General features: G+C 47.5%; 2 protein-coding genes across 7 annotated transcripts; one reads left to right on the top strand and one right to left on the bottom strand.

The window, feature by feature from the left end:
- The first annotated feature begins 1,912 nt into the window (after nucleotides 1-1,912).
- Nucleotides 1,913-44,801, top strand: LOC128342947 (tetratricopeptide repeat protein 39A-like). Of its 6 annotated transcripts, none has more exons than XM_053291189.1 (18): nucleotides 1,913-1,927; nucleotides 14,544-14,639; nucleotides 17,247-17,378; nucleotides 18,074-18,231; nucleotides 18,423-18,490; nucleotides 18,866-18,930; nucleotides 20,081-20,180; nucleotides 25,892-25,957; nucleotides 27,285-27,393; nucleotides 28,423-28,490; nucleotides 29,859-29,918; nucleotides 31,456-31,617; nucleotides 33,926-34,017; nucleotides 34,734-34,854; nucleotides 36,261-36,372; nucleotides 37,649-37,763; nucleotides 38,400-38,516; nucleotides 42,486-44,801. In XM_053291189.1, the coding sequence occupies exons 2-18, from the start codon at nucleotides 14,626-14,628 to the stop codon at nucleotides 42,601-42,603; spliced, it is 1,677 nt and encodes a 558-aa protein (XP_053147164.1). In that variant the 5' UTR covers nucleotides 1,913-1,927; nucleotides 14,544-14,625; the 3' UTR covers nucleotides 42,604-44,801. The 6 variants fall into 6 exon arrangements, with proteins under 6 accessions (XP_053147164.1, XP_053147163.1, XP_053147160.1 ...); XM_053291188.1 differs by lacking the exon at nucleotides 1,913-1,927 and adding an exon at nucleotides 2,013-2,033; XM_053291185.1 differs by lacking the exon at nucleotides 1,913-1,927 and adding an exon at nucleotides 6,119-6,701 and having other exon boundaries at nucleotides 14,547-14,639.
- GADD45GIP1 (GADD45G interacting protein 1) lies at nucleotides 41,841-49,805 on the bottom strand. The gene is made up of 2 exons (XM_053291191.1): nucleotides 48,876-49,805; nucleotides 41,841-47,233 (listed from the first exon to the last, which is right to left on the bottom strand). Exons 1-2 carry the CDS (start codon nucleotides 49,280-49,282, stop codon nucleotides 46,867-46,869), a joined length of 774 nt encoding a protein of 257 aa, XP_053147166.1. The 5' UTR covers nucleotides 49,283-49,805; the 3' UTR covers nucleotides 41,841-46,866.
- Nucleotides 49,806-60,948: the final 11,143 nt, after the last annotated feature.

The raw sequence follows: 60,948 nt of genomic DNA, 5'->3' as shown, positions 1-60,948 counted from the left end.
CTAAATTGGCTAATTACTTGAGATTAATGCTTAGAAGAAGCAGCTTCCTCACCCCTCCAGCCATCTGCTCTCTTCTGCATCAGGCCTGTCATTATTTGCCAGTGCCTGGATTCTGTTTTCCACATTTGATCCCAGCTTGGTAGCTTTAATCTATAGGGAATTGTAGCATGGTCCAAATACAGGAGCAGATCCTAGAGATTCACTGAACAAAGGAAGATCTTATGGAAAGATTAGCTTCTGGGGAGAGAATGCACATCTTGTAACTTGGGAGAATTTCACAAGATCTTTTTTGTTCACAAGGTCATAAAGCTGAGTTTGGAAGAGGCTCTTTTGCTGTCTCTTTGTGCAAGGGATAAGTCAGAATTCTGCAAAAGCTCAGGAAGTTAGAGTCAACAAAGTGTGAGAAACCTATATAAAACACATGTTCTGTTCTCTTGCATATATGTTAGCACACAAGTTCATGCTTCAGACCTGGTATATGGGCCCTAGGTGTAATGGATTGCAATTAGTCCTGCCATGGTTGGAAAGAGCACTGGGATCATCTCTAACCTGTTTGCGGCAAACCACTTTGCTGCTTTACACTCCATTGCAGATGATGAACCCAGTGCTCCAGTCCCTTCCCAACCCCATCACTTATATGAAGCAGCCCTGAGCCTCAAGGAGGATTAAAGAAACAGTTGTCCTTTAAAGTGTCACTCTTGCTTCCTTGGACTACAAAAGACTTTCTAGTGGTCAGCCACCAGGTGGTTCTTATGTTGTGTGTTCACAGCTTTCTTGGCCAGAATGTCCTTATGGTGTCTTATCGTTGGAGGAAACGACTGAAAGATGCTTTCTGGAACTACCAGATACTGCCTAGGTCAGTGTTTCTCAATGTGTGGGTCCACAGATGTTATTGGACTTCAACTCCCATAATCCCCAGCCCCAGTGGCCTTTGGTTGGGAATTATAGGAGTTGAAGTCCAATTACATCTGAGGACATACACGTTGAGAATCCCTGGCCTAGGTAACTAAGAAGAAAATATGCCTGCTGGCTGCTGAGAGCAAGTCACTGTTGTCAGCTACACCTTGGTGTGCCCCAAGGTCAGGACTACACTGGCAGGATCCATTCACCTCTAGGACTGCTGACTACACTGCCTCAATTTATGTAAATTGACCTGATGATAAAGGGCTGTAGTATTCTTCCTTTTGCACTAGAAACTGGTGGCCTGACAAATGAAGCTTGTTAGATTTGGTGACTGTTAGAGGAGGGGCGAGGGCTCTTGAACAAGGCACACGTTCAAGATGAGCAGCTGTGGGAGGAAAATTTAGCTCAGTGCAAAAAAAGCCACAAACCCAGCCCTGTGATTCCAAATGCCCCATCCTGCTGGAAAGTAAAAAGAATGCTTCAAAGTCAGCTGTGTAAGGCCCTGTCACTGTCTGAAGCCCACACAAGCCAAGATTATTAGACGCTCTGGTGGCAGCTGCTTACAGCAAGGCTGGCTGGCTTTGCCATAGAAGCTCCTGGACAGACCTAAAAAGAACAGGACTTCATGTCTGTGCCTTGGGATCCTGGTTCTTTGTCTCACTTTTCACTGTGTGGATGGCCCTTTATCAGCTCTTCTGCAAGAATGATCTTGCTTTCTGCAGAACGATCCTGATCCCCATAAGGGACAGGCTTCTCTCCAAAATGCCTTGGGGATGTTTGTCATCAAATCAAGCAGATGAGTGACAAAAGAGGCAGACCTCCCCATAGTGCAGCTCCCCTGGAGATGGATGGCAGGAGGGGACACCCCTGGAATACTCTTAGCTTTGGTTGCTAAGGAACTGCCTCTTGAGACACAGCTGGTGTCAATGTAGAGGCCAGACTGCTGCTGTGAGGATAAACCAACTGGGGCCTTGGCTGTTGTGGAAATGCCATGACAGGAACCTGCAAGCAATTATCCCTTGAGGTAATGCCTCTTAACTGTTCTGTAAAACTTGAATACTGGAATTCAGTAGAGATGCCCCCATTTAAATGGAGGGAGCATGACTGCTGCTGGAATGCTTTTCTCTGAGGTGAGACCAGGGGTGCAGTGGAGGGGGGACACGCAGGGATGGAGTGCCGGCACTTCTCAGCTTCTCTGGCTGTTGGGAGTAGGCATGGCCATGGCAGTCATGGAGGGCGCCAGCACTTCTGAATTGGCAACTGCACCACTGGATGAGACCCTAGCCACCTGTTTTGCTCATTTGGAGTTAGCTTCATTTTTGGGCAAAGATTTGCAACATTTTTTCCTCAGGCTGATGGTTTGATTTTAAACCTTGGAAGTGAATGAGACGTGGTTGCTGGCAGAAAAAAGTTTTAAGTCTGAAGAGAAGTATTGCAACCTGTTTGCAATGTACTCTGGTGTTTGGTGCGAATGGCCTAGCAATGTTTCTGCTCATAGGCAACCCTACTTTCCTGAGGTAGGTTGTAGAGTCTTAAGAATTCCTCATTGTGGACATTCACCTGATCCAGGATTGGAAGCACAAGTGTTTACAGTTCTCTAAACTAGTTAGTCATGACTAAGCTCTGCTGAAACCAATGAGACAAATTAGTTATGACTATTAAGTCCCATTAATTTCAATGGAAAGGAAAGATTGTGCCATTGAGTTGGTGTCAACTCCTGGCAACCACAGAGCCATGTGGTTTTCTTGGTAGAATACAGGAGGGGTTTACCATTGCCATCTCCCACACAGGATGAGATTATGCCTTTCAGCACCTTCCTATCTTGCTGCTGCCCGATATAAGTGTTTCCCATAGTCTGGGGATTCAATGGAACTTAGTCATTATGACTAACAGTCTGGATGTTGTTCAGTGAACACACAAGGGAGAAGAATAGAGTGCAAATATTCATGTTAAACTTTCTAATTTCACTATTAATTTTTTAATGAGAAATTCTGAAGCAACATTCAAGTTTGCATTATGAGTGAACATTTAAACTCAAATGCTTTAAAATTTTTAGCATGCTTTGTTTTGATTTTGGTAGACTTCAAATAATGAAATCTCATTAGCTGTCAAAGACTAACTACCATTGCAAGTTATCAAATTAGAAGTTACATGTTGGCTATTGCATACTATTGTGTGCCAATTATAAAATACTTCTAAATAAGCTATATCATTATATTGTCACATTATCTTCTGGAGAATATTGGGTTCTTTGGAGGCTTATTTGAATTCCTCAGCAAAAAGAACAGCAAGAGACAGCTTGGCTGTCCTGATGTGCAGTCTTGGGACTGTTGCATGGTTTTAGGGGGCTCTCTCAGTTCATGGTGGGTGACAGTGAGATGCAAAACTGGCCCCTGTAAATTGAGTGTGCACTGAAATTTGCCCTGAATCCTCTGTAATGCAGAAGACTCCTTGGCATGTTTCCCCTGAATATAGACTGCCTGAAACTTGCTGTGTGCAATGCCATTACATATCAACTGCAGATATCAAATACTAAAATTGCATGCCATTGAGTATTCTGTATGTCAAATATAGGTATAAAATATCTGAAGATCCCTTTAAAGTATATTTGAGCAGGCAGAGAATATCTCACATACAACATCATAGATGAAAATTTTAGGGGGGGAATCCAGTTGTATAGGAAGCCTACAAGTTTGGAAACTTCTATTACTTGCTTCATTAACTTGTTCATCATGTATATATGAAAGAGAGCGACTATAATCTTCACAATGTCCATAAAGCAATAATTATCTACTGTATCTTATAATAAATAGACACCAACATTTGATCCCAATTAAAAGTCCCTATTCCAGAATTATTAAGAATATTTATATTGCTTTTCAACAAAATAAGTTATCAAAGCAGTTCACAAAGAAAAAGGAATAAGTCTAGGTTTAAAATATATATGGACTTTATCCACTTTCTTTTACTCCTAAGTAATTAGTCACTTTGGCATCCAAACTCCCACACCTTATCTACCCCTCTCGTTATTTGTAATAATATCTGGTTTGTATTTAGGATATAAGATTTTAGCTGCTAAATCATCTAAGATACTACATCCTTTGGGTCTGCAAACTCGTTGTGTATGGTACCAAGAACGTCAGAGATTCTGTAATTACTTACTACCCTGATGTTAAACTTACATTTCTTATACAGGATGTGGAAACTTCCCGTAACACAACATTTCATGCTCTGAGCTCTTTGCAAACTCTTTATTTTTTTCCTGTTATTGTTGACTAGGTGATTCTAGTTCCCATTTTATGCAGAAGGGGAAGAAGGAGGATCCGAGTGGCTTGCTAAGTGAGTTACTTAGTCTATAATCAGGTTTGAATGAAGGCCCATGCTATCTATAAGTTCAACCTCCTTTTGTAGACTAGTGCCATCTGCTTTAAAGGTTGAGCAATGGCCACCTTGCATCAGAGCAAAGAGCTGCTATTCTTCAAAAGTTAACAAGATTTTTTTAAATGGCCGTTAGCCACCTTGCATCAGAGCAAAGAGCTGCTATTCTTCAAAAGTTAACAAGATTTTTTAAAATGGCCGTTAGCCTGTGGACTTCCCCATACCATCTGCCCACTCTCCAGAGCTGTGAGCGTTCACAGAGAGCAGGTTTGGCCACATTTAGTGCAGAATAGATTACCGACAACAGTCAAGCCACCCTGTTCTTGGCAGATAGCGAATGAAGATCCCCTTTCTGCTCATGAAATTTACCTCAAGGAAGAAGCTGATATTTCTTTTGGAAGCCAGACGAGACTTTTATTGCACTGACAGTGGCAGCCCTCCATGGAAAGTGGGTTCTCTGATGTGCTTAATGTGGGCTGTGTACACAGATTCTTCTGCCTCTGTGGCAGAGCAACTAAAGCCAGTCTGATGGCTTCCCTCTCCCACCCGCCCTTTCCCCTAACCAAACCTTCTCTGGGAATGTAGAAATGCATTGCTCTCTTTCACAAATCACTTTAGAGTAGTGATCACCACTATGTATCAAGTGGGGGGCACTTGGGCAAAACCAAAACCCTTCAATAGGAGAACTATATACCACAGTGCTGACCTTTGTACTGTACTATACTTTTCTCAGTGCAGGGAGGACCCTTTAAGCGAGAGGGAGCCCTAAGAACTCCATTGGGAAAGTGCTGGGAAGGGCTCCACTTCCCAGCACTCTCTGTGTGCCTTCCAGGATTTCCCATAAAGGATTCCAATTCCCATAAAGCAGGCCTGCTCAACTTAGGCCCCCCAGCTGTTTTTGGACTACAACTCCCATAATCCCCAGCCACAGTGGCCAATAGCCAGGGATTATGGGAATTGTAGGCCAACATCTGCAGGAGGGCCGAAGTTGAGCAGGCCTGCCATAAAGGATTCCCCACCCACACCCCATGCAGGGTAATGTGCAGTGCTACATAGTGAGAAAGGTCACTTCTGCATGGTGCCAGGGTGACTATGCAGAGTCTTCCGCTGTGGCTGAAGCTTCACAAGGGCCCAGTAAACAATTAGTCAGGATGCGACTCCTAGGGTTGATGAGGGGCTTCCACTGGCCCTCGGGCTTTACAGTGAAGAGCACTGTTTTGGAGACAAGTCAGTACGGGTGCAAGTAGGCCTCAGTACAGATAATCTCTGGAGCTCAGAGTTAAGGATGAGAGACGAGATCTCTGACCAGGTTGGTGGGACCTCATAAAAGCCACCTTGTGCTACCTACAAAACTGAGTGATGAAACATGGAGCCCATCCCTGCTTATAATCTTGCTTCTGCCAGAAACTCACGAAGTTTCTTTGATAAGTCAGCCTCCCGCTCTGCATTCTGGGAGAATACTAACTTATAGGGTTGTTGTAAGGATTTCAAGAAGATAGTATATGTGAGGTGCTCTGTGCACTCCTAAGATACCATTCAGATCGTGTTGGTATGAGGAGTGGAGGCACTGGGCGAAGGGTTACCTCCCTTCTCTCCCCCACCCCCGTGGCAAGCCCCTCTATGAGTTAAACAGCTGCAGGCCAGGAAGAACCATGAAGCCCGTGAGGCTTGTTCTAACTACAGACAGAAGAGGAATATGCCAACAAAAGTTCCCAAAGCAGTTTACATACAGAAATAAAAAATAAAGCTTGATCCCTGTCCCCAAAGGGCTCAAAATCTAAAAAGAAACAGACACCAGCAACCACCACTGGAGGGATGCTGTGCTGGGGCTGGATAAGGCCAGTTGCTCTACCCCTGCTCAGTAAGGAGAATCACCACTTTAAAAAGGTGCCTCTGCTCGTTTAGCAGGGGGGAAACGGCGTTGGGAAGCGCTTGACCTGTTGAGTGTCTGCCAGCCTGCCAGCTGTGTAATCAAACACAGGAGCCTGGGGCAGGAGGAGGAGAAGGAGGAAGCAAGAAAGCAGATGGCAGCGCCTGCGGAGAACGGAGAGACGCCTCGTTAGGGAGGACGCGTGTCACGGTGGTGAAGATTCCTCCTCGAAATCCACGAGGCGACTCCTCGAGAGAGGAAAGGCGAGGATCGCGCACAGAGTAGCTAGGGCGGCGGACGGAGCGCGGCGGCGGCGGGCGGCGGCGGGGGGAGAGGAGGGAGCGAGCGAGCGAGGTGCCACCTGCGCAGCACAGCCCAGGTGGGGGCCCGTGACTGAGCCACCTGCGGGGTGGAGTCCAGCCAGCCCAGCCGCCTCGCCTGCGTCGTGTCGCCGCACATTCCTCAGGGGCCGCCGCCGCTGCTAGTGCTTCCCGGCTGCCGTGATCGCTTCCAGCATGGCCTTGGAGGGTAGCAGCAGCAGCAGCAGCAGGTAAGGAGGCGAGCGAACAGGGCAGCAGCTGGACCTATTGGCAGCCGTGCTCGTGGGTGGGGAGGGAGTTCGGAGTTCCTGCCTTTCTCTTCTCCTTCTCCTCTTCCTCCTCCTCCTCCTCCTCCTCGCTTCTTCTGTTTTAATTCGTCCTCCCCCCTCCCTCCCTCGCGTCTCTCTCTCTCTCTCTCTCACACTGATCGGGGCAGAGTTTGGGTCTCTCTCACTCCAGGTACCTGCAATGCAGAGTCACTGCTAGGAAGGCGGGGAGGGGGCTTGCTTGGCCAGCAGAGGAGCCGCCGCCGCCGCTTCGGGCAGCGAGGCGGATCTCCCCAGCACCAGACAGGAGGGATGAAGGGAGATTTCCGGGTCTTTCCTGCCTGTCCACCTCCCCGCCCCTCACGGTTTCGGCTGACCAGGCAGGTGGTGGATCTGCCGCAAGGATGGCAAAATGGTAGCAGCTGAGCCAGGTGGGACCGCGAGCGGGGGCGGCCTGCAGGAGTGCCTGGCTGGGGCTTTGGGGCAAGGCCGGGGGCGCCCTTCTTTCTCCGGAGGGTTCTTGGGAAGGCCTGCCTGCTGCTCGAGCCCCCTCGGGCTCTGAATGCTGCCGCTTCGTCATGCTCTCCCCACCCGCTGCTCTGCCACCGCTTGAGCGCCTTTGCTCTCCCGCTGCCAGCAGCCACCCGTGGGCCGCCTCGACCTGTTCCCCGGTGCTCCAAAGGAGGAGCGTCTAGGAAAGAAAGCCTTGACCTGGCTGGGAGGGGGTCGCTTGAGCCAGGGCCAAGGAAAAGTGGAGCTTACACAGGACTTGGGCGTGGGGGTTGGTGTGAAATAGTTGGAGGCTCTGAGTAACGGCTGGTCTGCAAATCTAACAGAGTTCAGATTTAGTTACAATATAGGCACACCAAGCAGGTCCTGCAGAAAGATCGTCACCAGAGTAACTGCATTTTTCAGGAAAAATCGACCCCCGAAATACAAATGCTTCCTAGTAACATTTTAGTTTGAAAATGGAAGAAATCAGATGTATTTTAATTAAAAAAAAAACACCAACAACTCCCCCCCCCTTTAACCTTGTCATCAACATTGGAGTATTCTTTGCACATCTGCATCCAAAGCAGAAATCCAGTAAAGAACAAAAAGTATATTCAGCTTAAAACCTGCGTATCAACATCTACAATCTGAATGTCAAATTTTAAAATGCAGAATTTGGTTGCTGAAATGTCTGGTTAAAGTATAAATGAGAATTATCTGACCGCCCCTATCTAATTTCAACTTTGACACACTGAGATGCTTGTAATTGCTCCCTGCTTGCCTTGCCCAGCTGAAGTGCCCCAGATGGGGACTTGTGCTGGTGCTAGAGACAAAAAGCATTAACCAGGGAGAGTAAAGATGGGAGAGGCAAAATATTTCCTTGGACACCATTGCTGTCTGCCTTTGGTTAAACATGTAGGCCTATAGGTGGATATTAAGTATGATAGCTAAATGGAACTTACTTGTACAGAGCCAACATATCTGTGAATAGCAGCTCTTGTGGGGACAGACAACAGGCATATGCCTTCATGCTCTGCATATGAACACCCAGAGGCATCTGTCCTGATGCTGTTGGAGGCAGAATGCTAGTTGAGGGGCTCTTTAGTCTGACCCAGCAAGATCATTCTTATGATGGGTCACACCAAAAGTCTATCTAGTCTAAATACTCTCTGTTAGCAACTAGTTGGATGCTCCAAGGAAGTTCACAAGTCAAGCATGGAATGGAAACAATTGCCGTCCCACCCTCTGGTACACTTTCTCTCTCTGGGTGGTGTACTGTGCCCCAAGCCATAGCTGGTGGTGTTTTCAACACCTAGATCTTCCATCTCTAGGCACAATCCACCAGTCACTGATCCTGTACAATTTCCATTTGTTTCAAGTGAGATTTGCAGGGGTCTCTTCCACAAGAGTCACCTTAAGTGACTCTTAAGTGGGGGAATGTTTGACTAACAAGCAGAAGGTTGCCAGTTCGAATCCCTGCCTGGTATGTTTCCCAGACTATGGGAAACACCTGTATTGGGCAGCAGCGATATAGGAAGATACTGAAATGCATCATCTCAGACTGTGTGGGAGGAGGCAATGGTAAACCCCTCCTGTATTCTACCAAAGAAAACCACAGGGCTTTGTGGGCACCAGGAGTCGAAATCAACTTGATGGCACGCACACTTTACCTTGACTTTCCACAAGACTGAACTTGGGAGCTCTGTGGTAGCTTTCACATGGCAAAGTTTGAGAGAGGATTAAGAGAGGTTCAGATAAAGGACATGGAGGTGTAATTTGCTGCTACATATTGGTCAGGGTGGCTTATCTAACTGTCCGTTTGTCTGTCTATCATATTTTAATACCACCTGATATGTACATCATATCATCACCTGATATGTACATCTCTTATGACAACTAGTGAGACCTTGTGGGGGTTTCTGTTGGTCACAAATAAAGTCCTTTCCCAGTCCTGTTAGTTGAAATGAGAACTGGTCCTGGATCCTCATCCACAGTCCAAGAGCAGAACCCTCTGCAGTGTTCCAAGGGAATTCCAAGGGACTGTAGGTGGCTTGCACAGTCAAAACATTGCTGCCCAGAATCCTATGCTTGAGATCCTCTAATTGGAGAGGATAGAAATTGAATTTAGGACCTATAGCTTGGAGTTAGATCATGCACTTGCAGGTATAAAGATCTATTCCCCACCTGGCATCAGAAGACCACCTAGGGGCTACGTATACGACCACACGGGCAGTCAGGCAGGAAGTTAGGGTTCAACCTACCTTTCCCCAGATGACTGCTCACACACAGCCCCAAAGGGGCACAAGTTGCGTGCCCACACGACAAGCACTGCCAGGAGCAGCACGGTTCAGCAGAGGCCAGGACTCGTTGTCCCAGCCTCCGGAGATCCCATAATGCACTGTGTGACACATGTGATGCATTGGGAGATTCTCCCAAGAGATGGGCACTCTAAGTGCCTGTCTCTGTGTGTGGCTGGGCTTGAAGCAGCTCGGCTTGCACACAAGTAGCAATCTCAGGTGAAGGAAGCTCTCATTCCCTTAACCTTGGCTAGCAGCAGCCAAGCTAAAAAGCCGGGCTAGGTGGTGTTGGCCTGCTGGGATTGGGCCCGATCCTGACAATTCTCACGTGCTTCCTAACCCCGGCCGGGCATCACTAGCCTGGGTTAGGCTGTGCCTGAGAACAGCCTCCTAGTGTGCCAGGAAGGGAAGATCACCTTTTGTGGCTTTAAGAATCCGTCCTGTTTGAACAAGGTGGGGTGGATGTGCTGGCAAAGGCCTTGCCAAGCCTGTGTTTACTTAGTGTTCTAACTTGGGAGCTATGTGCTCGCAGGAAGAGCAAGCATGTTCGCCAACAGGTTACTTTGGCAAATAGAAAGAGAGGGCCTTTCCTTGTTGCCTCAATAGGAGGGAAGCAGTGAGGCTTGGGGCGTTTCTTTGAAAGCATATGGCAGGATGCAGAGGAGAAATGCATACTTTGTTTAATTCTCAAGCAAGTCACTATTTCCCCAGTTGTGAAACTAACCCTGGGCCCTCACAGGGTAAATCTGGGGATGAATTAGCTGAGGAAATATTACTTGTCCCTTTTGAGCTTAGTAGTGTGGAGTTAAACATAAGCAAAAATAATGTTTAATTGGGGAAATGGCCTTTGGCACTGTAAATGCTGTTGCAAATGACTTTTATCCAAAGGACAAGCATAACACCCAAAGTTTAAATTTGTATTGTTTTGCCTGCCATTGCCCATCCACAGCTGAATTTTCTGAGCATTGCTTTTTGCCAGGGAAAATTATTTCCTTTCTTCAGTACTACAGGCTTCTCTGCTAACTGCCTTTGTGATAGAGTTCTGTTTTCTCATAGCATGCTACAAATTGGGACCTTCATTTATGTTTCCCAGATAATCTCCTTGAGTACAGTCGGTACACTTCAGATGGCTTGCCAAACAATAAATGGTTTGCCTGAATCCCAAAGTTGCAAGCATGACAGAGGCCAGGGAACCTTAACTCAGATCTATAATGGGTGTCCCTATTCCCTAGGTCATATAGCCTGGCAAGCATCTATCATTATCTCTATCTTGTCTGCATTCAGCTTCCATTGATTTGCCCCTTTTCAACTCCTAAACATGCCCAAACTTTGGGTAAGTGCAGAATCTGCAAGACCTGGACCAGACAAAAAGGACAGCTAGAGATGCTTCCAAATGCCAAGCTTGTTCTCAACTTGCAGCCTCATTTATGGTTAAAATTACAGTTCAGATTACTCTGCTTAGGAACAATAGGAACACAGGAAGCTGCCATATAGTGAGTCAGACTATAGGTCCATCTAGCTCAGTATTGTCTTCACAGACTGGCAGCAGCTTCTCCAAGGTGGCAGGCAGGAATCTCTCTCAGCCCTATCTTGGAGAAGCCAGGAAGGGAACTTGGAACCTTCTGCTCTTCCCAGAGCAGCTCCACCCCCTAAGGGGAATACCTTACAGTGCTGCCACTTCTAGTCTTCCTTTCATATGCAACCAGGGCAGACCCTGCTTAGCTAAGGGGACAAGTCATGCTTGCAGAGGCATATTTAGGGAAAATAGTGCCTAGGGCAAGCACTGAAATTGCACCCCTATCCAAACAGGGATAATGGGACTTGTAGTAAACAATATCTGGAAATCCCTGTTAAAAGGAACACTGTACCATCTAGACATGGTTGTTGATCAAAACCTGAAAACATGAGCCATCTCTGTTAAAGACTTAGAACAACAGTCAGGAGTTATGTGAGGATTCCAAGTGTCATTTTCTTTGTCTCACCTCATGCTTATTAAAAAAACATGACTTTGTCCTAGATGATCACCTGCCCAAATAGCCATTAGCAAAATAGGGGAAGAAGAAGGTGGCGGGGCAGAGGGAGTCTATAAACCAGTGAATGATTCCTGCCAGCCTTTGTCTTGTAATGACTGTTGGCTCATGATGGGGTATATGTGCATTCACCATTCTAGTGCTTACTTTGACACCAGGAGGGAGGAGGATACATTAGTTTGCCACACTAGACAGAGGAATTTGCAACAGGTGCAGACAGCCAAGTTCTGCCAGGGCCAAAACCAGCCCCTGCCAGACTAAGAAATCATTGTAATCTGCCCCTTCCTGTCACAAGCAGTGTGCTGTTCTTTTATTATTGACTCTGACTCTCAGATATCCCAGTCATGGATGGAAAATTCAGGGTCAGTTTGCAAAAGACACATTTTCTACATGGAAGTTTCTTCTGTGCAGGTGTTGTGCAGAAACCCATGTGTAGTAATCAAGACATCTATATATATATTTCTCCTGGGTGTGCCCAGGAGAAATGCGTCCCGGCAGCCCAGCTGATTGGCTGGGCTGCTGGGGCGCCTGATCGGTCCTGGCGCACCCAGGAGAACGGCGGCGGCCATGGCCGGGGAGCCAGGTGGGCCTGGCCGCGGATGCGAGGCGGCAGGCCTGGCCGGGCCCGGCGGCGGAGGCGAGCTGGCGGGCCTGGCCCGGCCACAGACGTGAGGCGGCGGGACTGGCTGGGCCTGGCCCGGCCACGGACATGAGGCGGCGGGACTGGCCGGGCCGGGCCCGGCTGCGGAAGCGCGGCGGCGGCGGCGGCGGCTGAACTCGGCCCAGCAGGTGGTGGCTGCACTCGGCCCCCGCAGGGCGGCTGCCGCCGCCGCACTCGGCCCAGCTGCGGTGGCGGCCATGGCCAGGGAGCCAGGCGGGCCCGGCTGCGGAGGCGAGGCGGCGGGCCTGGCCGCACCGCTGGGCCAGGCCGCGGCGGGCCCCATCCCGGCCGCAGATGTGAGGCGGCGGGGGCGGCCTGGCCCGCCCAACAGCAAGGTAGTGGTGGTGTGGCGGGGTGGGGGCGGCCCGGCCGCTGCGGCGGGCCAGGTGGCGGCGGGCCCCAGCCCACCCGACAGCGTGGTTGTGGTGTTGCGGCGGGGCGGGGGCAGCCCGGCCGCGGCACTCGGCCCGGCCGCGGCGGCGGCACTCGGGTCAGCTAGTATGTATCTATTCCACTAGGGGCATAGCAAGGTTGGAATGGGCCCAGAGACAAGATTTTAAAATGGGCCCCCAGCCCCTCAAAGTCCAGCGCCTCCACACATCCCAGGCCCCCAAGGATTTAAGTCTGATATTTCAAAATAAGTATGCTGCCTGGAAATACATTTCACTGAATACACACATGCACACTTCACAATATAGAGTGATATACATTGAGTACTATATATTTGTGCCACTTTTAATGCCTAGAACACACTAGAAACACTAATTATTAAAATGGCCCCCTCGCTGCAGATTAGCGAAGGAGACTTTCAACCAAGGAGTGTGAGCCTATGTATGTTTTCTCAGAATTCTGAACAAATTCAGTAAAGTTTGATTCCAGGAGGTTTTTCACACAGGGCTTTTAAAGCCCTTTAACACACATCTCCTCTGGAATGGAGGTGCTGCATTCACATGTTGGCCAGATTTACCCTGAAGTCCCTGTGAGTTATTGGGGAGCAGTTCACACACAAGAAAAATAAAATTAAAAGCACAACACATGCTTCACAGTTCTCACTCAGACCTTCTGGGTTGCAAAAGAACTTGAACATAAGTGCATTTATAAATGAATGAATGAATGAATGAATGAATATAATATTGTTCCAGAAGTTTTTGTAATTTTCTGCCATGAAACAAGCCACTTACAGGCCTTTTTAGATAGTTTTTGTTTTTAAAGCCAGCAAATTTTCCAATCTGTTTTAAATTAAATATTCAGAGGCTTCTCAGTCTCCCCCACACACCCCATATCAAAGCCCTATGGCAAGCAGATTCCTATATGGATGGGCGGGGGGTGTAACCACAAGAAGAAATTACCATTCTACCTGGCAAAAGCTGTGCTGGATGGTCTGGGCAGAGGGTCTGGTGCAGAGAGCTCTGCCTGCCTTGCCTGCCTCCTTGCTTGCTTGGGGTTCAGACTTCAGGGAGGCCTGCACAGAGGCCTCTCTGTAAGCCCTGCCCACCCGCTGATCATCTGAGAGGCGGGGAGAGAAGAGCTCTGCAGTTTGCAGACGGATCCTAGGCCAGAGGGCAAGGCAAGCAGGACGGCAAGTGGCTGAGGGACCCTGGGGCTGGGCAGGTGGGCAATGGGGGGGAGGGAGGCACTGGCATGGCGCTCCCCCTCAGTGGCACCTAGGGCAGGTGCCCTTGCTGCCCCCCCCCCATTACGCCCATGCATGCTTGCTACCACAAGACCAGCTCTCATCTGCTTCTTCTTGCTGCTTATGGGCACCATCCAAGGTGCTGGTTTTGACCTATAAAGCCTAGAAACCATGGTCCCAGCACACTTCAGAAACTGTCTGTTCCCTTCTATTTATTTTATTTATTTGTGTAACATATTTATATACCACCCCAAACCCTACATCTCTGGGTGGTGGAATTCTCTGTTCCAATGGGATAGGTAAGATCAGTTGCAGGTGTTGCCCAGACTGTGCCACTGCTCATCAAGTGTCCAGGGGCTGCTCCAGAGCTCCCTTCCGCTGGAGACTCTCAATCCTTGTAACTCTGAGCAGTTTCCAGAAGGAGGCTGACTCTTAATGGCTGGAGTGCTGGCATACTTTAAAACGCTGCTCATCAATAGCGGTGTTAGTGGCTGATGTTAAACATGACTGTTGCCTCTGGACCTTAGACTGTAGATACATACATCCTAACCCACATTCCCCAAGTCCCCTCTCTCCATTAGGGATGGCTTGGCTCCTCTGATGGCTGGCTGTTGCCAGATTTGGGGAAAGGCCTTTGGGGCTGTGCCTTGTTAAGTTAACCCAGCTCTTCTTCTGTGCCTTCCTTCTCTTCAGCAGCTCCCTGGAGACTGCCCTGGCCGAGTGCACAGAGGCACTGAACTGCTTCTTGTGCAACCAGTTCAGTGAGAGCCTGGAGATGCTACAGCCCAGGTAGGTGGGGGAAGTTCTAAGTGCCTTAATGGGGGCAGAACTGGAAAGGCCACGGAAAGATGGATTTCGATATTAATGTTTAAAACTCTTTGGCCAAGACTTGACTCTCTTCCAGTTTTTTCATCAAGAATCATGAAGACTAGAGGCTTGTTTTAACACAAAGAAAGAAAGCTAATGAAGTTTATCAGGAGTCTACAAAGAAAGATAGTTTCCCCATCTGCAGGCTCACAGCCTCCCTAGATCACTTGCATAGAGCACGGATTCCTTTAATCAGAGTCCTACTATACAAGGCAAGAATAGCTTCCTTTCCTAGGTTTTTATAATTAGCTTTACTTGGTGGGGGCTGAGAATTTGCAGCCAGAAGTAGTACCCAGGAATCCAGCAAGTGAACCCCACTAGCAAATCAGTTGCAGCATCTTAAAAATGGCATATCTGCATGCTATGTGGTAATTAAAAATAGACTGGAGGAACTATGCTTGTTCTGGTATCTCAAGGTAGACGTTGCCTGGAACTATAAATTACAGGAGACATGCAGCTATCACCAGAAGCAGCAACCCAATGCTGCAAATGTCCATGCAGGCACATAACTTTGCCTGCTAACTTGGCAAAAAGGCACCTTTTAACATGATGATTCTCTTTATTTAGCAGGGGGAGAGTAACTGGCCCTATCCACCCCAGCAACTGTTGCTGGTGTCTGTCATGTTTCTTTTAGATTGTGAGCCCTTTGGGGACAGGAATCCATTTTATTTATTTATTATTTCTCTGTGTAAACTGCCCTGAGCCATTTTTGGAAGGGCAATATAGAAATCGAATAAATAATAATAAATAATAACAACAATAACAACAACAAAACCATAATTGTGTCCCCCTAAGGGAGAGGAGGGTCTACTGAGCAACAGCTTGTTCTTTGCTCCTGTAGAATCCAAGGGAAAGAGTTGTGGTATGCAAGGACAAGGCAGTGGAGTGGAATTGGGAATAGGCCAGCAGCAAGAGCACGGAAAAGCAGTCTGCACTCACCTCTCTGTACATAGTATCTATTTCATTGAACTATTAAGTTTAATGAAATAGATACTATGTACAGAGAGGTGAGTGCAGACTGCTTTTCCGTGCTCTTGCTGCTGGCTGTTTGTTAGCCTCGCCTCTACTCCAGGACTGGAATAGAAGTAACTAAAGCCCCATTCAAAAGCTGGCCTGGATCAACAAATGGATTAAACAAAAACTCCACAGCTCCCTCCCCCTGCCTCTCCAAACAAGAAGATGGGGAGGGGTCCATCTTCATTTTGTCCCAAGGCCTGCTCCAACCTTGCTACACCCTGCTTCTGTGGCCTTACTCTACTTTAATGGCTGCCCTATACGTGCTTGTGTGGTGACATTATCCCATCTCTCCCAGTAATATCTTGTTAATGCAAAATGTGAGAGGAGAGAGATGTGTGACAGCAGCTGTGCAGCTCCCTGGAACATCTAGTTCTGGAAAGGAGAGCCCTTTGTAAAGGAGGTGGAATGTTCAGTTATGCGGTTTAATAGGGGTGTGTGTAGGGAGGATTATACGATGGGCATCTGAAACGGAAAACAAAGCAAAATGGAGAAAAATTCAGCGCTCATAGTAGGCAATGGAAATATTTGGACTGACACATGTTCTGCTCCTTGATGTTCGGGAAGAGCTGCAAAACTCCTCTGTTGTGCAAGGCCTTTGGCAGTGAAGGTGAATATCATGGCCATGGGGAGTAGCTCTTATTGGTAGGCTGTGGAGTTTTGGAATGCCGTTAGCTGAATCAGAATAGGTATTAATATTTTTATATCTGATGTTAAATATTGCTTCATTCTCATGCAAATTGTTTTGTGTTTAGGAAGAGCAATCTGCAAATGTCTTGGATACTGTGCAGACTAGGAGATGGAATTACCCTCTCTTGTGTGTGTGTGCATGCATGCATAAGTTAGAAAATAAATGCTCATAAGTGCTAAATCTTCCTTGTGAGTGGGTGGCTGCTGGCAAAAGCACAGGAAGAAAAGCAGCAGAAAGCGGGGAATGGAAAATAAAGGAAAGAGAGAACTCTTATTTTACCTGAAAGCAGGGGGATGTCATTTTAGAAGGTTGCTAAGACCCCTCATTAGATTGGAGAGGCTCCCTTTTGACGCCATACAATGAAAAGCAGACTATTGTTCTTGGATAGGTTGAAGATTTTAGCCAGTAATTTAAATGCAACGAAGCTGGTTTGAATCTGGGTTTAACTCAGCTGGTGACTGGGTTATCTGGCTTCAGCCAGGAGATCTTTAGTTTGAGAACATTTCAAAGTCTTCAGATGTAAGCCTTCCCCTTTTACAGCTTTATGAACTGCCATCAGGAATATTATATCAGTTTTCTCTGGTATTTGTTTTAGAGCTTGGAATTGGTTGCATTTGGGTGAAGTTCAAAGGGCTCCCCCGCCACAGCCATTCCTTAGAGCCTCTCAATGGGGCGAAAGCTGAGAAAGCTGAAGCAGACGGCGCAGAACACAGTGCTGTCACCTCCACTGAGATGGTTTTGCTTTTAGCCACAGCTGTGGGGGTGTGGTGGAGCAGTGACAGCAGTTTCCTTTTGCCACATACTGCTATTGATCCTTTTGGCAGGGCCAAAGAGAGCATGTACCATGCCTTGATCTATGCCACCATCCTGGAGATGCAAGCCATGATGACCTTTGAACATGAGGACATTGTCCATGCTGGGCACACCATGAAAGAAGCACAGGAGATCTGCCAGAGGTAGGGATTGGTCAGGACGACTATTTGGGGTTGGGCAAAGAAGTAGGGCTTGCTTCAGTAGCTATAGTGTGGGACCCTGCTAAGGAGTGGTGGCAACGACTGACCATTTAGGACCAGGAAAAGGCCATTAGTGGGTGTCCCACTTCTAATTAAGGAATGCTACCCCTCAAAGCATGACCTGGATGCATGCTGGATGTACCTCACTTGTGGCAAGTACTTTGTTCTCTCTTTTTGCCTTCTCACCCAGGTGTGGGTTTTAATTCTACTCTTCCGTTGCTTCCTGGACCGAAGGAGATCCTCCCTCTATCCTCGTGGAGTGGCGGTGGCGGGTGGGAGCACAACAACTTATTGAGCTGCACTGTTTATTTTTATTTTTATTTATTTAAAATATTTCTATACCACCCAAAACTTGCATCTTTGGGCAGTTTACAATTAAAATCATTTAAAACATCAAATCAATTAGGAAATCGATTGAGGAAATCCTTCATTCTTTTGTTTTGGAGCAGATTTGAAGGTGGGATCAAAAAGATTACTGGGGAGGGTGAGGAAAGCATGGACATTTTGTGGGTAGGGTGTGTGTAGAGGAGTGCTCAGTGCTGGTGGTATGGTACATAATGCACAGTTCCCTAGGGGCATGTGCTCAGGCTGTAGAAGGGACGACCCCAACTGAGCCCTTCCTTTTGATTCCTTGGTAGGTTTCGGAGGAAAAGCATTGCAGCCGGCAACTTCTCCAGTCGGTCAGGTGGAGATGCCTGTACTGAGGGTGAGAGCAGTTACAGCAAAGGAAGCTGGAGGCAGGACCATTGGGTTCTCTCCTCTGCCTATCCCAGAGTTCCCAACCTTGGATCCCCAGGTGTTGTTGAACTACAACTCCCATCATCCCCAGCCACAATACCTGAAGGCCATTGCAAGGCATTTCCCCTTGCTGGGTGGAGGGAGGTGCACAGGCGTGGGCTGCTGGGTGATGGCTGGCTGGTGGAAGTGTGGGAAATGTGGTCAGGAATGACGTGCAGCCTCCCTGAATCTGTCCTCCTCATGTTACAGAGGAGCAGCATGCTGAAGTGTGCTACGCAGAATGCTTATTGCACCGGGCAGCCCTCACCTTCCTCCAGGTAAGAGGGCCTCCTCCTCTCCCTTGTGGGGCACAAGTAGTGAATTCTGTTCGGTTCTGGTGACAGTTTTCAGACTATGGGGATGAACTCGCTGGCAGGAGGGTATAAGACACTTGGCGGCCAGGCGCAAAGTTTCAAGGAAGGAGAAGATTGGGCTAAAAGCAGACCCAGAGAGAGTTTTTCCTTCCTGCAGGAGGGATGTGGTGTTGCAGCCCACCCCCAAACAGCTCTGCCAACCATGGATCCTGCAGAGAGGCAAGGAACAAGTTAGAGCTTGTGACCCACACACCTGCACCAAAAAGGGCTTCGCTTAGATACACTGGGCTGAGTGACACTTCTTGTGTAGGGGCTTTTTAATGTGCTCTCTTCTTGCAGGATGAAAATATGGTGAATTTCATAAAAGGGGGGATCAAGGTGCGTAGCAGCTACCTCATCTACAGGTGAGTGGTGTTGGCAACTAATGGGGCTGGAACAATGGAGCAGGGGTTAATCACAGGCAGCACAAGGCTAGGGGTGAGAGGTGGCACTAGTGAAGGACAGGAGAGGAAGAAGAACCAGGATTCCTGAATTCCATCCCAAATTCTGGAATGGGAAAGCCTCTGGACCAGTCTGCATATGCAGATAAACTGGATGATATAGTGTCCCTGGGGCGTACCATTTCAGGCTGCAGGTGGGGGAGCGCAACGTTAGGATGTTTTCTGTATTTCAAGGCTCCCTGTGTGTGGAATGGAACATAAGAAGCTGTCTTACCCTATTGGTCCATCTTGCTCGTATTCTCTGCACAGACTGGCAGCTGCTTCCCCAAGGTTTCCAGCAGGAGTCTTTCCCAGCCCTACCTGGAGATGCCTGGGAGGGAACCCGGGATCTTTTGCATGCAAAGCAGATGCTCTACCATTGAGCTATGACTCCATCCAACCATGGCATGCTAGCATATCCAGGAGATTTTTGCATAGACTTTCCTTCCTGAGTATAGTTTTCAATGTGCTGGAAGCATTTAAATGGGGGAGCATTTAAACATGTGATTCCTAGCTATAGCCCATAAATTTTCCCCCAGAAGTGGTCATGAGAAGCTGCATGTAACCTGGAAGAGAGAAGAGGAAAGCCATTGCTGTTGGCTTGTCTGTTGCCTGATTTGCAGTGGGCAGAGATGCTGCCACCAGCCCTGAGATCTGACCTCAGTGTGTGGTACACACCTTCTTTCCCACTTCCTGCTAGGAACTTTAAAGCAGCTGGAAGCAAGATGCATGAAAATCCAGGGGAAAGCAATAACAAACTTGGTGGCAATCCAGGACCTGGTTGCTCGCCTTCCTGAACAAGCACTCGCCTTTTCTGGGCTGGAGGTTTGAATACAGAACCTAGTCCATGTTTGCCTTAACAGCAGTGTATTCAGTGCCTTGATGAGAATTGTGTTTCCAATACATTTGTACTGTATACAGTATCTGGTCTTAGCAGTAAAACAATTCAGAATTGTGAAGCCAGAAGGCAAGAAACACGGTAAAAAACTAGGCTTTCTGGGTTGTGTTTCTAGCTCTGGATGGGTGTGGATGCTATGGGCTAATATGTGAGCTTTCTTAAATCTTATGTTTGCAGGGACCTCAACAGTTTCATCCAACCCAATCAGTTACCAGCAAGCTCTGCTCGTGCCCATCTAGAGGGGGGGATTGCGCTGGGCATTGGTGCCTTCAACTTGGTGAGTTCTGGTGCAGGCACAGAGTTATCCAGCTGTCTGCTGGTGTTCTTCAGTCTTGTTTCTTCTGAATGTTGGGAAGGAAGGGCAGGGTCTCCCAGGGCAGAGAGCTTCCCCAGGAGGAGAGGACACGGGGGCCTCGTGATGTCCTTGTCTAAGTCATTTGCGAATGCAGAGGCTGAGAAGGAATGGAACAGTCTTCAGCAGCAGTGCAGAGAAGAACAGCTGTACTAAGCTGTACCTTAAGCTGTACTTAAGGTAGAATCATCTGCCAGTCCTGGAGTCCGGCATGCTTAGAGTAGGCTACTTCTCCCTTGCTCCTATGTCCTGCTCTCAAGGTTCCCCATAGTGGGCCTGCATCCATTTGAGTGGGCTTAAGACAGTGGGGTGCCGCTATGAGGAGCCTCCCTGGAGTTTACTTCCAAGTTTGCCAATTGTCTCTAATTCTGGATTGTCCCTGTCCCCTACTTTTTGGAGAGAGAAACAGTTGCACCCAAAGCAGCAAGCAAAGTTTTGTTCTAGTTTCATTACTCTGGAAGACTAAGTAACCCATACAGAAAAAATGGATGGAGACTATTCTGGATTCGAAGTTCTATATCCATTGATTTGTGTGTAGATCGAATATATTTACCTAGATCAACTAGTTGTACAATTGGTCTATCTGCCTCGGCATCCCACATTGTATCTAAGAATTCCCTGTAGTGAAATCTATTATTCATCTCTCTAATAGGAACATTCATAGCATCCAATTATTTAGTTCCAGCGTAATCTTGAACCACTCTTGTTGCAAACAGATTGATGTGTCAGGAAATGTGTGGCTGATATTCATGTTACAACTTGAGACTTGGCAGCTTCAGGGATGTTTTATTTTATTCTATCTATCTATCTATCTATCTATCTATCTATCTATCTATCTATCTATCTATCTATCTATCTGATTTCTACACCACCTTTCCAAAATGGCTCAGGTTTTGAACTTTTGATAATAGTCTAGAATCTGTCTTGTGCAAGTCTGGACCTGTGAATGTCATAAGTGAAAAAAGCGGAGAAATGGGCTCATAAGGCACATGCCCTCAAAGTCCAGTTCTCATCCCTAGGATCATAGGAAGCTGCCATATACTGAGACGGACCATTGGTCCATCTAGCTCAGTATTGTCTTCACAGACTGGCAGCGGCTTCTCCAAGGCTGCAGGCAGGAGCCTCTCTCATCCCTATCTTGGAGATGCCAAGGAGGGAACTTGGAACCTTCTGCATGCAAGCATGATCTTTAAGCTGAAAACGGAAAGTCCCTCTCACAATCAAAATAATCCCCTGAGCGGGGTGGGTGGAGTTGGGCTTGAAGGATGTGTGCCACAGAACATGTGTCCTCTGAGGCCATTTTCCACCTGCCTTCAACCAGGCACATTCCCTGCCCAGCTGCAGACGTTTGCCTGCAAACCACCCTCTGCACTTGGGGATGTTCTTTGGCAATATTGGGGTACTGCCCATGTGCAATCCTCTTCTTCTGCCAGGTTTCGGAGGGGAGCCAGGTTTCTTCTGACTTGCCACTGTTTTTCAGCAATGGTGGGGCCTGCCTTCTTCCCACTCAGGCACAGTGGGTGTGCACATGAAGCAAAACCCCATTACGTGATTGTGGTGGTGAAGCCTGTGACTCTGCCTCAGGTGAGGCGGCAGCTCAGAACTTTGCAGTGTAGCTGCAAGGAAGGGGAAATGGTTGCTCTGGTGGGATTAATACAAGGGCAGGCTGAGGACTGAAGAATTGCAGCAAAAGACAGTGCATCCAGATGCTGAAGGAAGGGTGCAGGGGAACTTGAATGAAGAAGAGGTGGAGCATTAATGCTAGAAGGAAAATAGCAGCAAGGGGGACAATCAGAGGGGTGGGTGTGAAGCAGTCTCGCTGTGCTTAAGGTCAGGAGGCTGGTCAAGAGACAGGGGATAAGGCCCATAGCTCAGAGTAGAGCTCGTCCTTAGTATGCAGAATGCCCCACGAACAATCCCTAGCATCTCCAGGTAGGGCTGGGAAGGACCCTTGGCCATGAAGCCACCTAAGATAGACAATATTGAGCTGGATGGACCAAGGGCCTGACTTGGCATAAGGAAGCTGCCTGTAGACTCCAAGGGAAAGAGTTGTGGTAAGCAAGGATAAGGCAGTGGAGTGGATTCAGGAATATTAATAGTTTAATGAAATAGATTTTGTGTGCAGAGAGGCAAGTGCAGTCTGCCTTCAGTGTTCTTGCTGCTGGCTGTTGGTTAGCCCCGCCTCTATTCCAGGACTGGAATCCTAAAGCCCCATTCAAAAGCTGGCCTGGATCAAGGAATGGATTAACTAAAAACACCACACTGCCTATGATGTTTATATGGCCGGCAGGGCAACTAAAGAGAGTGGAACGAAGCAGGCAGCGTTGTGAAAAGCAGGGGCTTGGCAAAACCATGAATGCTGGAGGTGGAATAAAAGACAGGAACTGAGGAGAATGTGGGACTGGGCAAAACTTACATGGAGGGCCTGGGAACAGGAAGGGTTGTAAATTATTGGATGGAAGGAAGTCGGCAGGCAAGGGAGGGAGCCAAGATTGTATTTTTTAAATGGCTAAGTCTGAAGAATATATCCTCCCTGAGAGGGGAGAATTCTGCCAGTTGTGGTTTCTGTAGGCTATGCAGTTTTGGCAGCAAGGGCCAAGGTCGAAGCAGTAGGAGTTAGTGCTGGGGCTGAGTTTCACACCTTTTGCTGCTGGCTTCTAATTTGCTGAATTGCTTGGCCTGACATTCAGATTTAGAGTATTTCATGGCTCTTTGTCTGAAATCTAACACGCCATTTGGCTAGATTTGCCCAACAGGTAGGTTGGTGTGTGTGCGTGTGTGCGTGCGCGTGATGAAATAGGTCTGGAGGTTCAGCTCCAGGAAAATGACCCCTCAGAGTGTGGTTTACACTAGCCAATGCTCTTAAACTGTGTGATCACTTGAGAATTTTCAACTTAGGGTAGTCTACTCCCTGTCTCTGATGCATTGGTGATACGCAGTCATACTTAATTGCAATATATCTCACATCGGTCTTGCTTCCAGATTGTTCAGCATGTAAGAAACTCAGCTTGTGCTGAGAGGTGGCTTATACATTTTGTGCAGTTAAGGTACTGTAATTAGTGTGGCATTTGCTGCCTCTTCTTTGGGTTTGTGTCCCACAGTAAGCTACTTGGAGGAATGTTTTCCGTGGCTGCCATAAGTTCCCATGTTGGTTGCATTTAATTGCTTGCAGAAAGGTGCCCGCAGTTGGACAAGGCACTTTCTTCCTTGAAAAGGAGCTCAAATGCTCTTTCCTCTTTGCCCTACAGCCCGCTACTGGCACGAGCAATATGGCTTCCAGGATTTTGAGGGCTGTTGAGTAAGGTTTCCTCAGTGAGCCCCATTAGCCTGGCAAAGGTGAAGCATGTGAACTGGGAGTTCCCTCGCACTTACTCACATCTTAGGTGCCTTCTGCAAAGTGAGAATGGCAACAGTGTTTGGAGGAGTGGTCCCTTTTCTAGTCTCGGCAGTCGACGACCCTGGACTAGTTGCCTTCTGTGGCTGGCCTGCATTGGAGGATCCTGTGCAGTCTCCAAGTGTAGCCTTGGGTAAGGCTGCCTGGCCCCACAAAGGAAGCAGCCTACTCTTATAGCAGGGGCTATGCGACTCTGACCCTCCTGTTGTTGTTGCACTACAACACCCATCATCCCCAGCCACAGTGGCCAATAGTTCGGGATGATGAGAGTTGTAGTGCAACATCTGCAGGAGGGCTGAAGTTGTGCAGCCCTGCTTTATAGGAAGAAGAACTGAGCTGGCTTCCATCACATCCCACGTGACCCAAGCATGTTGATGAGTGGATATGCAAACATCCCCAAGCACTGGTATCTAATTATGGATTGTAACAGAGTGGCAGCAAATGTGGACACTTTATTGCCCCTGTGCACATAATCAAACATGTGAATTGATACATTTTAATGCAGTGATATAATATGTAAACTCAGATCTCTTTGTTTGCTGCTGTTGATTTACATCATTGGGGGCATAACATGCATCATTTAACTTAAGATGGTAAGCCTGGGTTAATTTTTTGTCCAGGGCCTACTCAGTTTCAGAGCCTTATAATAAATAATATCTGATGTGACAATATTGTGCAGGCAATGCACCAGTTATGGAATGAATGATAGTGCATCGGACAACAGTGGAATGGCAGAATCAGCATGGAATATCCTCTAAGAGATGAGCTCGAGTATCCAACAAGCTCTTTTTCTGCTCTTTTTCTGTCACTCAGAACATTCTGTCCAGATCAGTCTTCTAGACTGGGATCAGCTGGTAGCTTTACAACTACCAGATACATACCACATACCACCTCAAAAGGAGGATGAGTTGAATGTGAAACTTTCCTTATCACCACAACACTATTCTGGGGAAAGGTGCACTTGGTGAATTTCGGCTTATTAAGCAAGCTGTTAAATGCAGTAAAGATGGTGAACATGTGTCATATTGCAGGTGAGGCATGCTGATCCATTTAAAAAGCCCAACTCTGCACACAGAAAGCTATTATGTCAGGGAGAAGGTTTTGGCCTCGTCATCTCCCTGACATGCCAGTTTTCTATGTGGAAGGGTGGCAAGGAGTAGTTTTATGGATGAACATTCATTCATGTTAGCCCTTACCTACAGTATAGTCTGAAGTGGTACAGCCCTGACAACAAATTTACTACATTGGTGAGAATTAGGACAGGGCATCTCCTTAGAAAAAGATGGGAATGCTCTTCGGTATTCATTGGGAAGGTTTGTATACTGCAGCAATCAAGCAAAGATTAGCAATGGCAACAGAACGGCACGCTTCTCCTCCCCCAGAGTAAGGCCACAATTCACCAACAAAGTAGTATAGGACAGCTTCCAGGGCTTCCCTTCCCCCACCAGCAGAAAATTCATTGGAGCACATTGGAGGTGGGCAGGAGAAGTTTATTTTCTTCTGTGCTAGCAGTCTGAACGGTTCAGAAGTCAAGCATTTTATTGCCGAAAGAAGGCAAGAATAACCTAATGGTTGAGAAGGCAGCTGCAAAGTAGCTGGAATTGCTTTCCTGAACTGCAGCGTCCTGCTGAGACTAAAGTAAAGTTCAATGTTTCCGTGCCTTTCATAGCCAATTGTAATAAGGCCATAAAAATTTGCGCCTGGGTGTTGGCATATTGTACTTCTGCAACAAGTGGTTTTGATTTTATGATTGCTCTGAGACTGGCTGATGGAGAAAGGCAGTTGACGGGAACAGGAGTGTGGCCTCCAGAGGCATAGGGGCACGGGCTTCAGCTCAGGGTTCCTTGGGGGCTGGCAGTGGGGTTGAAACAGGGACATCAGAGTCAGGGTGGATCATGTTGGAAGAAAGGGATTTCCTCTAATCTGTGGTAGTTCCAGGGGAAGACCTGTCTACACTGGTGTACTTTAAAAAGTGGGGGTTCTCTTTATTTAGCAGGGGGAGAGCAATGGCCCTATCCATCCCCATCACAGCATCCCTCCAGTGGCTGTCGCTGGTGTCTATCTTGTGTTTCTTTTTTAGATTGTGAGCCCTTTGGGGACAGGGAGCCATTCTTATTTTTATTTATTTATATCCATGTTAACCGCTTTGGGAACTTTTTTTTTTTTAAGCGGTATATAAATTTCCATTGTGCAGTATTTATTGTATTCATTGTCAACCATGTTTTTGTCTTTTCCCTCACAGACTCTTTCCCTCTTTCCACCCCGGATCCTGAAACTTCTGGAGTTTGCTGGGTTTTCAGGGGACAAGGTACAACTGCCTGTTTGAGGGGATATACTGTGAGGGAGGAAATAGCTGTATTTAAATATGAGAAATCTATCTATCTATCTATCTATCTATCTATCTATCTATCTATCTATCTATCTGATTTCTATACCGCCCTTCCAAAAATGGCTCAGGGCAGTTGACACAGAGAAATAATAAACAAACAAACAAGATGGCTCCCTGTCCCCAAAGGGCTCACAGTCTAAAAAGAAACACAAGACAGACACCAGCAACAGTCACTGGAGGTACTGTGCTGGGGGTGGATAGGGCCCGTTACTCTCCCCCTGCTAAATAAAGAGAATCACCACGTTAAAAGGTGCCTCTTTGACACTGCCTTATAATCCGATGCACCATCGGTCCATCTAGCCTAGTCCTGTCTGCTTTAATGGACAGTCTGTGCCTAAGCATCCACCTCAAGCAGAGAGAGGGGTCTTTCCCATCCCCATAACCTGAGATCCTTTTAACTGCATGTGCTGCAGACTGAACCTGGGACCTTCTACATATTTGCTCTACTACTCAGCTAGGGACCCTCCCCAATTAGGAAGACATCTCACTTGGTATATAAGGCAACTTTCGATGTTCATCCCAGGATCTCTTGCCAAGTCATGGGGGATGCAATGCTCAGATCGTGCTGTATAGCTACTTAGGGTAGCAAAATGTTGACTCTCGGGAGCTAACACACTCCCCGCAGAATAATTAAGTAAATGTTTACGAGCATACCCTGTTTGGGGCTTACGAGCTCTAGAGACCTGTCATATGAATCTAGACCAGGCCTGCTCAACTTACCCCCCCCCAGCTGTTTTTGGACTACAGCTCCCATAATCCCCAGCCACAGTGGCCAATAGCCAGGGATTATGGGAATTGTAGGCCAACATCTGCAGGCGGGCTGAAGCTGAGCAGCCCTGATCTAGACAGACAGATAGCATTGAGGCCCTCATCAGTGAACAAAAGGGTGGAGGTCTCGGCTGCTTCAAAAGGAAGCCCAAAGAATCCTGATTTGGATGGAACACTATCTGCTATCCATCAAGCCTATAAGGAGGCTAAGAGGCAAGAGTTGAGGAGGCTCAGGCAGTACTGTGTGCCATTTCTTCCAGTTCTGAGAAGCAGATGTCAATGCCTTGACATGCACTGCTTCTCCCATGCTTAAGATCCTGTGTGTTTGGGTGCAACAGGGATGTGGGTGCAGAAGCTTTCATGGCAGGCCTTTAACTGTAAACAAAGCCGGGAGCTAGGAATTATAGGAGAGGGAGACCTGCCTAGCCCTTCGGACTTGCCTGAGTGTGTGTGTGTGTGTTTTGTTTTCCCCCAACAGGAGTATGGCCTGCGGCAACTGCATCAGGGGGCCACTACACCCAACCTGAGGGCTTTGCTTTGCACAATGCTGCTACTGTGCTACTACACATTTCTTACCTTCATCTTAGGTAAAGACATGGGAGTGTCTGCCCCTCGGCCTTGAGGAGCAGGACAGAGAATGATGGCTTATGGGGAAACTGGCACCCGAGTGGGTCAGGGATCTGGACCCCTTTCTCCACAGTGGGCAGCTTTCCCCTGTAGGATCAAGCCTTCTCCTCAAGAGGGAAACAAAATGTCTTCTAGCTGTTGGCTTGGATTTGCATTATCTACTCTGATTGCAGAAATTAGTTGGGAGATTTTATTTGTAGAAGTGAGGAGAGCAGGGGAGGAGGAGGAGGAATAATAATGAGGGTGTCATTATTTTGCCTAAAGCTGAACTGTGAAGAGAGAGAACATGAGCTGCAGTCGCATAGCTGGGAAGTCCTGGGTTCAAGTTCACCTAAGCCATGTCTCAAACAAGCAATCACTCTGTAACATGGGAATGTTAATAGTTATATGGTTGGTGTAAGGATTACTGAGATAATATACATGAAACACTTTGGTGCCCTGTAAATTTGAATGGTGGCAGTGAGGAATTAATGGGGTGAATTCAGCAGTCCTTAAATTTTCTAGTAAAAGGGAAGAGAGGACCAGCTGGTGGCCACATGAAGTGCCACATAATCCTGGAATGGAGTGGAAAGCTTCAGAGCTGGCTTCTCAGCCCATTTCAAGGCAGGACCAGCCCTGTGTGGTAGTTTTGTACAAGGATGACAGCAAAGCAATGTCCGACCCAAGGGCCCCCCAGCATCCTCCATGACTCTGTGAAGGATTCTGGAGTGAATCTCATGGATTGTGTGACACAGCCCATTGGAGTGACAACCAGCGTTCCCTCTAACAGGGATTCCCAGATGTTGTTCACTACAACTCCCAGCACCCCCAGCTGCAGTGGCCTTTGGCTGGGCATTATGGGAGTTGTAGTCAACAACATCTGTGAATTCCCGTTAGAGGGATCACTGGTGACAACATATCTTGAAGTTGCTCTGCTTTGGAACATTGAGGGAGAGAGTGCTTCATGGGGGGGAAGACTAACCCTCTTTCTTTCTGTGCCCCCACCCCAGGGATTGGTGAAGATGACTTCACAGAGGCTGAAGCCCTGCTGAGTCCATACCTCTCCCGCTACCCTACGGTAAGAGACCACATGGCTGCATCATCATCATCATCATCATCAATCATCATTAATTCAATTTCTATACCGCCCTTCCAAAAATGGCTCAAGGCGGTTTACACAGAGAAATAACAAACAAATAAGATGGCTCCCTGTCCCCAAAGGGCTCACAGTATAAAAAGAAACTGTGTCACATTATGGGATGTGGCAACCCCTCCATCTCCCTCACCTGGCCCATGTGTGCTTGTATTCTCCTCCATAGAGACTTTGCTAGAGCCCATAAATAGGGACTGACTCATGACTAAATCATGCTTCTAGGAGGTGCCAATGCAGTTTCCCTTTCCCTACTTGGTGACTGGAGTGGGAAGACTGCATGCCTTCTGGTTCAAGATCTTATTTCTCTTAAGACTGTGAACACTTGGTGCTCCATGCTTTTTAAAGGCTTGAGTTGGATCTCTATAAAGTGGTAGGACGGACTGCAGGTGGGGGGATTGCACTCCTTCATTCTCTGCTACAAATACATCTTCCTGAAACCAGAAATCTAGCCCAGTAAGGACTGGAACATTTGTTCCTGATTGTGCCAGTTTTCTTCTTGCAGGGCATCTTTTTATGAATGTGAGGGAGCCTTCATAAATTACCCTCAGTGGTGGCCATTTTTCACCTCCAGGCTCTACTACAGGGATGGCCAACCTGAGGCTCTCCAGCTGTTGCTGGGCTACAACTCTCAACATCCCTAGCCACAATTTATTGTTACCAGTGATGATGGGAGTCGTAGCCCAACGAAAGATGGAGAGCCTCAGATAGGCCACCCTGTCCTACTGTACAATTCTGCTGCATGTATGGACCAGGCCCACATCTTCTGAGGAACCTTTGTTGATTGGACCTCTGTTTTTCCCCTGACATTGCCTCAGGTTGATCCCGTACACCTGATATTGTGTGTTTAGGCCAGGTAGTCTCTCATTGCTTTGGTTTCTGACTACTGTTTTGGGATTAAAATTATTCCCACCCACCCCACCTCCGCCACCCCATCTGGCCTTGGGTGATCTCAAAGTCTTCAGTGTTTGAGACTAGGCAGTCAGTGGTGATGCTGGAAATACCTGCCAGGCACCCCTCTATCCAGTAGTGCCTCTGAAATCCTAACTCAGGCCCCATCCCATCTTTGACAAGGCTGCAGGGGCACATGCAGGCTTAGAGGGGTTGGGGGGCACATGTTTACTGTCTTTTGAAACAAGCCCATACCCCCATGTTTGGTGTGGGGAGATGCACAGTGGACTCTCTTTCACCTGGCTGTGGAGTGGCTCTGGGTTGGCTCTCATCAAGGGGGCTGAGCATGGTGTTCTTTGCAGTAGCTCCTCCATACTTGAGCCCCCTTTTCCTTCCATTTTGCAGAGTGCCATTTTCCTGTTCTTTGCTGGGAGGATAGAGGAGATCAAAGGCAACATCAGTGAGGTGAGAAGCTTTGCCCAAGCAGGTGGGCACCGGTGGGGAGCTCTGGCCCAGCATGTCTGCCCATCTGGAGGTGTAGCCAGATCAGGATTTGGACTTTTGTGCTGAGCTCCTGTACTGAAAACTTCACTGTTTAATAAGTGGTGGTTATTGATTATAATATTTAAGGTGGAGCTCTCTCTGCCCTGTCTGATCACAACCCCCCTTCTTAGCGCCTCCTTCCTGCCATCCCTTTTGTCTTCCACTGATTTAGACATGCTAGTCCTTGCTGGAGCTGGAGATAGCGATACCACCCCAAAGCCTAGAAGACCCTCCTACTGAGTTCAGAATAAAGCATTTAATTGTGGTCATGTGCATTCGTCAATAGTTAAAAGGGAAAATACATTTTGTATGTGTTTACATTAATTTAATTGGAGTGCAAAATATGAGTGTGCTTGGTGAAACCTCAGCTGTGCATGTGTAGCAGCCTCCAAAAATGGGGGTGAGGCCCGTTAACAGGTCAAAGACAGCCTGAACCAGACGATTTGTAATATAATGGGGGGAGGACATCTGGAGACACACAGACACCCCCGTGGCCTCAGAGAAGCCTCTAGAGTGGCAGCGGCAATTTTTATTTCTGTGTTGTTTTTAATATATTTTTAAAAAATCTTTAAACTTAGAACCCCCAAACAGACCGGCGGGGTGGTGGTGGGTTGGTTTCAGCTCGATACTGATGTGGGGGGTGTTGGGAATTCTCTCTGGTAAGAGATACCCTTCTATTACAGTGGAGTGCACAGAGGCAAAACACAGCGGAGTCTGCCTAGGCGTGTGTGTATACTGAGAGTAAAAGAAACTTGGAGCCCGTTCGTAGTTTCAAATCAATATAAGGAGTCTTTATTGGTGAACTCCATTCTAGATAGTAAAGTGGAGAGATAGGATCTCTAATCTAGCTAGCTAGCTGGATGCAGAGGGATGGTTTCTGCATCTCTGCACACATGGTGCAGGGAGAGAGGAGCGTGGGTGTTGCAAGGGAGAAGAAAGGGAAAGAGGAAGTGGAAGGCAGGCAGAAAGTCCCTAAGAGTAGCATTCTACATATCAAAGGGATAGTGTCAGAGCAGTAGAGAAGGGATGACCAGTGTCTTGACCCCTCTAGCCCTCTGACTCACTAGTCTGTTCCCCTCTGTCATTGAGACATGAGACAGTGCAGAGTCCTTCACTTCCAGTGGGGGTGGGGGGAGCGGTTCGGTCTAGTATCGAGCCATTGAACTGAACCGATTCGATGTTGAACAGGTTAGTTTCCAACCTGTTCACACATCCCTGTGCTGGACTAGATGGGCCTTGGGCCTGATCCAACAGGGCTTGTCTTACGTTCTTCTTCTGTATTCTCCCACTCCTGTAGAATTATGGTGTACACAAGGCTCCCTTCCCTGCAAATCATATCTTCAGCCGTATGGCAAGATAATTTCCTTCCAATATATAACTCCTGCCCTATGCTTGCAAGGAAAAAAAATCTGAACTGTGTTCGGTCTGACTGACTCTTGTCCTCTCCATCTCTTCCTAGGCCATCAAGAAATTTGAGGAGGGCTGCTCGGTCCAGCAGGCCTGGAAGCAGTTTCACCACATGTGCTACTGGGAGCTGATGTGGTGCTTCGCCTACAAAGGAATGTGGAAGATGGCCTATTTCTATGCAGACCTCCTGAGTAAAGAGAATCGTTGGTCCAAGGTGGGAAACAAGCAACGAATAAGCAGCCTAATCAGATCTGTTGGGAGGTGGGAAGGGAGGAGGATGCATTACAAGGTTAACCAACTGGGCCTCCTTTGAGATGGACCTTGGTCCTGGAAAATTAAGGATGCCTCTTTCTCTCTGTCCCAAAAAGAGCCACCGAGCACTAAGGCCCCATAGCTCTTCCAGTGCTGCACAGGACTCCTGAGCCACAGGGCTCAGTGTATAGCTTGAGTAGGAGAGTCCCCCGGAAACTGAGCGAAGAGGCATCTTTTAAAAGTGGAGATTCTCTTTATTTAGCAGGAGGAGAGCAATGGTCCTTATCCAACCCCAGCACAGTATCCCTCCCGTGGTTGTTGCTGGTGTCTATCTTATGATTCTTTTAGATTGTGAGCCCTTTGGGGACAGGGAGCCATCTTATTTATTAATTATTTCTCTATGTAAACTGCTTTGGGAACTTTGGTTGAAAAGTGGTATATAAATACAATATGCATAGCAGTAGTAGAACTTCTGCCAACTTTGGGGCTTGGCATTCAAGGAGTGCCCCAAGGCAGAGTTGCTTATAGTGAGCATGATCTGGAGTATTTCTTCCTAGCTTTTAAGTAAATACAGGGCCAGCCCAAGATATTTTGCATGATGGGATCGGAATCATACCCAGAGTTGTCTTCCCCTGCAAAGCAGCAAGCAATCTTGGATTAGCTGCTGCTGCTGCTGCTTCACTTTGCTCAAACTATTCCCGGACCAAACGAGGATTAGGACAACTTGCACAGCGGGGCTGGTTGTACCTTCACATGGAGCTGCTTGTCCTAGTTTCTGTTAGGGGTGTGCAAACAGGTTCGGAATTGAACTGGTTCGACTTTGAGCTGGTTCAGTTCAAGGTTGAGCGGAACCACCCCTAGTTCGGTTCAACCCTGGACCGAACCTCCCCTGGCTGTTCGTGGACCAAAATGTTTTTTTAAAAAACCCAACAAAAACATTAATGATCCAAATTCTAAATCTGAGTCATCCCAGGCCATGCAAGGGCCATTTGTGCATGCGTGGCAGCCTCCAAAATGGCCACCATGCTGGTGGAAAGGCCCGGAAACGGCCAAAGACCACCCAAACTGGACAATGGTTGCATAACTGAGGCTGGCAGGAGGAGGAGGAACCTCCATGGACACCCCCCCCGCCTCAGAGAAGCCCCCTGGAGGGGGTAAATTGGGGGGGGGAGATTTAAAAAAAAACATTTTGGTCTGCGAACCTCCCCAGACCAGACCAAACCAAACTCTGTCTGTGTGTGTGTGTGTGTGTGTGTGTGTGTGTGTGTGTGTGCACGCGCGCATGTGCGTGTGCGTGTGCGCTAGACTGAACTGGCCCAATCCAGATCCAGTTCAGACTCAAACTGAACCGGGCCAGCCGGTTCTGTGCACATCTCTAAATTCCATCCAACTGTTTCCATTTTGGAAACGGCACTGAGACAAATACTGATTTGCCCAAGGGCCAATACCAGCACTCTGTCTGCTGGGACCATGCATGCCCTCAGTGATTTTTTTTGGGGGGGGTCCCTTTGTGGGGAAGAGTGCCCCTCCACGTTAGTCAGCATACCTTGTGCATAGGGGTTGGAGTGGCTTCCAAGCAATCTCGGCCCCGGACTTTGCATTTGCTACACATTGAGGCTGTTCACACATGCAGCCCAGCCTGGGCTGTGCTGTGCATGTGAAGCACCGGGATCATTCCCAATGCTGCCCCCGCATCAAGCTCAAGTTTTTAACCCAGCCTTTAGCCCAGGTTGATCACTGCTGGGTTAAATGGCTTTCCCCATTTCTGGCAGTGACCTGGGGGATGGAGTTGCCATGCAGAGCTGCTGCTGTAATGAAAGCAGCCGCCACACTTGTGCCCCGGATCACCCTGGGATGCGGGGTGGGGAGGTCCTCCCACTCCCCTCGTTTCTCTTCACCGCTTCTTGTGTGGGCGTGCGGCACGGCAAAGGGAACGCCACCACTGCTCGTCTGTGGGGGAAGGCGGGTGAGCTGCGACCCTCCCCCTGGCCCTGGGGAGCACGTGGCTGAGGTCGTGGGCACAACCTCACTTCCCCTCTTCCCAACTAGCAAGTCTCCCTGAATGCGTGGGTTGAGAATACCCTCTCGTTGGCGGTGCCTGCAGCTGCAGGGCTTCCTTTTTCTGCTCTGCTCTCCCTGTCGCCGCTCTTTCAGGAGGATTCCACCTGCTAGGCTACCAGCCGGGCCTCAAGGAGACCAGCAGCTGCTGTCCTTCCCTTCTCCCCCACTGGGCTTCTTCCTTCCCTGAAGTGCTTGTTGCTCCCCTGCAGGCAATGTACGTGTACATGAAAGCCGCCTTCCTTAGCATGCTGCCTCCGGAAGAGCCGCGACCTTTTGGTGAGGAAGAGGCTGAGCTCTTTAGGTGAGAGTCCTGCTTGCTTTTGACTCTTGGGGAGAGGGAGAGCTTGAGCAGAGGCCTCTGTCTGGAGGAGGGACAAGCCATCCATCCATCACAGATGCTGTTTCGCATGTTACAGCTATATGGCTGAAGTGCTCCTAGGAGCCCCTGATTTGCATAGGGAAATGTCTTGCCACAGTGTCCTCCTGTGCAGAAATATGGGGAACTGGCCCTTGTGAGCGTTGCTAAAGAACTGAAGTGTGAGGGATCATGTCTGGTTGCCAGTTGTGATGGAAGTCTGGTGCTACCCCATGTGGTGTGGTGTGGTGTGCGGAAGCATCACCAAGAAGTCCCAGCAAACTGGATTAAGTCCTCCAGGGAGCAGAGAGAGGATATACTGTGTGTTGGGAGGGAAGTTGCAGTAGGACTTGTTGCACAGTAATTACTTATCCTCTGTAAGTAATTGAACAAGAAGCCAACTGTAATGGAGAAACAAGAATTTGATATTTATTACTAACTAAACGTAAGCTAAGAAACAATAAACAGACTAGCAGTAGTTTATGCAGAGAGAGGGAAAACTTGAATTGAAGTTTGAATTCAAGGCAACTAGTATGAAGGCTAACAAACAAACTGTGACTCCACCCCCAAGCCAACATAGAGAAACATGCCCCACACAAAGAACTGAGACAATGTCTATGGCAAGATCCCCACAGGACTCTCTGTCTGTCTTTGCTTTGCAGGCAGGTTTCCTCCTTCAAGCAGAAGATAGCGGGGAAGTCTCCACCCACAGAGAAGTTTGCCATTCGCAAAGCGAGGCGCTACAAAGCCAGCGAGCATGTTCCCTTGCCGGTGGCAGCCCTGGTGAGGAGGGGATATGTGTGCTAGATGTTTGTGGGTAGAGATGGGTGTCCACTCTTCCTGGTGGGAACTGTCTTCTTGAATAGGCATTTGCGGGGCGGGGGGTGAGAGGTCATGGTCTCAAGGAAGGGGAAATTTTTATGGTCATACCTCTCTGCCATGCCGATTATAGTTGGATTCATGGATCACACTTTAAAAATGAAGAGGCAGCTTTATTTTTATGCAGCTTCTCTAAATTTCTCATACAGTTTTCTGCATGTGCGCTCTCTTTTTAACTCTGCCCTAACTCATGTATGTGAACACATGCACATAAGCATATTTGCACACGTGCCTACATCAGAGAGACATGCATCCACTCACATTCTTGCAGTTGTGTATGCTTGGCTGCAAATTTTGGGAGCCAGATTCTTCCCTGGATTGGCAAAAAGTGGCATGGAAAGAAAGGAGAGGCTATTGCCTACTTGCAGGCAGGTGGGAGTTGCCAGGGAAGGAATTACCAGCTGCAGAGGTAATCATACTGCCTGGCAGGCCTTGACAGTAGCTTTGGACCCTCTGTCACTGGTGTCCCTGTTACAGCTGCCCATGGACTTGTAGCAAGCCCAACAGCAGAGTGTGGTGAAATGTAACGGGTCATAGCACAGGCGCTCTTATTCCTAGACTTCTGGGCAAAAGTTCAGGGCCTCCACAACCCCTGAGGCCCCCCAAATCCTTTTAGAGACAGAGAGTGGGGTGGGGAAAGAAATATGTGGGATGGGAATATGTTAAGTTGCGTGTTGAAATGTTTCTGCTAATGCATATTTGTATAAAAAAACCTTTTTAATATTCTTACATCCTTATGAGTTCAGTTGCTGTTTGTGCACTCAAGAATCCATGTGTTTGAAATACTGCATGTGTTACGGTGTGTATGTTTGTAGGGGAATGATGCTTAACTTGCGCCGTGGTGGTGGTGGGGCCTCCAAAGGCCTTTAGGCTCTAAAATTACCTAGGTGCACCTCTGGGTCATAGGGAAGTGGGGAAAGGGTTTGATTTGGACTTCTGGGATGAGGTTTCCCACCCTTAGCATAAGCAGGGCTCTTGGCTGAAAACCCAGTCCTGGAACTTGTGAAGAGGTCATAAAGAATAGTTCTAAGTCCACGCAGAGGGCCTTTACTGGGACACTGAGCAGTTAGCCAGCTCCCCTGCCACCCAAGTTCCAGGCGAAGGATTGCTGAGTCAGCAGAGGTCACTTCCAGACCAGCTTGAACACCTAGACTGCTGTTTGTTTAGAAATGTAAACCTCTGTATGTATGGAAGGCCGGGAACCAAATCTCCTGTTACTGTACATGTGAGTTCTGTTCCTTGCCGCAGCATTATCCTGCAACATACTGCTTTGGGCCATCACAATTTACTGCCACTTTCTCCTTCCCCAGGAGATGATGTACATGTGGAATGGATTCACAGTCCTGGGCAAGCGGCAGGAGCTGCTGGAGGGGACTCTAGAAACCCTGACACAGGCTGAGAAGAGGTTGCAAGAGGTGCCAGGTAGCACATGAGTTTCATGGAAATGGCAGAGTGGGGCTGGGGCCAGGGATCCCTGTAACATGCTTTCCCAGACTTTAACTACAACTCCTATCATTCCCAGCTGCAGTGGACTTTGGCTGGGGATGATGGGAGTTGTAGTCAACAGCAGCTGGGAATCCCTGTTACAGGGAACATTTGCTGGGGGTACAAAGCAAAAAAGTGTGGGTGTGAAAATAATCCCAAATTATGTTCTCAGAATACAACATAGTTAATATGTGTTGCATATGCTGTAGTCCAGGCTCAGTATTTAAAGAGGAGCAGAATTCTGGAATTATTTGCCAAAAGCAGGTTGAATTTCACTGATTTTCAGAGCAGTAACAGGGGTTTTGGGTCCAGTGACAGGGACTGAAGGCCAAAGAGGCTGGGAACTATTATTGATTCCAAAACTCCTCTTATTTTATCAAATCCTTGCTAGAAATTGCCCTGATGTTTTGAGAGGAATTTCTCTGAAACAATAACATCTACCCCATTAGAATGAACACCAGTGAATCCTGGCTCTAGATTTGTGGAGACACGTAGCAAGATGACCTTTGGTGGTCCCCTTCCAACCTGCCCTCCTCTCCACTGTTGCGGGGGATGTTGGTTTCCTCTCATTCTCAGCAGCTGTTCTTGCCCGCAGCTGCCACCTACCATGCCTCCCACCCTCCATGATGCTTCATGTAACACAGCAAAACCTGCGTCCATTGCCACAGCAAGGGGAGGAGGCCCAATCCTACCAGGGGTTAGGGCAGGTATCTGTAGTGCGCCACCCCCTGCCCCCGGGCTAGTGGACACTCAACAGTTACACAGAGGTTCTTTGTGCTAACCAGCCCAGCCACCAATCCGACGAAGATCATAGTATTCTGTACTGGAAGGTACACAGTGACAACTGTGCATCTTTCTTGGTGGTCCCTGGAAATAAGGTCAGGGGCTTTCCTCTCTGAGGGAGACCTGGCACCAGATGTGTGTCTTTTGTTTCCCCTCAAGCCTGTTTCTACAAGACGTGACTGTTCAGCTTCATGATCCTGGGATATGTTATGTGTGGGCCGGGAGTCCATGTAAGGAAGGCCTTGAGTCCTCCTCTTAGCTGTGGGGGGTCAAGCAGGGAAACAGTTTGCTGCACCAGCAATATGGATGCTTACCTTGCTTAACACCCCTTGTGGGGAGGGACTGGGACTGGGTGGCAGCTACTGAGCCTGGTTCACAGCTCTTGTGTGCTTTTTCTCTCCACATGCTCTTCTCGCCCCACCCCACCCAGCCAGTGAGTACCAAGTGGATGACCAGTGTCTGGTACTGCTTCTCAAAGGGTTAGTTCTCAAGCACTTGCACAGTCCGGCAGAGGCTGAAGCCTGCTTCAGTGCTGTCCATGGCAGGTGAGATGCTCAAGAGCTCTTTGGAAGAAGCAGTGTGGTTTGGGAGGTGCACCCCTGCATTCCCTAATGAAGGATGCTAATTCTTTCTGGCAGAAGAGGGATGCCTGTCGCCTTTCCTCAGACCCTGAAACTTGGTGCAGGCTGATCTTGGGCCTGTCTGGTTTAGGGATGCGCATGGGTTGTTGCTTACCTTTTCCATAATTACATGAAACAGTATTTTTTTCCCCATTTGAAAACACTTCCCATATTGTCCCATTTCCTATTTGAAATGTGAAAGCAGACTATTTCACTCACACACCCGCCACCTTAATCTGGCTTGTCTCTTCTGGCTGATGGAGAACCCTGAAGGGAAGCCAGAAATATAATGTCCCATTAGGACAGTTGTCTTTGCTCTTCATACTTCAACATTTGGTACAATATAGCCACTCTGCCACTGCTTCATAAACCCAATTTACCTACTGTTCCTTTTGAAAACCTCACAATCTGATTCCTATCTGTGTTCCATTTAATGGAACTTTTAGCCTGTCTGTCCCAATGTGTACGTTCACTGCATTCCCTAGATCAAGACTGCATTGGCCTCCAATAACAGCAACAAAAAAGACTCTCCTAATTTCCATGTCTGTCTATTATCTGCAGTGAAAAGAGGATCCGGTACGACCACTACTTGGTACCCAATGCATTGCTAGAATTAAGTCTACTGTATGTGGCACAGGGCCGGAGTGAAGAGGCTGTGAAGCTGCTCCGCAGGGCCAAGTAAGTGAATATCCCGCCTGTCCCATCATGCTTTGCTTTAGGGAAGAGAGGAGGATATTCCTGCTACTTGCTACCCAGTAGCATACACTGAGGGAAATAAGTATTTGATCCCCTGCTGATTTTGTCCGTTTGCCCTCTGACACAGAAATGACCAGGCTATAATTGGAATGGTAGGTTTATTGTAGCTGTGAGAGACAGAATAACAACAAACAAACCCTCAAAAGCCCAGTGCCCAAAAGTCAGCGATGGATTTGCATTGTAGTGAGGGAAATAAGTATTCGATCCCCTATCAACCAGCAAGATTTCAGGCTCCCAGGTGTCTTTTCACTATATGCAGGTAACGAGCTGAGATGAGGAACACCCTCTGTAAGGGAGTGCTCCTAATCCCAGCTTGTTACAGTACCTGTATAAAAGACACCTGTCCATAGAAGCAAGCAATCACTCAGCTCCCAAACTCACCACCATGCCCAAGACCAAAGAGCTGTCGAAGGATGTCAGGGACAAGGTTGTAGACCTGCACAAGGCTGGACTGAGCTACAAGACTATCGCCAAGCAGCTTGGTGAGAAGGTGACTACAGTTGGCACGATAACTCGCAAATGGAAGAAACACAAAATGACTGTTAATCTCCCTCGGTCTGGGGCTCCATGCAAGATCTCACCTCGTGGAGTTGCAATGATCATGAGAATGGTGACAAAGCAGCCCAGAACTACACGGGGGGAACTTGTCAATGATCTCAGGGCAGCTGGAACCATAGTCACCAAGAAAACAATTGGTAACACACTACGCCGTGAAGGACTGAAATCTTGCAGTGCCCGCAAGGTCCCCCTGCTCAAGGCAGCACATGTACAGGCCCGTCTGCAGTTTGCCAATGCACATCTGAATGATCCAGAGGAGAACTGGGCGAAAGTGTTGTGGTCAGATGAGACCAAAATCAATCTCTTTGGCATCAACTCAACTCACCGTGTGTGGAGGAGGAGGAATGCTGCCTATGAGCCCAAGAACACCATCCCCACCGTCAAACATGGAGGTGGACACATTATGCTTTGGGGGTGTTTTTCTGCTAAGGGGGCAGGACACCTTCACCGCATCGAAGGGACGATGGACGGGACCATGTACCGTCAGATCTTGGGTGAGCACCTCCTTCCCTCAGCCAGGGCATTGAGAATGGGTCGTGGATGGGTATTCCAGCATGACAATGACCCAAAACACACAGCCAAGGCAACAAAGGAGTGGCTCAAGAAGAAGCACATGAAGGTCCTGGAGTGGCCCAGCCAGTCTCCAGACCTTAATCCCATAGAAAACCTGTGGAGGGAGCTGAAGGTTCGGGTTGCCAAACATCAGCCTCGAAACCTTTTTGACTTGGAGAGGATCTGCAAAGAGGAGTGGGACAACATCCCTCCTGGGTTGTGTGCAAACCTGGTGGCCAACTACAAGAAACGTCTGACCTCTGTGATTGCCAACAAGGGTTTTGCCACCAAGTACTAAGACATCTTTTGTGAAGGGATTGAATACTTATTTCCCTCACTACAATGCAAATCCATCGCTGAGTTTTGGGCACTGGGCTTATGAGGGTTTGTTTGTTGTTATTCTGTCTCTCACAGCTACAATAAACCTACCATTCCAAGTATAGCCTGGTCATTTCTGTGTCAGAGGGCAAACGGACAAAATCAACAGGGGATCAAATACTTATTTCCCTCACTGTAGCTGTGTTTTAGAAGACCCAGTAAACACAGTGAAGAATGGAATGAGGGTTTCCATTCCTTTTCTGGTCCAGCCTGTAAAACTTCATTTTGGCAAACAGCCAGTATCAGGGTCTGAGAACTAGGAAATGAAAACATATGATGCTGCTTTTCATGGAGTCAGACCATTGGTCCTTCTAAACCAGAGGTTCTCAAACTGTGGTCTGTGGACCACCAGTGGTCTGCAAGCTCCATCCAGGCTATCCACGGATAAGTTGCAGATCAGTTGAGAATATCTGCATTTCACCCATTTTTTTTAAAAGTTATATTTTATTTATTATTATTATTCAATTTTTATACCGCCCTCAGACTCAGGGTGGTTATATGAGTTACGTACTTTGATTTGTAGAACAAAAACAAGTTTAAAGTGGTCCATGGAGAAAATACGGATTGAGGATTTCTGGTCTAAACTAACGGGTCTTTCCCAGCTCTGTTTCTTCAATTGGAAAAGATGAGGACTGAACCTGGGACTTTGTGGACAACATCTGGACCTTTAACAAAACAGTGCTTCATCAGCAAGAGGCTCTTTCCATTTACAGAAGGACCCTTGCACTTGTTCAAGTACCCCTTGCCTAAGCACAGGGCTCCTCCCATTCATGGAAGGTGCTTCTAGAGCATCACTGTGTTAAGGTCTTGATGTTGCCCACTGCGTACAAAGTGTGTGCTCTACCACTAAGCTATGGGCCCTTTGAAACTGAAAATTGGTAACTACTACTATTACTACGGATATTTATATACCGTTCTTCAACCAAAGTTCTCAAAGCGGTTTACACAGAAAAATAAGTAATACACAAATGAGATGGTCCCCCATCCCCAAAGGGCTCACAATCTAAAAAGAATACCAGCAACAGCCACTGGTGGGCTGTTGTGCTGGGGTTGGATAGGGCCAGTTGCTTTCCCCCTGCTAAATATAAGAGAATCACCACTTTAAAAGGTATGTCTCTGCTCAGTTAGCAGGGGTAATGGGAATACCAGTATTGTTATTAATTAATTAATTAATTAGATTTCTATACCACCCTTCCAAAAATGGCTCAGGGCGATTTACACAGAGAAATAATAGAAAAATAAGATGGATCCCTGTCCCCAAAGGGCTCACAATCTAAAAAGAAACATAAGACAGTCACCAGCAACAGTCACTGGAGGTACTGTGCTGTGGTGGATAGGGCCAGTTACTCTCCCCCTGCTAAATAAAGCGAATCATCACATTAAAAGGTGCCTCTTTGCCAAGTTAGCAATGTATTAGAGAGTCCTTATCCTGCAGCAAAGCTGGTACTAAACTATGGACAACAAACTCTCCACCACCCCCACCCAAAAAAGCCCTTCAGGTAATACTAAAATAGAACTACACAGAGAATGACCTCCTTTGAGGTTTTTTCCATATCTAAAGCACTCATATTTCTGTGAATGCTTCTCTCTATGTAGCTACAAGGATAGAAGTTCAATAGCAGCTCAAATAAAATAAATCCCCTGCACATTTTTGATACCAAAACGGGGCAGACCAGCACGTAATGAAGCCTTTGATGGCAAGTATGCGCCATGTGCCTCTGACTGCCCAGTTAACAGAATTCACTATTAGATACAGAATCTGTTTCTTCCCCGACTTTATTATCATCTTGTTGCTTAAAATTGTCTCCTACCTTTCTCCAAAAGGGATTCAAGGCAGTTCATAACACAATTTAAAGTCACAAAAATATAATTTCAAATACAAATTAAAAGACAATGGGCAGCATGCAGAGTAGTTAGTCATGACTAAGTACGCACTCTTGAATTCAGTGAGATGTCAGTCTGGCTGTGGCTTTAATATACTAGAAGCAGGCAGTGAGAGTTGCAGCAACAATTTAAAAAAGAACAGCAGCAAAAAATAGGAGATGAAAGGCGGCCCCCTGCAGTAGCCATGATTCATGAACTGCCAGAATACTAATAATTATGTGAGCCCTTATTGTTGCAGAGAAGAATTTGAAAGCTTTTTAGCAGTTTCTGGTGCTCCCAGCCAGAGAAGCATAAGCAAGGTTGAGGGCTTAAATGTTTTCCAGCATTCTGCCAAGGTGCTAGTGGAAACTGAAGCGAAGCAAAATGAAGGTGTTTAATTTGCAAGATTTATGCCAGATTTGGATTTTCTTGGTGCAGCCTGAGGTGACTTTAATCTAAATTCTGCACCCATCTTCTAAAATGTTCACACACTACATTGGATAGTGGAATATAACAGCTGCTGAATGTCTTTCCCAACAGGAACAACTACAAGAATTACTCAATGGAATCACGAACACTATTCCGGATCCATGCTGTATTGTCCAAACTGAAGGCCAACCAGGAAGAAAATGGTGCAGATGGAGCTAGCCCTTCCTAGGGAATGGAGTGCTAATTGCCTCCTGATTATGAGGAGGAGGTAGACTGTTGTTCTTGAGGAGTATCTGGACCAAAGAGAGAACCTGCCAAAGTACAAGACCTTGTGATGCTGCCTTTGCGGGGTGGCGGGATTGTTAGTTCAAACGAGTGTGTCACCACCAAGGTTGTGCCACATCACTGAAGGTCTAGAGCCTGATGTTTGGTGTGGGCAAATGGATAGACTTCAGATATCTGGATTTCAGTTCCCAAGCCCTTGAAGCAGCTGGGGAGCCCACATTCATGAATAAATCTCCTTCCTCAGGGTCTTAGAAATGAGGGCTAAATTCTCCTTCCCCTTCCTCTAGTTTCATAATCATCTGGGAATAGGCTGAGTGTGCCCTGATCCATGGCCATGTGTACCCCTTGGTTTCCTATTTTATATTCCTTGGCCAATTAGCATCCACTTTCCCTGTAGGTCCCTGCTAATCTCAAAAGCCACAGCTCCCCCAGAGCCTACATACATCAGGTGATCCTCTGTGACTTGTTGGTGTTGGACCTGAAAGAGCCAGTGCCTGATGTTTCTCTCTCTCTTTTAAATTAAACTGTACGGAGCTTTTTATATTGAACCTAAGGACAACATTTCAAAATACTGGGAAAGGAAAAAGTTGCTGTTTACAGGCCTTTGGGGTGTGTTCAGTACAGGGGCAATGCTTTCATGTATCCCTGCTTGCCCACCTGCAAACCAGTCCTATTGTCTTTGTTAAAATGGTCCCTTAAAAACCCCTTGCTGTGGCAAAAAGCAGTGACATGCCACTCTTGCTATTGCCTTGTTCTCTGCTATCTTTACCCTCCTGCACCCACTCTGTAAGCAGAACATTTTTCAGGGAGGGAGAGTGGAATCTATTCAAATAGAACTTTAGGCAGGATAAACTGCAGCAACCACACTTAATTGAATTATGAAGGGCCCTTCTGTCCCTTTGAGTCTCAGTGAGGAGATAGGACTGATCTCCTTTATCCTGGATCATTGCAGCCTGTCCTGTCCTGCTGGTGTTCTAACTGAAGGCTTGCTTTTGGTCTACCACCTTCTGAAGGACAAGATTGGGCTCTTCCTTACTGTAGCAGCAGCAGCAGCAGCTGCTTATGGAGTACTGTGGAATCTTGGTTCTTTAAGCCACCTGCAGCATTTGCTGAGGTGTGTGTACATCAGTACACAACATGAGTACACATGACACAGGGGTCCATTCATTCCTTTCCTGTCCTGTGCCTGGCACAGTCCCCATAATTTGTCCATCTAGTTCCAGCTTGATGAAAAATTCGTAGCTCATAGGACTTCCTGTTAATTTGCAACAGGCAATAGATGGCAGTGAGCCCGGACACAACCTGGAATAAGACAAGCCCACTGAGAGATTCTCATTAAGCATAGAGGACAGTATACACTGTCATCCTCATGGGAATTTCAGAGCAGGTGTAAACATAAGGCCAGGAATGTGTCTTCTAAATCCCATGAGAGGTGGGATGATGTGTGGAGCTACACCTTGGACCACCTGCTGTGATGACTTTCTTTAAATGAAATTGACTCTACCTCATCTGTTTTGCAGATTAATCTGCTAATATGATGACAGATCTTGCCTTAGCTTAGCTGTTCTCTGCCTTATATAGGTTCTGTTGAACCTCTGCTATAGACTTAAACCCCAAGCATGTATACATGTGTATCCTCTCTCTTTGGACTGTAATTAGGCCTAGAAAGTGCCTCTGATTGTAGCTCTGAGTTACCTGTATCTGAAGAGAGCCCTGCAGAGTTTGTAACTTGAATCCCTATAATACTTTTAACCAATGAAGAGTTGGCCAAGTACTTGTTCTTTTCTGTCTCACTGCTTCTTGGCAGGAAGGGGGCTGCTATTTCTACAGGCTGGATACTGATCTGAAATTCTTGATCGCAGCTGGGTCCACTACCGCAAACTGAATTAGTTCCCATTATTCATTAGCAAGGAGAAGCTTTCTGCTTCAGATACATCTCAGGTCAGGAAAACCAGCTGCACACAAAATACTACTCCTGCTGACCCTGTGAAGGAGAAAGCTGGGGAAGGGGCAGGAGGAGATTCTAACAAAAGAAAAATTGTCCAGTAACTGAACATTAGGTCTTTAATTAAAAGCTAAAGGGGGAATTCTTTGATTTTAATTTAATTGTGAAACAATGTAAAATAAAGAATTTATACAAAGGGCCCCTCCTCATTTAACAGTTTGTTATAAGACTAGTATTGCACCTTCAAACCTCTACCCCAAAAGGAAACAGTGTTCACGGGTCTTTGTTGGGAGTAAGGAAAGGCCGAGCCTGTTCACCTCATTTCTAGTAATTGGAAAACCACTGCAGTTAAATACATTTTTAGTATGGAAAGAGGAAACTTAATCAGAGCTTCTTCCTTACAAGAGGTCTATAGAACTTAGACCTTCTTTCTGAAATCTAGTTTGTACCTATCTCCTCCTGTAATTTCTGTAGGATCACCTCCAAATGAAGGTGGTTTTCACTGAGAGGTTCAGAACAGTGTATGAGTCTCCACAATTATGCCACTAGAGGGAGGCAGATCACTATTCTATAAGGCTCAGGGCTTGCATGCAGCAGCCTCTTTCAACTAACAGTTCTAAGCAGAGAGGACAGCACAATCTTTTATAGGCTTCTGTGTGTTCTATATAGGGCTTCTGCTAGGTCTCTGCTGCAAATGGGATGTTTGCTTCCAACATGCTCTAGCACAGGCAAAGCCTCCTCTGTGGAAGGCGGTTGGTCAGCAAAATTGTTCCCTAGCAACTAAGATCTACAGAGCAGTTAAGAATGCACATCTCATGAACTGAGGGGGGGGGGGCGGGGCGGAAGAATGAGCTGCTATGTATTCCAGAATGAAAAGGAGACTGCCTTCTGTTTCTTTCAGTGGTAGACAACAGGGTTGCAAATCCAACCCTACATGACCACAGTTAGCCCTTCTAGGTAGCTAAAAGCAGCCTTTTAGCTCTAGCCAGCTCATCTTTTCTGTACTATCCCTCCTACTCCACAGGTATCAGTGTGGTATCATTTAGTCTTACTAAAGTTGTCATACCCAACAGCAATGAAGCAAGATTCATTTTGTGAATAGCTGGCCATTTTAGAAGTTCTGCAGCCTTGCAAAGCTCAACTGGATGTGCCAAACTGAGGCTTAGGGCTGCTGCAGCGAAGCTAGCAAATCCCTTGCATTAAGATGCATTCATAAGTTATGTCTGTCAGAAATAACTCATGGTTTCACATATCCTACTTCATGGTCAAGTTCTAACCCCTTCCAACCCTGCTAATACCGGCATACTTTTAGAAATCCAGTAAAGAAAAATCATTGTCTTGCTATGAGATCAGTGGATAAAGTTGTACTGGATATACAAGTGGTATTTAACTAGGTACTAAAACATGGGAACAAGTCCTAATCACAGTTATATTGGCAACTGAAACATATGGACACGCATTACCACCACATCTGCTCTAAGACCTATCACCTTCCTGCCTACCCACCAAAAGATAAAAAGCACATGATGTCACAAGGGCTAGAGTATCAGGTCTGAGTGTGGACAATTCCACTTCAAATCCTGGCTTAGCAATAAACCTCTGTGAGTGGCCTTGGACAATTTACCTTCTCAGGCTAACCTACCTGACAGATTTGTTATGAAGATCAAATTACACACTGAACCCCTTAGAAAGAATACTAACACACACACACACACACACACAACACAACACCCCATACAGTGTTTTTGCAACTTCAGAGCTCCTCCTCTGGTTTTTAGCTTGTTCAGTTTTATTTGTCTAAACTAGACTGTAAATCCGAAACAGACATCCTACCCAATACAGTAGCTAGGGGTGGTTGTTTTGACATTTCACAAATCAGATTAACAGCTTTAAAAATAAAGCCCCAGAGAGCCAATAGCAAATCCTAGATACATTTTACCCTCTATCTGCATAGGGCATTGCAGTGAGTGAGTCAGCAAGGACAGAGCAAGCCTGCTGCAGGTGGTTAGGCAGCAACCAATTCTTTAGATGCATCCTCCACAGGATACCCTGGCAGGAAAGATGAAGCCAAAGGCATTAACCAGGAAGACATTTGCTACACTGTATCCATTGTGGTGTCATTTGGACACAGATGAGTGGTGAGAGAACATTAGAATTGCAGTCTTCTCTATACTCATAGGATCCACACTTGCAAAGGGATTTTGGAAACCAAACAGAGCTATCAGTTCAAGTCACAGCCCTCCATTGGTGGCTGTGGGTACGTCAGAGAGACCCAGAAGAGTCTATGTGACCTGATGAGACACTGCTGCCACCATCCCCTCCCTCTTTGTCTGGTGATGAGGCAGCAGTGGCTGTTTCTGCAGCCTTTTGGGCTATAGCCTGCTCTCTAAGCTGCTTCTTCTGCAGCTTCCGCTCCTTCCGTCTAGCCTTCTCCATCTCTTCCACCAGTTCTTGGAACTGGGAGCTGCGGTGATCCAAGTTGTGGCCAAAACGTTCACGGGCCTCAGCCAGCAGCTGCTGCCGCCACTCCTTCTCTGCAAGTTCCTTGGCCTTGCGCTCTGCCTTCTCCTGTCGCCAGTCTGCAATCATCTGTGGCATCTTGGCCATTTTGGCAGCTATGACCTCCTCTCTGTGAAGAGAGCAGCAGCAAGATGTTACACGGTCCTCCAGATTCCCAAGAGTTGGGAAGACAGTACACAGGCCCTTCTAGATATGCTAGATTGCCTTCAAAGCTTTACCAGGTGCTCCGCAGGGGCTTGTTCGTTTGGTCCTGTGCTCTGAGCACCTCAGCAGCCAAACCATCCCCAGCTCTCTTCCCAACCTTGGGGAAGGGGTGCGGATGAACTCTGCCTCTCTGCAGCTTCAAGATTAAGAGGACTGGGGCTTGTCATGCTTGCCAGAAGAGCAGCCCACTCACTAGGACTAGATAAAATGTGGAATGCCATTATTACACCCACTCTGTGGAGGGAGCTCTCTTGGACATCTTGAAAGTAAGTTGGGCAAGGTGCTCAAGGAGGTAGTTGCTGTGCAACTCCAGGCACTTTTGGACAATACTGATAACCTAGTAGCTATATAACAAGACACACTGGTCATGGTATCCTTTTCAGTAGGGTCTCCAAGTCACAGGCACACTCTTATTCCATGGCTACTAGGTTAACTTCTGATCATCAGGCAAGGTGCTTTGCTGAGTACTTCCAAGATTATGCTTATATCTGCTGTGTCAGCTGATCCTGAAGTGTTTTGTACCCCCAACACAGCTAAGGTCCAATTACTGGCTATAGCAAACCAGACTTGTCTTTTGCTGCTCCCAAGGGGCCAAGTAAGTGTGATCTGAGAAACACACCCAAAGATCTCTTTGCAGTGCTCACAAAGGATGCCTCCTCTGCACAGTGTGTGCGGCGCACACCTCTCTACTTGCACACCACTTCATTGCAGCCCCAAACAAGCAGGATGATTCTGGATACAAAAGATTCAAGACCAGGTGTTTTGGGTGTGCAAATCTTAGAAGTGCTACACAAGTGAATAAGCAGCACTCTCAGATTTAGATATTGCTAATCTTTATCTCCCCCACATCACCCCCACCCCCGCCATCTTTTGGATTTTTGTGAAGCAGAGATCTATCCATCAGTTCAACATTTATACCAGGCATCTTCCCGAAACCAGGTAATATGATTTACTGTTATGTCTACCCCATGGCTCATGCCCTCCGACATTTCACAGAGGAAAACAGGGGGCACATGGGCTTGTAATATCTCCACACCAAGCATCACCAACTTCTCTCTATGTCTAGCTGAAGGCTTTTCTCAGCGGGTTGTAGCCATTTACTCTGCAACAGCTTTCGCCACTCTTCTGCAGTGATTCAGAAGCAGGAGTTAATAAACTGGACGTGAAAAGACACCCCTTAAGAATGTTCCACAGAATGAATGCTTGCACGTTTACTGAAGTGGGCATAAGGTCACAGGTTTTCCCAAGAACAAGAGGTCTCGTGTCCTCTTCCGTGCTAGGCTGACGCGGCTGTAACCTTATGCACGCGTCCTCCTCCATCATGGTTATCCTACTGAACTCAGGGCAATTGCTTCCCTCCCCCAATGCAGAACAGGCACAATACTTTTTACCACGAACAGGAGCCAAAAGCTAGGGGCTGACCCTGATACAAAAGGGGGCCAGCTGGGGCCGATTACAGCCGCTTACCACGCCGCCCGCCCCCCCCCCGAGAAGCGCATTTGAAGCCCCCCCCCACTACCCCTTCACTCTCCTCCCCCTCCCCTCACCTTTGCCGCTTCCGGAGTTCAGCCTCCCGCTCTTTTACGTCCAGCGCCGCCTCCATATCCCTGAGCGGCGGGTACCACTCTCTTTCCTCGGCCTCAATTTCCTTGAGCTGCTCGGGGGTCGGCCAGAGCCGGGCCGGGTCGACCCCAGAGGCTGCCCCATAGCGCGCGAAAAGCTTGGGCTCGTAGGAGGCTTCCAGCTGCCAGGATGGCGTGCGAGGGTTGGTAGGATCCGGCAGGTACACCCCGCCAAGCTTTAGCCGCAGTCGTGGCGCATTGTAAAACCGGACACCCCCAAGCATCAGCCACTTTCTGCAAGCCGCCATCTTGGAGTGGGCTGCTCCCCGGCCACTCACCGCTATCAAGGCCGCCATCTTGGAGTTAGCCCTCCTCCTCCTGGGCGGCGCCATTTTGGATCGAGTCAGGTGAGCGCTGCCATTTTGGAGTCCCTTTGCTCGCTTGCCATAGAGCGGGCGCTCCTTAGACTGGACGCCTCCATTTTGGCATCGTACGTCATCGCGCGAGGGCCCGCTAGCGACGGCGAGGGAGTTTCGTCATAGAGATTTTTTTTTTTTTAAGGACTAAAGTAACGTTGACTTCAGAATTGCTTCGGATTCGGAGGAGTCTCTATTTTACATTGTTAAGAGTACAAAGGCACTACGAGCCTACGCGCCAGTGAATAGGGCTGCGTTCAAATGAGTGCTGCTGGGGGTGACAACAATGGAGCGTGGGGGGCAGGTTAGAGAGACCGACTTTTGCTGCCGCCCGAGATGTCTTGAGTGTGGTGCCTTTTTTGCTCTTTTGAGCATGACGGTGTGATGATTTCAGGGCGTAGAGGCAGCGGGGCCTGCTCACTTGAAGTTCCTGGGCATCCCATTATACCGTTCCACATACAGATAGGCAAGGGAGGAGCCTGTGATGGCTCAGGTCGGTTGGAAGGCAGCTGTTCCTGGTGGGAAGACTGGAGAGGAGGAGGAGGATGGAGCTCTCTCTGTATATAAGGCTCGTGGGGCTGCGTGAGGGAGGGAGGAGCACCCCGCCGCCCGGAGAAGGAGGAGGCTGCCACTGTGCGAATTAGATAGATGAGGAAACAAGATGAACAAGAGCTGTTAACTCAGGCAGGGAGAAAGAGAGAAAAGGAAAAGTTGCTAATAACACCCAGATCTGTTTCCCCATGTCAATATAATTGGGAGAAGGCATAACCTCCCTAAATGCCTGCCTGGAGGCAGTAATGGGCTGGATGAAGGATAACAAACTGAGGCTGAATCTAGATAAGGCGGAAATACTTAATTGTGCGGGGTCAGAACTCAAGAGATTATTTTGATCTGCCGGTTCTAGATGGGGTCACGCTCCCCCAGAAGGAACAGGTATGCAGTTTGGGGGTGCTTCTGGATCTGAACCTTTCCCTGGTGTCCCAGGTTGAGGCAGTGGCCAGAGGTGCTTTTTATGGGCTTTGGCTGATACTCCAGCTGTGTCCATTTCTTGAAATGAACGACCTCAAAACGGTGGTACATATACTGGTAACCTCTAGGCTAGATTACTGCAATGCACTCTATGTGGGGCTGCCTGTGTACGTAGTCTGGAAACTGCAGTTGGTCCAGTATGCAGCAGCCAGGTTGGTCTCTGGGTCATCTAGGAGAGACCATATTACTCCTGTGTTGAAAGAACTACACTGGCTGCTGATATGTTTCCGGGCAAAATACAAGGTGCTGGTTATTACCTATAAAGCCCTAAACAGCTTAGGCCCTGGATATTTAAGAGAACGTCTTCTTCGCCATGAGCCCCCCCACCTGTTAAGATCATCTGGAGAGGTTCATCTGTGGCTACTTGAGAATGGGCCTTCTCTGTTGCTGCCCCTGGACTTTGGAATGCACTCCCTTTTGAAATAAGACAAAGTTCCTCATCAACGACTCCTGAGGAAACTTAGCGGTCATGGGATAAGGGGACAAGTACATGTGTGGATTGCTAACTGGTTGAAAGACAGGAAACAGAGGGTAGGTATAAATGGAGAGTTTTCAAAATGGAGGGAAGTAAGAAGTGGGGTCCCCCAGCGATCTGTACTGGGACCAGTGCTTTTTAATTTATTCATAAATGATCTAGAAGCAGGGGTAAGCAGTGAGGTGGCCAGATTTGCTGATACCAAACTCTTTCGGGTAGGGAAATCCATAACTGATTGTGAAGAGCTCCGAAAGGATCTCTCCAAACTGGGGGAGTGGGTGACAAAGTGGCAAATGCGGTTCAGTGTTGGCAAGTGTAAAGTGATGCACATTGGGACGAAGAACCCCAACTTCAAGTATATGCTGATGGGATCTGAGCTGTCGGTGACTGACCAGGAGAGAGATCTTGGGGTCGTGGTGCACAGCTCGTTGAAAGTGTCGACTCAATGTGCGGCAGCTGTGAAAAAGGCCAATTCCATGCTAGGGATCATTAGGAAGGGGATTGAAAATAAAATGGCTAATATTATAATGCCCATATACAAAGCTATGGTGCGACCACACTTGGAGTACTGCATACAATTCTGATCACCTCATCTAAAAAAGGACATTGTAGAACTGGAAAAGGTGCAGAAGAGATGACCAAGATGATCAAGGGCCTAGAGCACTTTTCTTATGAGGCTAGGCTACAGCACCTGAGGCTATTTAGTTTAGAAAAAAGACAACTGCAGGGAGACATGATAGAGGTCTATAAAATCATGCATGGTATGGAGAAAGTGGAGAGAGAGAAATTCTTCTCCCTCTCCCATAACATTAGAACCAGGGGTCATCCCATGAAATTGATTGCCAGGAAATTTAGGACCAACAAACGGAAGTACTTTTTCACATAATGCATAATTCTCTGCCACAAGATGTAGTGACAGCCAACAACCTGGAAGGCTTTAAGAAGGGTTTGAGTCACTTCATGGAGGAGAGGTCTATCAACGGCTACTAGTTGGAGGGCCACCTCCAGCCTCAAAGGCAGGATGCCTCTGAGTACCAGTTGCAGGGGAGTAACTGCAGGAGAGAGGGCATGTCCTCAGCTCCTGCCTGTAGGCTTCCAGTGGTATCTGGTGGGCCACTGTGCGAAACAGGATGCTGGACTAGATGGGCCTTGGGCCTGATCCAGCAGGGCTGTTCTTATGTTCTTAAGAGCCTCCCCATCTCTGGCATTAAAAAGGCACTGAAGACACATTTATTTACCCAGGCCTTTAATTAGATTTATAGTTTTAAAAATTTTAATAGTGGTTTTTAAATGTTTTTAATGTTTTAAACATTTTAATTGATAATTAATTTGATGTTTTAAATGATTTTAATTGTAAACTGCCCAGAGATGTAAGTTTTGGGCAGTATAGAAATATTTTAAATAAATAATAAATAAATGAGCTAGATAAATAAGTAAAGGGCAAGAAGGTGACAGTTCTAAAAGGCCTGATCAGAGGATTGTTGTAAGTCACCATTTCTCAGCCACAGCTCTCATCTGAAGCATGGAGATTGTAACCTCCACCCCAACCCTGCGGTATGGAGTGCTGACAGCGGACTACATTACAGGGCTGTCATAAGTAGCTCAGTCTCAGCCTTTCACCCCACCTCCATCTACAAATATTTATTTGAATAGCACCAACAACGTGCATGACATTTTACGAAGTATAAGAGGCCCCATCCCTGCTTCCAGAGACAACGGAGGAAACAGACAACAGAGGAAAGGAAAGCAAGGGCAAACCGGTAAAACTACGTTCAGTTATTTCCGCTACATGTACTTAGAGTAGAATATAGGAGTTTAACAGGGGTTTAACTAGGATTTAACATTCTAGTACTTATTTATGGCTGGTCCTTAAGAGAGAAAAGTGGATGCCTGCATTTTAGGATTGTTCATAATCGCATAGAGAAGCAACAAAGTAAAGAAGAAAGATGCAAACAGTGTGACAGGGATGCCCATACAAACTGGGAGCAAAGGCCTGGGTGGATAATAAAAAGCAATAAAAGAAAGTGTAGGGAGACATAGGGAGGGTATGCTGGAACCATGAAGAGTTAGTAATGACTACAAATAGTTTAATCTAAGGAAGGAACCAGAAACAACTAATACACAATTATATTGTGCTTTTGTATACACAAAGCACAGAAGTGACATTCAAACTGGGGCCTTCTTAGCTCATGTTAGCCACTGATCCACATAGTATAGAGTTGGCAGAGCCAATAAAAATGAGATGTGGAGGCTAGATGCAGCAACCATGATCAGAAGTAGGTTAGGAAAAGCCATTATGTCAAGTCAGCACAGCCCTGCCCCATCCCATTCTTGCCACCGCAGACAAGAAGCCAAAAAAGGGGTGTGGCTTGGTAGATCACAAGTTGTGCATCAAGTTGCTGGGTTTCAGGATCAGGATCTGGGTTTCAGGATTCAGGATCTGAAAGGAGTTTTACGATCTCCTTTTTCAGGCTCATGGGATGACATCAGTAATCTAAGATCTTATCTTGGCTGGAGGAGGGTGGGATGTTTCAGCTCACATAAGATGATAATGAGAATCATTATGATAATAATAAGGTAATAACAGTTACCTTTGTGGACCATTCCTTCACCTGTGTGTCCACCATAGAGACCTGTGGCTAGAGCAACCTCCAGCAACTGATGCCCCAGCCTCTCAACCATACTCCATGGCTCCATAGCCCAAACACATTTGCATCCACTCTGCCTGTCAACTGCACACATTATATTCACCTGCAACACCCACCTATACTTGCCTCACCCCTATGTTTATGTTCTATTCTTTACCAAGGAAGCGAGGCCGAAGTTTCCTTCCAAAATTTGAATTCTTTGAATTGGGGTATGGAGATAGCACCAATCAAGGGGGTAAAACTAATTGTGCTTGATTAGGAAGGTAGATGCCAAATAGGTAGGTGCCAGTTTGATGTATTCGCATACGCCTTCTTGTAAACCCTACCGGAGAGCAATAGTCTCTGGGAAAGTTGCTCTCCCCTTGCCTCTTGCTAGCTACCTATTCATTCATTCATTCAATTTCTATACCTATGTCAGAGTGGCTAGCCAGGGGCGTAGCTAGCCTGCCGGCGGCCCATGTGCAGCCACCCTGATAGCCTCGCCCCCTGCGTCTGATGTCAGACGCAGGGGCTAGCCACGCCTCCCGCGTCAGATGTCAGATGTGGGGGGCGTGGTCTGGATCCCGAACGGAGCTTTGAGGCTCCGTTCAGGAGAAGCAGCTTAATTGCTGAAGGGCCCGTGCAGCCCCTTTGGCAGTTAGACAAAGGCTGGTGCTGCATTCGCAGTGCAGCCCAGGAGCAGCTCTTTCCTGCAGGGAAGAGCCGCTCCTGGGCTGCGTTGCGAATGCAGCGCCAGTCTTAACTCCTGAAGGGGCCGCACGGCCCCTTCAGGAGCTAGTTAGGCTGGTGCTGCATTCGCAGCGCCAGCCAGGAGCGACTCTTCCCTGCCTTTGCAGGGAAGAGCCGCTCCTGGCTGGCACTGTGAACGCAGCGGCAGCCTTTGTTTAGCTCCCAAAGGGGCCATGCGGCCCCCGCTTGGGAGCTAAACTACCGCCCCCACGTCTGACGTCAGACGTGGGGGGCGTGTCAGGGCTGCGAATGGCGGCTCCTGATTTGGCATGGCTCGGGTTCTTTGAACCCGTTCGCCCAATTATAGCTATGCCCCTGTGGCTGGCTGTGGGGAACTGTGCCTCCCTGTCCTCTTCCGTGCTGCACCCCTCCTCATCTGGCACGCTGGCAGTGTCCCCGATATGGAAGCAGGCAATGGGGACAGTGCTGTCCTATGCTGCCTATAGTGCCTTGACTACTCTAAAGTTGACTATTCCATTTGACTATTCCAAAGCTGTGGTTCTGGAAGGGCTGGCTAATTGCCTGGTCCAGCTGCCTGTCCAGTCCTGGACAGTCGCCTTCAGCCTGGCTGGTTACCTCCCCTCTCGGCTGGCGTAGTTTATGGATCACAGGGAGTATGCCCATACATCAAATTGGCACCCACCTATCATTTGACATCTACCTCCCTGATCCAGCAAAATTAATTTATGATGGCTGGTAGTGGGGAAGGTGTTAATGCCCATGTCACTCACTCTAGCAGGTTTTAATTTTTTTAAAAAAATGGCCGCCGCGCATGTGCAAATAGCCTCTTCGAGGCCCTGGGCCATGCCAGGCCTCATAGAGGCCATTTGCGCATGCAAGGCGGTGGACAAAATGGCTACTGGGCCAGCATACGGATGCCCGAACGAGCCAAATAAAGTGGCCGAATGGGCTGCGGCGGTGATGACTGAGGCCAGCGGGGGGGGGGAGGGGGAACCTTTGTGGACCCACCCCATAGCCTAGAGGAAGCCCTCAAAAAGGGTTAAAAGTTAATTTTTTAAAAAATCACAATGCCCCCGAACCGGTGGGGGGGGGGGGCTCAGTCCAAAGTCGGACCTAACGGGGGGGGGGGGGTCCATTCAACCCTGAACGGTCGAACCGAACCTGTTTGCACATCCCTAATCTGCGCTCCCACTAACCAATAGCGCTCCCACCAGCAACAGATCGATAGTCTGGGGGGAAGGCAAGGTTTTCAAAGCCTTCCCTCTGCCTGGTGGGTCATGTGAATGGCCCCCAGATTCTACAAGCAATAAGTTTGAAGGAACAAGGTTTACAAGCAATCTGTTTCAAAATTAAAAAAAAAAAAAGTGAAAAAGCAAGATACATTCTGATGTACTACTTGATCAGTGTTAGTGAAACTGCTCCAGGGTGATTGGTGAAACCCCCCCCCCCCCCGAAATCTACCTTTGGGCTTGTGTGGGGAAAATTAGCTCAGAAAGGAACAGTTTTACATGAGATTTTAATTTGTGCAAAGTTGTAGACTCAGGAAATGACTGGACTGAGACAAGATTTAAGTTTCAAAATTAAAATATGATATTTATTGTAGGGAGGGTTACAAAGGAGATAAATGTGTGGTTAAAGCAATATTACTATCAAAAATACATTTAACTGCAGTGAGGCATTTTAGCTTAAAGTCCTAATTGTATAAGTTTCCAGGTGGGCAAGAGAAAGAGGCTTTTTAGAGAAGGAGGTGGCTGGATTTAAGAAAGGGGGCAGTAGAGATAGATTTTGGGCCCGGGGCAAAGCTCATATCACCTGGTCTGGATGAAGGACTCCGGAACCACCGATGAGCTTTGTTCCTTAGGAACAGGTTGGGCCAAAGCAGGTGCAAGAAGGTTGGAGGGAGGGATTAGCTGGTAAGAGTGAATCCAGGAGGGTGCTTCTTCCATGGAATCAGCTTCCTATGTTAGCAAGGAAGACTGGGCAGGTCAGGCAGGGCAAGAAAGCTGATCTGTAGAGTGGCACGAAGTACTGAACACAGCCTTGCATGGTGGCCTGTGGATAGTAAATCACCCAAAAAGCTGCTGGTAACTCCAAGGTAGCTGGTGCGTAGAGAGCACGAAGATCACAAGGAGCACACTGGATCATGTAATTGGGGATTCGTATACCCAAGAACATATCCTGAGGGCACATTCCAAGTGGCCTTTTTGTTGGACAGGTGTGTTGGGTGGGACTGTCAAGGATCCCATTGTTGCCAGTCTTTCTTCCTGAGTATAACAATGTGGGAATTGCTGAGGTATGCCAAGGCTTTTGTCATGAGAAACAGACATGAGAAGGGAAATCTGCATAGATAGAGAGGTCCAGTAATCCAATCAGTATTTTTAATGGGTGCATCTCTTAGGTTCCTATCACTTGCTTACCTCTACAAGTCTTATCTGTGTTCTTTCCTGTGGAGCTAATTGGCACATTAGTTGGCTGCTATCCTTTTTGCGATAGAAGAGGAGGGAAGGCAGTTCACTTGGAGGGCAGAGTGGCCTTGGCAGAGAGTTAACCTACTTGTAGTTAACTTCTGGGGTCTACTTAGGATATCCCAGCATTCGGGAGGTCGTGCATCTGCTCCCCTTTACAATTGCTTGTTAGGAGTCAAATCTAGGGGTGAATGAATGGCCCACTGTCACTAAGTGACCTGTTCCCAGGTGTATAAGCAGAGAGCTCATGAAGCTGTGAGGCTCCTGAGCATATATGGAGTGAGATCTCCAAGCCTGGAGACTCAAACACAAGCAAGGGGGTTCCTGACAGAAAAGCTTTGCTAGTAACTTTATTTCTTTCTTTGTTTGTTTATTACATTTGTACACCACCCCAAACTTTCATCTCTGGGTGGTTAACAATAGTATAAAACAAGTTAAAATATATACAAAAACTTAAAACAATTTAACAATTTAAAAATCAACCACGAATTAAAACCTTAAAATTTAAAGAACAGAAAAAGCTTGGGTGAAGAGGTGGGTTTTCAAATGCTTTCTAAAAATGGTCAGAGATGGGGAGGATCATATCTCAGCAGGGAGCTCATTCCATAGTCTCGGGGCAGCAACCAAGAAAGCCCATCCCCATGTGGCCACCAGCCGAGCTGGCGGCAACTGGAGACGGACTTCTCTGGATGAACTCAATGGGCAGTGGGGATCATAATGAAGAAGACATTCTCTTAGATACCCAGGGCCTAAGCCATTTAGGGCTTTATAAGTTATGACAAGCACTTTGTATTTTGCCTGGAAACCTATTGGCAGCCAGTGTAACTCTATCAACAAAGGAGTGATGTGGCCAACTTGGCTGCCGCGTTCTGTACCAACTGAAGCTTCCAGACTACTTACAAAGGCAGCCCCACATAGAGCACCTTGCAGAAGTCAAGCCTGGAGGTTACCAACATATATACCACTGTTTTGAGGTCATTCATCTCAAGAAACGGACGCAGCTAGCGTATCAGCCAAAGCTGATAGAAAGCACCCCTGGCTACTGCCTCAACCTGAGATACCAGGGAGAGGTGTGGATCCAGAGTACTCCCAGACTGCGAACCTGTTCCTTTTGGGGAAGTGTGACCCCAACCAGAACAGGGAGATCAAAATCATCTCTAGAGTTCTGACCTCGCACAATAAGTACCTCCGTCTTATCTGGATTCAGTTTCAGTTTATTCTCACTCATCCAGCCCATTACTGCTTCCAGGCAAGCATTTAGGGAAGTTATGCCATCTCCTGAAGAAGTTGACATGGAGAAGTAGATTTGGGTGTTATCAGCATACTGATAACACCCCACTCCAAATCCCCTGATGATCTCTCCCAGTGGTTTCATGTAGATGTTAAAGAGCATTGGAGAACGTACAGAGCCTTGAGGGACACCATACTTAAGCTCAGATTTTGAAGAGCAACAGTCTCCAATTGACACCATCTGGAATCTGTCCAAGAGGTAGGAGTGGAACCACTGTAAAAAAGTGCCCCCCACCCCCAGCACCCTCAGAAGTTCCAGAAGGATACTATGGTCTATAGTATCGAAAGCCGCCAAGAGATCCAAAAGGACCAACAGAGTCACACTTCCTCTATCCATTGCCAATTGGAGATCATCCATCAGGCCGACCAAGGCAGTCTCCACCCCATAGCCCTCCCGAAAACCAGTTTGAAATGAGTCTAGATAATCAGTTTCCTCCAAGACCGTCTGGAGCTGAGAGGCCACCACCCTCTCAATTACCTTGTCCAACCATGGGTGGTTGGAAACAGGCCTATAGTTGCTCAACTCTGAGGGATCTAACACAGGCTTCTTTAGAAGAGGTCTAATAATTGCCTCCTTGAGACAAGGAGGTATCCTGCCCTCCCTCAGAGAAGCATTTATGATTTCTACCAGGCCTCCTACAACAGCCTCCCTGCTAGATAGAACAAGCCATGTTGGACAAGGGTCAAGAGAACAAGTGGTAGGCCTCGTCGCTCTGAGCAGCTTGTCCACGTCCTCGGGAGTCACAAACTGAAACTGATCCTGTCGAACCACATAAGAGGAGTTGTCAGACACCTCCAATTCAGACATCGAATTCATTGTGGAGTCTCCTTCTAAGTCGGCCCGAATCCGAGAGAAATTATCTGCAAAAAACTATTTAAACACATCGCAGCGGGTAACTGATGGCTCCAAATTCTGATTCAAGGAAGGGAGGGCACTTACTAGCCCCCTCACAACTCTGCTGGACATGAACTCGCAGATGCAATATGGGCAGAAAAGAACCGCTTCTTTGCCGCATGTATCGCCTGAGCATAGATCTTTAAATGTGCTCTGTGTCGTAATCTGTCGGATTCGAGTCAAGTCTTTCTCCACTTGCGCTCCAGTCGCCTACCTTGCCGCTTCTGCCCCCATAGATCTTCCATATACCAAGGGGCCTGTTTTGAAGTGGGTCGGAGGGGACGCTTAGGAGCAATCGTGTCTACTGCCCTGGTGAGCATGTTATTCCAATTTTGCACCAGGGCATCAACAGGATCACCGGCAAAGCCAACATTAAATCCCTCCAAGGCTTCTTGGAATCCTATTGGATCCAATAACCTCTTTGGGCAGACCATTCTAATAGGCCCCTCGCCCCTGTAGAGATGGAAAGTGGTTGTAAGCCTAACCTTAACCAGATGGTGGTCCGTCCATGACAATGGGGAAATCACAGGAGTCCCCACCCATGGAACACCACCCTGATCAGAGTAAAAGACCAAATCCAGCGTGTGACCTGCAGTGTACGTCGGTCCGGAAACCACTTGGGATAGGCCCATAGTTGTCATGGCCGCTATGAACTCCTGCGCTGCCCTAGACAAATTGGTCCTGAAGTGAACATTGAAGTCCCCCAGCACCAAAAGTCTGTGAGACTCCATCGCAAGTTCCGCGACCAAGTCCGTGAGCTCAGTAAGGGATTCCGTCGGGCAGCAGGGCGATTGGTACACCAGCAGAAGTCCCAACCTATCCCTGGTCCCCAAACTTAGGTACACACATTCAATATCGTCAGATACCTCAACAGGGACCATGGTAAGGGAGATGTTATAGACAATAGCCACTCCACCTCCCTGCCCACGTCCCCTCACCTGCTCCTCTACAGAATACCCTGGAGGAAGAAGCTGGGACCAAACTGGACCACTAGGCTCCCCCAACCAAGTCTCGGTGAAACACACCAGGTCAGCCCCTTCATCCATAATCAAATCATGGATGAGCTCAGGTGGTAAGATCTGAAGGCTAGTTCTTAGGGTTGCAAAGCGGAACCTTTAAGGAAATCCTTATGGAAAGTAGGCTAATAACTAATAACTTAACTTTTGCCAAGTTAACCCCTGCTAACTTGGCAAAGAGGTACCTTTTAATGTGGTGATTCTCTTTATTTAGCAGGGGGAGAGTAACTGGCCCTATTCACCCCCAGCACAGTACCTCCAGTGACTGTTGCTGGTGTCTATCTTATGTTTCTTTTTAGAATGTGAGCCCTTTGGGGACAGGGTTCCATCTTATGTATGTGTTATTTCTCTGTGTAAACCGCCCTGAGCCATATTTGGAAGGGCGGTATAGAAATTGAATAAATAAATAAATAATAAAAATAAAATAAAAAACAAACTGTTCTGTGAGTCCTGCCTCACTGGGAAGGGACTCCTGAATCCTACTTCAACAGGGTGGAAACTGAAAGGATTAAGGAGCTCCTTTCATTTATACTTAAACATGAAAACGGTGGGAAGTGTTACATAGGAAAATCAGCTTTCCAGCTCTACCTGAGCTGCAGGCAGAAAACGAGAGAGTTCATTGGATTTCCCCTACCATACTTGGAAGTTATCTTCTGTGCACCTGTGAAGTGGGAATGGCCGGAGATGCTTTGACTATTATTACCCTCTCCACATACATTTTAATAGGGAAACCATTACTTTGGCTGAGGTTATCCAATATGCATCTCCTAACTTGATGGCTTACTTGGCTGTCTCCTTGGCAACCATTAACCAAGTGTGAATTCTTGACAGATACAGGAATGAGTCTACCATAACACAGAATCTTTTAAGAGCAGGGCCGGTCATCCACTAGACAGACCTAGGCAGTTGCCTAGGGCATCAGTTTTTGTATGTGTGCGTGCGCGCGCGCACATGCTTGCATGTGCATAAATAGTGCCAGAATACAGCACTGCCAATTATTATTTCTCTCCCTCTTGTATTGTACCCCAGAAGCACTGCACAATGGTGCAAATGTAATATGTAGTAGTAGTAAAAGTTTATTACGGTCCTTAGACCAGCTTAACATTTAAAGATGTAATATGTACTGTATGCAAT

The sequence above is a fragment of the Hemicordylus capensis genome, chromosome 2 (genome assembly GCF_027244095.1).
Source record: "Hemicordylus capensis ecotype Gifberg chromosome 2, rHemCap1.1.pri, whole genome shotgun sequence".
NCBI lineage: Eukaryota > Metazoa > Chordata > Lepidosauria > Squamata > Cordylidae > Hemicordylus > Hemicordylus capensis.
Note: the sequence above shows the minus strand (reverse complement) of the source record. Positions and strands in the feature narration are given on the sequence as shown.

Excerpts from the sequence above, each read along its gene's own strand:
- LOC128342947 (XM_053291184.1), top strand. The coding sequence starts at position 6,667 with ATGGCCTTGGAGGGTAGCAGCAGCAGCAGCAGCAG. Across the intron at positions 17,379-18,073 it reads GCACAGGAGATCTGCCAGAG|GTTTCGGAGGAAAAGCATTG; the intron begins GTAGGGATTGGT and ends ATTCCTTGGTAG. Across the intron at positions 37,764-38,399 it reads TTCAGTGCTGTCCATGGCAG|TGAAAAGAGGATCCGGTACG; the intron begins GTGAGATGCTCA and ends TATTATCTGCAG.
- GADD45GIP1 (XM_053291191.1), bottom strand. The coding sequence starts at position 49,282 with ATGGCGCCGCCCAGGAGGAGGAGGGCTAACTCCAAGATGGCGGCCTTG. Across the intron at positions 47,234-48,875 it reads GAACTCCGGAAGCGGCAAAG|AGAGGAGGTCATAGCTGCCA; the intron begins GTGAGGGGAGGG and ends CTCTCTTCACAG.